Below are 72089 nucleotides of genomic sequence, written 5' to 3' on the forward strand. Positions count from 1 at the left end.
AGAGTGGCATATGGGGGTTAAAAGGCATATCATGGGACAGAGTGGCATATAGGGGGCATAAGGCTTTTCTGGAGGCAGAGTGCCCCATGATATGCCTTTTAACCCCCTTTATGCCACTCTGCCTCCAGAAATGCCTTATACCCCCCTATATGCCACTCTGTCCCATGATATGCCTTTTAACCCCCTATATGGCAGAGTGGCATATAGGAGGTTAGAAGGCATATCATGAGACAGAGTGGCATATAGGGGTATAAGGCATTTCCGGATGCAGAGTGACATAGAGGAGGTCAAAAGGCATATCTGGAGGTATAGTGGCAAAAGGGGGGGTTAAAAGGCATATCACGGGGCAGATGGGCATATAGGAGGATTGAAGCATATCAGGGAGGCAGAGTGGCATATAAGGGATTAAAAGGCATATCATGGGGCAGAGTGGCATATAGGAGGGTATAAAGCATATCGGGGAGGCAGAGTGGCATATAGGAGGGCATAAGGCTTTTCTGGAGGCAGAGTGCCCCATGATATGCCTTTTAACCCCCTTTTTGCCACTCTGCCTCCAGGAATGCCTTATACCCCCTATATGCCGCTCTGTCCCATGATATGCCTTTTGACCCCTATATGGCAGAGTGGCATACAGGGGGTTAAAAGGCATATCATGGGACAGAGTGGCATATAGGGGGTATAAGGCATTTCTGGAGGCAGAGTGGCATATAGGGGGTTAGAAGGCATATCAGGGGGGCAGAGTGGCAAGCCTGGGGGCAGATGTGCATAACTCGGGTAGGTTGGCAAATAAAAGGAAAAAAAAAACATATCTCAATCATAGCTTATATTAAATATGAAAAAAATAGTCTACATGAATTAATAAAGAAACAAAAGTTTCTTACCAGAATATCGTGAAGAATAATGTGATCACTGTTTTGTTCCACTGAACTTTTTCATCTAAAATGCAGTAGTAAATGTTTTGATCCCATTATGTGTAATGTATTTCATTTATTAGGGCCTTTTAAAACTTTTGCTTTCTGGCATTTTAATACAAATAATGAGATAAAAAGAATGGCGAATAGTGTGAGTCGGGTATGTATAAGGGGTGCGTGTGGTTAAAGAGCGCGACCGTGAGATAAACTATATGGGGCTGGTCTCCAAATTTTTCCAGGGCTGCTTTTCAGTCCCAGTCCGGCCCTGCCGGTAAGTGTGTGTGTGTGGGGGGGGCGACGACAGGAGGATCCAGGTCCCCTGCAGCGGTGCGGGGGATCTGGATCTTAGTCTCCTAATCAGACCTCTATTTGAGGTCTGATTAGAAGACGACCCCGATTATAAGACGAGGGGTATTTTTCAGAGCATTTGCTCTGAAAAAAACCTCGTCTTATAATCGAGCAAATACGGTAATATTAGTATGAATGCATTATGACATCGAGGCTCTTTCGCGGACGGATCATGGAAGCCCTCGTTTTATCTCGGACGTCGATACAAACCGCCACGTTTTGAAAAGTAATTATCTGAAGGGTTTCCGCCGGTTTCTGCGTCTCAGTTATTTACCCAAGGGCAGCGTTAATCAGAATGTCTCACTTCTTATCTCTCGGGAGGCGCGCGGTGCCGGTGCTTTGTGACGATAACCTTGGGAGAGGTTATAATGCGCTCTGTGGCCGTTATCTGGCGCGTTTAAACTGTGTTTTTTAATCCCACCTGGTTTATTAGAGCCAGGGGGGTCTGTGACGGCCTAATGACCCGAAACACGGGCGCTAAACATGATATTCTTTAACACGGGCGCCAAACCTGATATTCTTGAACCCGCGCCGACCAGTCCAACTCTGAAGGCTGTAGAAAGAAAGTCCATGGATAAAGCCTAGAAATGATCCAGTTTGATGTGACAATTTTAAGGGTTGGTGGGTAAATCAGAAGACAAAGATCACATGATGCTCGTTACACAGAGGATGATCAACGTTATAGACATGCGCGTTCTTTAATCCATTAATAAAATAATCAAGAGATGGAGTCCACGTTTCAAATAGCCAGAGGCATCATTTTGTCTTAGGGGGTGTGGTTAGAGGTGTGGTCGGGGTGGGGTTATTTGTGTAACTGGGTGGGGCATTTAGAAGAAGAATATTGACCCCTTTTAGGCTTTTAGGGCAGTAGAACCCTGCGATACCCTCATACCCAGCAAACATTCTGACCTCCTAGAAAAGAGGGGCATCAGGGGAGGAGAGAGGGGTATTGGGGGGAGAAAGGGGCATCAGGGGAGAAGAGAGGGGCATCAGGGGGGAGAGAGTGGTATTGGGGGGGGAGGGGCGTCAGGGGAGGAGAGAGTGTAAAGGGAGAAAGGCAGAGGCATAGAAAAGGAGAGAGAGGAGTCAGGAGGAAAGAAGGGTGTCAAAAGATGTAAGAGGGACACAATGGAGGAAAGAAGGACATCAGGAGGAGGGGGAGAGGCACCGGGACTTGTGGCCAAACAAAACGTGGACACCTCAGAGGTACTTATTTTCCCACTAATTCAGCCCAAATAAATGTATTCGCTGGATGTTTTTATAGCGGCTGATGTGAGAATACTCAAGCACCGCGCTAATTGGAGCAATTAAGATGTACAGAGTTCAACACAATTATCAGAGGTGCTTAGTAAGTGAAATAAATAATGGAGTTTATTAGCCCAAAACAATGGAGGCGCCCTGACAGGAGGAGACACCTCGGAGTCAGTAATTAACGCTGACGCTCTGATTGGGCGGCTCATTTTACGTTTGAAGGGGGGGTTAATTCCGCAATTGACTTAAGCAAATTAATTCTTGACATTTTTTTTAATGAGAAATAATATTTTGCAACATTTTTGTAAAAATCCAAAAGACATCAGGCTGCGAGTGCATGAAAATGAAATAAAAAATATGAATTCTGATCCACAATTTCTCACAAATTCACTGAAGCATCTCGCATTAGTCGAGTTAAATTTTCATAAAAAATAAGCAACGTCAATTTTCCTTCCATGGAGAATAGGGGTTCCTGGGGACCCCTGTTTATTTATTGTTTATTTGAATGTGGGGGCCTTTCCTTTGTGAGGTTAAAGCGAGGACGCGCAGGTTTTCATTTAACTCGCAAGTTTTCTTCCGAAATGTGCAAAAAGTTAAAGTTACGTACATTTACAAACATTTTGCTAAATAAGAATCAACGAAACTAAATATTTTGGCAAACGCCGCAAAGTGGCGCCCCCCCCCATTAGAAGAGAGGGGGTAAAAAGGTTTACATAGCCATCCTGTTACTTTAATTACCCCCCCCCCACCTTACTGTGTGTGAAAATAGGGGCAAATCTTTGATAATAAGGGGTCATAGGGCCTCCTTATTTCCTTTGTAAAATGTATTTATGTAGGGGTGGTGATTTTGCAGGTTTCAGGCGAGGACATGCGAGTTCGCATCCTCCGATTGTATCCGTCCTTTCTCTAAGGACAATTCCTCCATCTCGCGCTTTGTTCCGTTGAATTAATTATAATAAGAATTCACAACAGGCGTCCAGAGATTATTTGAAAACTATGTGTCAACGAGATAAACAAAGCCTCCTCCATTATTTATCCTCCTTCCGCGACTTTCCCTTTCACGGTTTAATTGTCTTCTGAGACTTGCTGAGCGGGCCGGTTTTATTTGATTGAGTCGCTAATAGGAGAAGCAGTAAATACGCCGCCGCGGCGTTATTCATTAGAGCCCGGGACTGCTGATTTAAGCCTCCGCGTTATAATTAATAGAGCGAGTCCGATGTACGGTCACCATTTTGTTGAAATAACCTCTGGAACGCGGTCGTTGTATTACAGGATTATACGGCTGTCTCGGTGTACGAAGACGCTATATCTTTGTACTTTTAATAATGATATATTCAGCCCTTCATCAGGATAATGTCCGCCCCGTCCTTCTCGGTAATTACACATTAAGGGATAGTAAACCTCGGCTTTGTTGCGCTGTCTGTACGCCTTGGGTCCCGTTAGTTATTAGGAGAGCTCGGGAACCTCGCCCCGGAGCGCTGCAGAGATTCCCACGATGGAGGGCAGCAAACACGGCGCTGGGAGAACCCAGAAAAGAAGAGAAAATAAACGCCCGGAAATCACGGAATCCTGCTTGGGGCAAATTCCAGAAAAAATTCCTCCATACGGGGCGCTCTCTGTAACTCTCCGCAGCTACCCCTCTGACGCTCGCCCACTCTCTTGTTTAAGGGGGGCTATGGTCGATTGGGAGCTCTTGGGTCGGGTAACTATCCTGGATAATAACTGATTAGAAGTTAGAAATGTAAAATTGCGGAAAGAAGAAATGTTCTAATTCTCATGTAGGAAAAAAAAAAAAAAGAATATGTATATATTCTATATAATGTATAGAAAATTATGTCCAGAACTCCAGTTTCTACCAGTTTTTGACAATTTTCTGCTACGGGAAAAGAAAATTAAAAAAATCTTAATAATGTATATATTTTTTTTACCGTTATAGGAATAGTAGATTCTGTTTCCGCAGAGACATAGGGCGGATATTTGAATGTATCTCGCCTCTCCCCTATAGTCGGTTCAATAGGTGGCCGTGTACTCTAGTACTTTATTAAAATTACATAAAATATAATTTTTTCCAGGAAATTAGCAACGGACAACTGTTTTCTTTGAATGTATAGATTCGGGAGGATTCAGCTGTCACCCCGGGGAACTGGAGCTTCTCCCGCGGACTTCCCAGGAATGCTAAAAACCCACCTAAAGTTTACGATCTATCCTCCCTCACCCTGTATCCAGAAGAGATCTCCGGCTTCTCCATATCCCCCTCGCTACACTCAAACCATCCTCACCCAAGTGGCCGCTCTCCTCCTGTCTCATCCCCCTCAACCTTCTAGTAGAGTGTAAGCTCCCAGAACCAGGGCCCTCTTCTCCTTCCGTGTGAATTTTAAAGTTATTGTTCCTTTTCACTCCTCTATTGCCGCAGCGCCACGGAACCTGCACTTTTTTTTTTCTTACTGAATAGTTTTCAGACGTTTTCTGTCGCCGCCGGTTGGCGGATTTCGCACTTCTGAAGGTGTTAATGAAGCGCGCTTCCTATTTAACCCTTCTGTACTAACGTACGATCCTGTAACTAACCTTCAAACAATGGAGCTTTGGATTAGAAAGGGTTAATTGGTTACACCACATCCTTTTATCCGACGTCTCCGTCCAGGTAGTTCGTAGAGCATGAAAATTGATTGAAAATCTGTGCCGGTAAATTTATAAATTTAGAACGATTTAAATTTGGAAATTCTCTCTTTCCTTTTTTTTCCCATGAAATTCGTCTGTGAAGGGAGCTGCGAGGCGTGCGATTTGCTGATTTGCATATAAAAGCCAATTAATGTTTATTCGCTTTCTATGGCATTGTGCTACGGGATATGTCGCGGGGTACGCTGCTGTGATTAACTTTATCTTTAATTCACAAAACCATGTGCTACAAATGTTATTTGGAGTAAATAGAAATGATATCGTTGTCATTTATCCCCATGATTTATTTATTTTACCAAACACTAAGTTAATTTAACTGAAAAATCTGAAATTAGAAAAACCTAATGTACAAAAATGAATTTAGAATTTTTTTACCATTTTTTAATGTGAGACAATTTCACCAAACTAACAGACTAATCGAGAAGATGCCGTCCTGGATTTCAGCCTCTACGTCCGGGAGCCTCCTTGGTGGATCATGACTATGGGAGGTTGGGTTGTAGGGAGGCTTGGTTTGCTCCTGGTGGGTAAAATACAGTTTTTTTAGAACTGGGTATGGAACCGGGACCAGAGGACAGATCTGTAGGTCAAGAAACCAACTACCAGGACCCAGAAGCTCTCCATGGTAAATCCCACGACTTCCCAGGAATGCTGCCCTAGGCACGGGTCTTTGATTTTGCCCTTGTTGTCTATGACGACCTTGGACTGAGGTTATCATAGATTCTTTGGGAGGAATAAGGCACAGCTCTGCTCATCAGGTGTCCCATCTGCGGAGCTTCTTTTAGTCGGCATGGTAGGTATGTGTTCCTCATCAATGGTGAGAAGATATCTTAGCTCAGGTCACGTCCTTGGCCACAGCTGCTAAATGTAGCCTTTAATAACCGAACCCCTGAGGCTCGTGTAACATGGTCTTCGTTTTTCTCGATGCGGGCAACCATTGTCCGTGTGCTGTGAACGCTTCTGTATGTGATGACTGATGAGGTTAACCTTCCCCGATCATTCTACTTTATCCATTTGCCACCTGCCCCTGGCTCCTACTGCCCTGTCCTGGCATAATTTTATTTATTTTTTCTTTTCTTGTAGCCCATGCTTCCCAATCATCCATGATTCAAAATTACGAAGGCCACCGTGAGAACCAGATCCCCAATCTTCCTCTTCTGAGGCTGTACTCCCTACATCGGGACTTGAAGCCCGTTCCTTCACTCCAAAGCTGAAGCCCGCTGAAGTCTTCAGGGAGGTTTGACAGCCAAAAACCACAGTCCACCCCCCCCCCAAAAAAAAGGGTCTTCAGGAACCTGGATCCTGGTGGATTCTTCATCTAATCACATGGAAGATGCAGTGTATGATCCTCCTTATAGCTTCTTATTATGCTGGCTTTTAGAAGATTTTCCATTTGGTTTCTCCTGGTATGTATCGGGGGGGGGGTTATTGTGGATTAAACAACGTCCAGGACTTCATCGCTTTCTTCCCGTTATGTAAATATAAGTTTTTCTACGAGTGCAGCGGGATTGTGGGGGTTCGCATGCCCTGCACATGCTCTACATCCCCGGATTCCCAGGTCTCCGGATCCAGGCGAATAAATGAAATGGTTTCCAAGTCTTTACCGCCGAAGCTCTGCTCTTTATGAGAAGTCACTTAGTTTAATTTTTACGAGCAGGAAACTGAGTTTAAAAGGAGCCTTGGGTTTCCCACTTTTAAAAAGCAAAAGGTTTCCAATCCTTCCTCCAAATGTCAGCGGCTCGCCCTAACGATAAACAGGAGCCGCTTTCATTAGAATCTCAATGATTTCTCCCTAAAGGCTCGCGGGGAGCCCGGGGGCCACGAGAGGCCGATTTCTATGCATTACGAAGAGGACAGCATTCCGCATTTGATAATCTTTCTTGTCAGATAACCTGATTTTTCTTATTGACTTTTTTTTCTGCTTTCAGGCTATAAATCCTCAAATGCTTCTTTTTATCGCATTCTTTGTATTCTATTAAATTAATAAAAGAAGGATCATACCCATGAAAAAAAAATATATTCTTCTTGAGGAAAATGGAAGATAAACCATGAATTAGATTATCCGAAGCTGAGAATTCGAAAAAAAAATAAAAAAAATGTGAAACTCGCAAAACCTGATTTAGGAAAAAATACTAATGGAGAATCATAGAGACATGAATTTTATAGCAGAGGGTAATTTCATTAAATGTAACCCCCCTACCTCTGAGAATGTGATGGGGGATGAGCATGACTTGTGGTCAGTATTCCCTTCCAGGGCTATTTAATAACACTACACTGCGCAAAGGGGAAAGAAGAGGGGCAATAGTTAACCCAGCCTTGGTTAATGAGGAGTCCTGGGGACCCTCATTTTGTTTTTAAAACTATTTTTATTTTTAATCTCTAATGTAGCAGCAGAGAGGTTATTTTAGGAGTTACAGGCGAGGAAATGCAAGCTGACATTGACCTCACATGTCCTTGCACTTCATTCACAAAATTGCAGGTCCTCGCATCCCCTCAAAAACCTACGCATGTTTAAATACCCTCACTGTATTACCCTCTACCACTTCTGTGCCGGGGGTAGGATGTAATGCAACCACCAATCACTGCCCATGGGGGGCCATTAAACAGAAACACTTAGAGGCTGCATCGCCTATCAATTAATGATTTTTTACTAAACCAGCGCAATCTTGTTTTTATTTTTAATCTTTAATGTAACAAGAATACAATTTTGAACAAAAAATAAAGAATTATTAATGTTTAGAAGAGTCTTAGACGAGACCAGCAACTGATTTGAGTCTTTACAGCAGGAGAACTAGACGGGGCCGGACGGGGCCGGATAGGGCCGATCTGCCAGCAGGTTCTGTTCCTATGTTTCATCTATTTCTTAGTATGACACATGTTACAAACGTGATATTTTAAGGTTGCCATAATACATTAGCCACAGGCAGATATCCGGATAGCACGACCGGGAAGGGATAGCTTACATTTTAGCAGGATATAGCACAGCAACAACAGGGTTAATACTGAATACAATGTTACCCCTTAATCTTTTTTTTATATCTTTCTCCAAATCAAATTCCTTCTCGTTCTTTGATGCTTAGGAAGCCGGGAGTCCAACGGCACAGAGCGCCAATAAAAAACGCATTAGCATGAGAATGGCACAGGGCCCAGTCACGGGTTAAACATGCTAAGATCACGCCGCACCAACCAACCGGGAGGGGAGGTCCGGAGCATGCGGGGGTCCGGTTAGCCAAGATACACAATGAAAAAGGACTAAATGAACCGCAAGGAACGGCTTCGTGGTTTGGAAAAGACTGGAGGTGGTTTTAGTTAAAGCAGATAAATAAAAGGATGGATCTCACCCGCTAACAGCGCTATCCTGAACACGGCGCTTGGCGCAGAAGTTACCGGAAAGCATATCGCCAAATGACCAGGGCATTTATTACCCCGTTTAATGTATAAAGCCGTTCCCTGCTGTTTCTATACACATTATCGGGGCTTTTAGGGCCGTAGAACCCTGCGATACCCTCATACCCAGCAAAACATTCTCACCTCCTAGAAAAGAGGGGGAGGAGAGAGGGGCATCAGAGGAGGAGGAGGAGAGAGGGGCATCGGGGGAGGAAAGGGGAGCACCAGGGAGGAGGAGAGGGGAGCACAGGGGAGGAAAGAGAGGCATTAGGTTATGAAAGATGGTCATGGGGATTTGGGGTTTAGAGAGGGACTGGTCCAGGCCACTTGCCAGGTATGTCCCTACAAGTATAAATCAAGCGCTGGCTATTGCCACAATACTGTAGAACCAAGTAAAGCGTCCTCACTCCTGCAGATTTATTTCCTGATTTATCGGAGAACGTACCGGATACTCGGGGGTTTATTTTGCGTTTAATATGCAGAGCAGATCGCTCGATGCCACCGAGAGCTTCAGGAAGACAGACGCGGAGAATAACATATGGAGGTGCCACGGGAGAAGCTGTGACTGAGAGAGCCGTTAGACTAGCTGCCTCCGGCATATGGCGTGTCTGGCAAACCCCCCCCCCTCCTGAGGGCAATACTATAAATTAACCCCCCCTATAAAAAAAAAGAAAAGGAAGTCCCCCTTCCAGGGATTTTAAATGTAAAAAAAGAGGTTATTTGGCATTACGAAAAAAATGAGATGAAAGCGCAGTTATTAATCTGCATGTGGAGCTTTAAAAACTGCCAGCAAATGTATGGATCAAATGTGTTCGAATCGCAATAAAAAGAGACAACGGTCCAAAAAACTCGTTCATTCTAACTTAGAACATCCTTTACTATAATAATAACCTATTTATCTATTTTTAATAATTATTCTAGAAACAGTGAAAGCAGGGCCACGGATTGCACTGCAGCTCTGGAGCTGCAGCTTCTCCTAAAGTGATTACATTATTATTTCTATTTTTTTATTATTAAAGTACTTTTGATCTCTTCAACGATGAGGCCACATGGCCTGTTACAGACATTTATAATATATGGAAATCGATCGTACGCCTATTGGCCTTCAGTCCACCAATAAGGGTTGATGGGGGAGGGGTGGGAAGGGTGTTATATATATATTGTTATTTTAAAATAAATTTGATTTATTTACTTTTTTGAAAGTATTTGTTCTGAAATACTAATTGCTATATTTATTGAAAAATAATAAAATAAATGAAAATATCACAAAGCCTCTATTCTGCCGGAAAAAAAAAAATACATTTCAGTTCAATTCTCCTAAGATGAAATTGCGTAAAAATGATAAAGTTCGGGCTAACGAGGCCCGGCGAAGGAAATCCGAGAAGAGATTATGACATTGTGCGGTATACAGAAGCGGAACGGCTCCTTCTCCCCGACACCTTGACAGACAGAAATGTAATTTACTATTTTGTGTGTTGCCTTGCGTAGTGAAAGAGACCTTTAAATACTCGTGTCTCCCGGCTGTGAAATTACCTGGATGACACGGCGCAAAGACTGACGATTTAAGTTGGATTTTGGGTAATTGGTACCTTTCAGAGCGGGTTTTTTTTATTTGTATTCTCCGGGAGCGTTTCTCTGCATGGCGCGTTGTTTAGCGATGCGGCGTCACGTACCGCGAGGACGTCTGTAGTTACACAGATTATTAGTTGGAAGAGAAGACAAAAATTCACGGCTCCTCTGAGAGAAATCGCGTCTATTTTCTTACTTCTCTATTAGAAATCCTGAAATGTACTTTTTACGATAATAACCGACTTTTAATCCCAAAGCGCACACCGGTTACCGTGGATCCCGTTCTATTATTCCGCTCCGCCTCATGTTTCAAGCGGCGCCGCTGGGACCGAAAAGTTACGTTTTTGTTTTTTTGGAAACTTCCTTTCCAAGGAAAGATTTTGACGTCCAGCAAATGTTAAAACTAGAGGGTCAGAGGCTGAGATGGAATGGAAAGAAGTTTTACTTTACCGAGAGGGTGGTGGATAGGTGGAACAGCCTCCCAGCAGAAGTGGTAGAGGGTAATACAGTGAGGAGATTAAACACGCATGGGATAGACATACGGCTCCTGAATCTAAGACGAGACCAACGACTGATTAAGGTTTGAGTCTTTACAGCAGGAGAAACAGGTGACTAGAAGGGGGCCGAATGGGGGCCGATCTGCCAGCAAATTCTATGAAACGTTTCTTACTCATCTAAATATATTTCCCCCGGGGGGAATAACTGGTTATATGTAATCATCAGGATGAGGGGTATTTAAAAGGCTACTTTCTGAGGGCCCCCGAGTGAGAGGGCTCCCAGTCCTTCCAGCCCTAAATATAATTGGCTTTCAATAAGGATTTATGGGGGCTGCTAAAAGCACCTTTTTCTTTCATTTCTTTATTTCAGCAATAATTAAAATGAAATGTGGAGTAATTAGTTAATTACTAGACTTGTGCATTCAGATTCAACAAAATCTGCCAATTTCATTCATTCGTACGAATGTCCAAAAACAAGGAGGGATCCCAACAGAACAAACAGAAGCGAAGCAGAGAGCTCTGGGTTTTTATTTGGATTTCGTTGCTTTTTCACTCTCTCTCAAACTCTCTCATTCGCACTCTCTCTCATTCGCACTCTCTCTCAAACTCTCTCATTCGCACTCTCTCTCATTCGCACTCTCTCTCAAACTCTCATTCGCACTCTCTCTCAAACTCTCTCATTCGCACTCTGTCTCAAACTCTCTCATTTGCACTCTCTCAAACTCTCTCATTCGCACTCTCTCTCAAACTCTCTCATTTGCACTCTCTCTCAAACTCTCTCATTCGCACTCTCTCTCAAACTCTCTCATTCGCACTCTCTCTCAAACTCTCTCATTCGCACTCTCTCTCAAACTCTCTCATTCACACTCTCTCTCAAACTCTCTCATTTGCACTCTCTCTCAAACTCTCTCATTCGCACTCTCTCTCAAACTCTCTCATTCGCACTCTCTCTCAAACTCTCTCATTCTCGCGCTCTCTACCTTCTCTGCTAACCGTGTCCCGTCTCTTTTTCCGCAGCTCCACTTCTTCTCTTGCCTCTTTTTGTTCTTCCGTCCTCTTTCTTCGTCCGCTTCTCCCAGGTATCAGCTTTGTTAACCAGGCCTCCCAGAGCACCAACAGGCCAGAATATTGCAGACAAATTCCCAGAGAAACAAAAGCGTTAACAGAGCTAATACTGGGGAGAAGCGGATGAAAAAAGAAGAGAGAAGAAAGAAGACGAATAAGAAGAGGCAAGAGAGAAAGCCTATGGAGTCACCCTCAGCCTCAGTAACTGGGATTGCATATCTCCCCGTGATTCATCTCTGCCTAGAGTAAGCCCAGCCCATGAGGAACACAAAGCTCTCCATGTTGCCACAAATGATAATTATAAATAGGGATAAATAAAGTTGATCATTTTGCAGGGATATTTAAAATAAAGCTAAAAATGGTTCTTTTTTATTGCTGCTGAAATGTGAATGAACATTCGAGCCGTTGGCGTGGCTTATGTTGAGTTGCGTCGGTAAGGTTTACCCTTTAACTTGACTGACAACTTGATATTTAATGAAAAAAACCTTAAAACCAATACACAGATGGTATAGGAGCCCACATTTAATCTCCAAATGTGATAAAAATACTTCTATATTATGCTGGCGTTGTGGGAGAAAAGATGGTACTATGTACCATATGTGGTGGGAATGTGAGGAGCTAGAAAACTTTATCACAAACGTATTTAAGATTATAAGGGAAATGTTAAATGTAGACATTAATCCATCACCCCAAACATTTCTATTCCATATTGGTCTAACTAAATTACAAAAACTACAAAAAAAATGTACTGGCTCCATTAGCCCTGGCCAGTAAACTTGTTATAGCAAGAAATTGGAAGAAACCAGGGAAATTATCCTGGGAAGAGATACATAAAGAGATACAATTCCAATGTGAAATGGGGGAGGGCTATTATCAGAGCATCGGAAATAATAAGAAATATTTGGGGATATGGTCTCGTTGGATTACCTATGCATATTCTAAAGAAACTTCATCGGAATAAGTTAACCCTATGTGAATTCAATAAGACATTACCATATTATAGCTGTATGATTGTAGTATGAATGTATGATATTTATTAAATACATATTATTTATTTAATATAATGGCGACGGCAATATATGCGATAATGAAAGTTAGAAGTAACTACTATAAAACGTACTGTTGAGTCTGAAAGATATTTCTATGCAACATTATTACTATATATACATATAGGTGTAATATAAGCTAAAGATGTCTATACATAGTAAATTTCGATTATTGTTAATAGCCAATACTATAAACAAAATTATTTATATCATAAACTATTATTATATGTATTTATTTATTTATGTTGTTTGTAATATTTAGATTTTATAGTTAAAAAAATCAATAAAAAATATTTTGAAATGAAAAAACATTAAAACCGAGCTGTCACTTTTCCCAAATCCTATGTCCCAGTCCATACACTAAATTAACCCATGCAGAGCTGTTAACAGATTAAAGTAACCAATATATATATATGTATGTATTAGAACCCCCCCCCATGTGTATGACATGGTAGAGGCCATCCTAACTTCCTGTTCTCTGTAGCGATTATCTTTCCCCCTATTGTTAAGTTGCTGGTTGTTGCTGATTGGTTCAGGCAGCCTTTGTAAGGCTGGGGGAGGAGAAGGACAGGCGATTGATCAGATAATGCTGGCTCTGCCACAGGCTGCCACTCGTCATAATTATAAAATTCCCTAAAATAGAAAACAAATCAGAAAATAACTGACTTATGGTTCTTTATTAATATCTATTTCTTATATATAAGTAATGAAAACACTAACAGAAACTCGTTAATACCGCGTGTGAGATTAATGCCCAGGAGAAACGTTGAAATATTTGCCTCCTATTTCTTCATCTTTAAGGAATCCTCCAAAATAATTTATTGGGAAAAAAATGTAATTAGGATCTTTAAGTGACAGGTATTAGAATTAGCATTCGGCGCGGTCTCGCAGGTCGTGACCGTTCTGGCAGAATCTTCTTGGAAGTGACTAAAGTCTCTCATCGGATTTAAATAATGTATTCTTTCTTTTTTTTTGCATTTAGAGGCTCAGATCGTAATCACCAGAAAAAAAAAGGATTTGCTTTTGTACAAATAATTGTTAAATTTAATGGATCCGTTTGACTTTGGTTATCAAAAGTTGTCTGAACTTTACAGAACTGATTTTGGAAATGACTCTGAATTATTGCAGCCGCTCCGCCGTTTCATGTCTGATTTCCTGATACAGTTTATTAAATGTGACATTTCTCCAGCTTTTTTTTTCTTTTTGCCCGTAGACTGCCGAGTTTTAGTTTCAAACAAAACAGTCCAGGCAATCTAATCATTTACCTGCCGTCAATCTCACACAGGTCAGACTAAAGTTTTACTGTACTGAGAGGGTAGTAGATGAGTGGAAGAGCCTCCCAGCAGAAGTGGCAGAGGGTAATACAGTGATGGAATGCAGCACTGGGGAGGTTATATTACTGTATACAGTGCTGGGGGTTATATTACTGTATACAGCGCTGGGGGGTTATATTACTGTATACAGCGCTGGGGGTTATATTACTGTATACAGCGCTGGGGGTTATATTACTGTACACAGCGCTGGGGGGTTATATTACTGTATACAGCGCTGGGGGTTATATTACTGTATACAGCACTGGGGTGTTATATTACTGTATACAGCACTGGGGGGTTATATTACTGTATACAGCGCTGGGGGTTATATTACTGTATACAGCGCTGGGGGTTATATTACTGTATACAGTGCTGGGGGTTATATTACTGTATACAGTGCTGGGAGGTTATATTACTGTATACAGCGCTGGGGGTTATATTACTGTATACAGCGCTGGGGGTTATATTACTGTATACAGCGCTGGGGGGTTATATTACTGTATACAGCGCTGGGGGTTATATTACTGTATACAGTGCTGGGGGTTATATTACTGTATACAGTGCTGGGAGGTTATATTACTGTATACAGCGCTGGGGGGGTTATATTACTGTATACAGCGCTGGGGGTTATATTACTGTATACAGCGCTGGGGGTTATATTACTGTATACAGCGCTGGGGGTTATATTACTGTATACAGCGCTGGGGGTTATATTACTGTATACAGCGCTGGGGGTTATATTACTGTATACAGCGCTGGGGGGTTATATTACTGTATACAGCGCTGGGGGTTATATTACTGTATACAGCGCTGGGGGGTTATATTACTGTATACAGCGCTGGGGGTTATATTACTGTATACAGTGCTGGGGGTTATATTACTGTATACAGCGCTGGGGGTTATATTACTGTATACAGCGCTGGGGGTTATATTACTGTATACAGTGCTGGGGGGGTATTACTGTATACAGTGCTGGGGGTTATATTACTGTATACAGCGCTGGGGGGGTATTACTGTATACAGTGCTGGGGGTTATATTACTGTATACAGCGCTGGGGGGTTATATTACTGTATACAGCGCTGGGGGTTATATTACTGTATACAGCGCTGGGGGGTTATATTACTGTATACAGCGCGGGGGGGTTATATTACTGTATACAGTGCTGGGGGGTTATATTACTGTATACAGCGCTGGGGGTTATATTACTGTATACAGCGCTGGGGGTTATATTACTGTATACAGTGCTGGGGGGTATATTACTGTATACAGCGCTGGGGGTTATATTACTGTATACAGCGCTGGGGGGTTATATTACTGTATACAGCGCTGGGGGTTATATTACTGTATACAGCGCTGGGGGTTATATTACTGTATACAGTGCTGGGGGGTATATTACTGTATACAGTGCTGGGGGTTATATTACTGTATACAGTGCTGGGGGGTTATATTACTGTATACAGCACTGGGGGTTATATTACTGTATACAGTGCTGGGGGTTATATTACTGTATACAGTGCTGGGGGTTATATTACTGTATACAGCGCTGGGGGGTTATATTACTGTATACAGCGCTGGGGGTTATATTACTGTATACAGCGCTGGGGTTATATTACTGTATACAGCGCTGGGGGTTATATTACTGTATACAGTGCTGGGGGTTATATTACTGTATACAGCGCTGGGGGGTTATATTACTGTATACAGCGCTGGGGGTTATATTACTGTATACAGCGCTGGGGGGTTATATTACTGTATACAGCGCTGGGGGGTATTACTGTATACAGCGCTGGGGGGTTATATTACTGTATACAGCGCTGGGGGGTTATATTACTGTATACAGCACTGGGGTTATATTACTGTATACAGTGCTGGGGGGTTATATTACTGTATACAGCGCTGGGGGGTTATATTACTGTATACAGCGCTGGGGGTTATATTACTGTATACAGCGCTGGGGGTTATATTACTGTATACAGCGCTGGGGGTTATATTACTGTATACAGCGCTGGGGGTTATATTACTGTATACAGCGCTGGGGGGTATATTACTGTATACAGCGCTGGGGGGTTATATTACTGTATACAGCGCTGGGGGTTATATTACTGTATACAGCGCTGGGGGGTTATATTACTGTATACAGCGCTGGGGGTTATATTACTGTATACAGTGCTGGGGGTTATATTACTGTATACAGCGCTGGGGGGTTATATTACTGTATACAGCGCTGGGGGTTATATTACTGTATACAGCGCTGGGGGTTATATTACTGTATACAGCGCTGGGGGTTATATTACTGTATACAGCACTGGGGGGTTATATTACTGTATACAGCGCTGGGGGGTTATATTACTGTATACAGCGCTGGGGGTTATATTACTGTATACAGCGCTGGGGGGTTATATTACTGTATACAGCGCTGGGGGTTATATTACTGTATACAGCGCTGGGGGTTATATTACTGTATACAGTGCTGGGGGTTATATTACTGTATACAGTGCTGGGGGGTTATTACCTTTTGAATCCTGCCGGTTAAGAAAGTCGCCCGGATTGTGATAATTCCGTTTTAAGATCCACCTGGAAAGATACAATTCGAGGATTTGAAGACATTAAATCGGGGGAATTTGTGACTTTAATCCTAATTAAAATCTATTTTAATTAATTCTCCCTGAAAAAAAAAAAAAAAAAATTCTGTCTCTTTTTATCTTTTTTTTACCTTTTTATGAAAATAAATCTCGGTGAATCTGCTCCAAGTGCAGGATAGCGACTCGGGGATAAAGCGCGTGAAATTCTCTCCACGCTTCATCAGCGTGCGAATAAAACGGAAGTGTTATTGGGTCATTTCGGCTTTATTGAGACGTTCGTCCCCGCAGAGCTTTTACGCCGCGAGCCGCTCAAACCCATCTTACCGATTCCTTAAATCATCCCCTTCTCTCTAAAAAGATCATCGATAAACACGGAAAGGAGAAAAAAAAAGACTCTTCTCGGGAGAAATGAAATTGAAACAAAGTCTCTTATTTGTTTTTTTAATTGGTTGTGGCAACAACCTATCAGTGCCTGCCTTTGTGTCACATGACGATAATGCCTTCCCAAAATAATTAGGAATAAATCAACACGAGACCAACGACTGATTAAGGTTTGAGTCGTTACAGCAGGAGAAACGGGCGACTAGACGGAGGGCCGAATGGGGGCCGACCTGCTGACGGGTTCTGATGATGAAAATTTAAATTTTTAACGCGACATTTAGTTATAAAACTGGACGGGGCTTTTTTATGCGATGAGTTTGAAATCACGAGAACCAGGAGGGAGAGAGAAAGATCTAGAACCCGGACTCCATAGCCCCGTGGCCCGGATGTCCTTCGATAATCAATCTGTTGCTTCGTTACTGGAGTTGGGGCATTTTTGGGACCCTCTTGTTGGATCTTCACTCCGCCCGGCAGCTTCAGGAATACGGCAGCCCCCTCCTCGTCTGATTTATTGTCTTATTTTATAACGTTAGGGCCGCGCTGCGAGTATCCGCGGCGGTTCATCCATCGGACAGGAGATCAGGAGTCTGAGACCGCACATAAATCAGGAAGATCCATCGGCACGGCCCGCCCACTCCACGGAACGCATGCGCGACCGGACGGCACGGCTGAATCCGGAGGCCCCCGTGTGTTGGGACCTTGCCTGGTCCGCAAAGTTATCTTTTTTTTACAAATAAAAATGAAAGAAAAATAGCCGTAACAGGGAGTAATTTGTAAATGTAAAAATGGTCATTTTTTTTTATTTATTTTTTGCAAAAAAGTAAAAATTTACCTTAGCCTTTTTTCTGCCAAAGAAATGTTAAGTTATTTGAAATAATTTTTATCGTTCAGGCTACCAGCCGCCGGTGTTTTGCGATAGACATCGCCGGCTCTTTTGACAGCGAATGTTTCATTTTTTTACAGGCAGGTTTCTGTGTTTTTTCCGGGATTTATTGGGGCTGATAACGCTTTTCCGAGACAGCTAGGAGCTATGGTTATGGATGAGCACAGGGGAGTCTTCTCGCTGGAAGCCAATCTTCTTGTGTATTCGCACCTCAGACGGAGCCGCCAAGCTGGCGGTGATTTACGGACGGTCGGCCAATGGCAGGCCTCGCAAGGCTCTAAGTCATGGGAGGAACTCATTTTCATGTACAGGATGGGCCGAGCAGAGAGCCGACGCACAGCTGGGTCTTCTAAATTACTTTCACGACTTATCTACATATCTGACTCTCCGTGAATCAGCGAGCGGCGGAAGTTCATAAACGGGCAAAACAGCTGCTTTTTTTGCAGTAATTAATAACATTTTTGTTCTGTTTTTTTTTTTCTGCCGTTTCGCAGACAACGAGTTCATTTCACTCTGCAGTATGATACGCAAATAACTGGCATTTTATTCCTGTCTTTAAATGGTTAAGCGCTTTCTACGGCAACAACCAATCAGTGCCTGCCTTTTGTATCACGTGGCTATTATGTGTTCCCGAGAAAAATATGATTTTTTTTTTTAAATAGTACTAAGTTAAAGTATTATTTCTGGCATTTGTGAGTCATGGGAATTATGTTGCATTTTTATACAAATGTGTTAAATTCAGAGCTGATGGAACTGCAGCTTTAAACAGGAATACAAAAAAATAAAAAAACATCCAAAAACGATTTCAGATTTTATGCCCAAACTGAACGTCCGTTACATTGGATTCCAGGAAAGATGCCAAATGTTTTTGGGGTAGACTTTGTGGGTTTTTTTATTATTGCCTGGCTTATTTTTCCAGGTGGGTTTTGCATTTTGTTTTTATTTATGTTGCCATTATCTCCGCGTTTGGGATATCTGTTGCTGAAAATATTTTAATTATTCCTCCTTAATTACCTGTGCATTCAGATTCGCCCAAAAGTGTATTTTTAATGAAATTTGACAATTTTGTTAATTCATATGAAAACAAGGAAGAGTTTTGTTGCTTTTTCCCTCACTCTCTCACACTTTCACTCACGCTCTCTTTCAATCTCACTCACTCTCTCACTCATGCTCACTCACACTCGCTCTCACTCAAGGCTGGGTCCCCCTGTTTGAGGGCTGAGGAATCACCAGTCAGTCCCTCATACGGAGCTCCTGCTATCCACGGATCAGTCAGACGACCATTCACAGTAAAACAAGAACTTTATTTACAAACACACAGAACTTTATATACAATCTCAATTCAATGAGCACCGAACCCAACCCCCAATCCCATCACTCCCATCCCATCACAAATCCCATCAACCACATCCCCTCACAACTCCCCTCAGTATACAGGGGATGCATCAGGTGAGGGGATTAAGGGATACAATGGTTTCCCCCACCTGTGTTATCCCCCCTGTAGTGCGGGGCCGACAGGGCTGTGCTGGTTGATTAAGAGCCCCAGCCGGGTTACCTGATCGTCTCTTTGAAGGCCGGAGCTGCAGCCACATTCAGTCTCTGGGCCGAATACACAATAATACACACAATAATACACACAATATAATATATTACCGGGTCACGGGATACGGAACCGGACACAAAAGCGCTCTGTGCCCCAGCTACACTTCACACCAACATATGAGCCGGCTAGCCTGGCCCTGTCACACTCGCACACTCTCACTCACGCTCTCTTTCACTCTCTCACACTCTCACTCACGCTCTCTTTCACTCTCACACTCTCACTCACGCTCTCTCTCAGTGTCTCTCTACCGTCTCCTCCAATCGTTTCCGTGTCTCTTTTCCTGCAGCACCGGTTCCTGTAAATACCTCCCTTTTCCGCTGGTGACTCCCCTTAACGGAACGTAAAAAACGACAAATATATAGAAAAAATGTAATAATGTAACTCGGGGCGACAGACCAAAAACAGTCATCGATGCAGAGTCCCAGAAGGGAAGGGGTTACTTTGGGAACAGACCCCGCATTGTTTTGGAGGCTTTCGTATAGCACCAGTTGTGGGGGGCAGTGCAGGTTTTACACGGGACATTTTTGGGGTGGACATGATGTTTTTTAGCATTTTTAGTTGGAACTCCAATAAAGTCTTTAGGATCTTCCTGTCTCACTGGAAGAGTGAGTGGTCAGTGGGGTGACGTTACCGAAAAAATTCAAACCAATAAACGGGGGGATTTCATGCCCCAACTTGTTTGGGGGTAACATCGGTCAGGCGCAGGTTCCATAGGCCTCATTTTTAGGGGTTGGAACCGGAGCATCGACTGACGCGTCAGATACCGGATCTTACGCGGTTAGAATCGCTTCGTAGAAGAATTTCATCTTTTTTTTATATTAAAATCGGGTGGCGGGGGAAGGGATAAATGAAATGGGTGTGAAAGGGTAAATATATATATCATATAATCTCCTCTGCTCCTCCATATGGATTATATAGGGGATATTCACAGAGACAGGAAGGAAATGTTTCCATATTCCGAGGCGTCTCTCTTTCTTTTGTTCCGTTTTCTGGTTTTCTTTATTTCTTTCGGCTTTAGGTGGTTTTCTATATTTTTTGCCGCCTCGCCTTTGCTTTTTCTCTTTAGTGCGCGGATATTATTTATGCCTCGGAGCTGCCAGCACTTAAAACGTCTATTGATTCATCCCCGTGTAAAACTTGAATTATTTCCCCTGCGCAGGAGGATCAGAGACTAAATGACAGCGACGTCTTCCAGCGAGAGGCACAAACTCTGCAAACGCCGGATAAAAATACTCCGTTCTCGTTATACGCCGGGGATGATAAATAAATAAACAGAGGACTGGAGTCCTACACCAGTCACCAACCTATGGCTGACTTCTTCGGCTCCTGACCACACTGGTCCTGCTAGTTACCTTTGCCGGAGTCCTGCGCCAGTTCCTGGCCTTTGGTTGACCCATCCGGCCCCCGTCTAGTCGCCCGTTTCTCCTGCTGTAAAGACTCAACCCTTAATCAGTCGTTGGTCTCGTCTTAGATTCAGGAGCCGTATGTCTATCCCATGCATGTTTAATCCCCTTACTGTATTACCCTCTACCACTTCTGCTGGGAGGCTGTTCCACTTATCTACCACCCTTCCATACCTTATATCTAAGCCTCCGTAAGGGTTTCCCCGTGCAAGTCTACCTCGAACACATTAGAAACAGCGATATGCTATCATCTTTGCAACAGGTCTGGCTTATACGAGAGCTTGCACAAGGAAAGGGTTAACACTTGCATCTCGGAGGTGAGGAGCTGAGGGTCACTCGACATCCGGTGAGTTTGTCGGAGGATTTATAAAGGGCTTTGATGTCTATTTGAGTTAATAAATGAGAGGCGCTCTCGCGCGTGGCCCACCTATTCTCTAAGCCCCCCGGGGTTCCGAAACATTCTCTTTTAGAATGCCGGGAAACTCAAGATATCCGAGTCTGAGAGCGACTTGAATCCCACCGTGAAACTCCGACGCTCTATTCGCATTAATTCATGAAGTGTCAAGAACCGGAGATTCGGCCCGAAGTGCGAGGATTTGATGGAAATCCGCAGATTAACGGGAGATATGATGTATTCGCCGCCTGCGACTCCGCAGCGAGAGCTTCCCGCAGCGGCCGAGTCTTCTGAAGAAGGTTTTAGCATTAATTTTATCATCAGAATTCATCGCAAAATCCAAGGAGGGGAAAGAAGATATTTTATAATATAATATATAATTCTCATAAAATATATAATAAAATGTGATTTTTACCCCGGAAACGGACTTTCTTAGCATAATTAATTGCTCCGGTTTTGATAATTAAAGTGAAAGAGCCTCTTCCTGTTCTTCTGTCTTCTTTTTTCAGACTTTGTGCATTTCTCCCCGTGTCTTCTTTCTTCATTCGCCTCACCATGGTCTAGGCCTCCCGGTGCTCATCTGCAAGAGGGTGGAGCCTCCGGGCACACCCTTTCCTCCAACTGGAGAAACAGTGGAGAGGCTGTCCCTGTGACTCCTCCCTTTTGCACAAAGAGGTCAGAATATTGAGGACAGATTCGCAGAGAAAGAAAAGCGTTCTCCCAGATCTATGTCCCCTGTTCATCCAATTGCGGGACAGGGTGTTCCTGGAGGCTCCGCCCCTTTGTGTAAGTGCACCGGGAGGCCGGGTTCACAGAGAAGAAAGAAAACACAAGCGGACATAGAAAGAAGACAGAAGAACAAAAAAATACGAAGAGAATTGGAAAGGAGATGGGACACGGAAGCCGACAGCTAAGAAAGTAGGAAGACTTTGAAAGAGTGAATGAGAGTGTGAGAAAGTGTGAGAGAGTGAATGAGAATGTGAGAGAGTGAATGAGAGTGAATGAGAGAGTGAATGAGAGTGTGAGTAAGTGTGAGAGAATGAATGAGGGTGAGTGACAACAAATTTTGTTTCCGAATGGAAAAAAAGCCTCCCCATTTTGCCCGAACCGAAAGACATTTTATGGGACTTTGTACCCTATTGCGAGCTACTGGGGCATTTAGAAGAAGAATGATGGGGTTTATTTACCCCGTTTAATTTATAAAGCCGTTTCCTGCTGTTTCTATACACATTATCGGGGCTTTCAGGACTTGTTGACCCAGAGATGGGCATCAAATAATATAATTACTATATTGTTATAACCTTGACCGAGGGGCTTGTGTGACTCGGGTGGCTGAGCGGCCGCGGCTGAGCTGGAAACCCGCTTGAGAGATTCAGAAAAGGTTCTTCAATATTTCATAACCCGCCTGACGAGGAAAGTCGAGTCATTTCCACATAACGAGGCCCTTGAGATCAGCGGCATAAAATCGCACAAAGCGAGCGGGTCGGCGTCACGTGACTCCGGCCCGGTGTGACTGACAGGCTTCCCGCTTTCATGTTCGCTTGAAAGTCTCGGGTTTCTGTCGGCCGACACGTCTGATGTCTCTTTCGGAAACGCACATTAATATTACATCGTTAAGGACTTTTGCGGAGGCGCTTATTGAAAAGTGAACATTCTGTTCCTCGCGAGGTCCCCCGGTTTTAGTGTTTTCGCCGCTCTTTGATGGATATATTTGCCGGTTGCCGGACGGGACGCTGAGACGGTGATTTATATAAACGGCGGAGATATAAAGAGGCCGTCGGTGGCCGCCGCCTTCCCAGCGATGTCATAAAGCAGGTTCTGGTCCCTAAATGTTATTATCTGTGATGAATGTATCAGGCAGACAATGCGACACAAAATATCGCCACGGAAACCGCGCTAACGCTGGGCGTCTGTAACGAGTCGCTCGGACCGCCAGGCAACAGATTTTGGGTGAAATTTAAAGGGATTTGTGTAGTTTGGCAATTTTTTAACCCACTGTGGTAAAGATGTTTCTTAGAACAAGTTACCGTATTGGCTCGGATATAGGCCGCCCCCGTATATAGGCCGCACCCTAAAAGTTAGGTGCTTTTTTAAAGAAAAAGTTTTTTTCTTTAAAAAAGCACCAAAAAAACATGCTGCCAATCTGCCCCCCCCTGAGATATGCTGCCACTGTGCCCCCCCCCCGAGATATGCTGCCACTCTGTCCCCCCCGAGATATGCTGCCACTGCCCCCCCCCCGAGATATGCTGCCACTATGCCCCCCCGACTTACCAGAGCAGACTCCCGGGTGTCTTGCGGGGCCGGCGGGGGACATCTATGCAATACGCGTATACAACTTCCGGTTCCGGAACTCAGCGGATGTCCCGGCACCGTAAGTTGTATACGTGTATTGCGTAGATGTCCCCCGCCGGCCCGCAAGACACCCGAGAGTCTTCTCTGGTAAGTCTTGGGGGCAGAGGTAAAACGCATCGTGCGGACGGTCAGCCGGTGACCGTCCGCATGATGCGCTTAGACAACCTCCCGTGCCGGTACTCCCCCCGTGGAAAGTGCCAGCAGGGGAGGCTGTCTGAGCGTATCAGACAGTAGGATGCAGGTCCCCTGCACCGCTGCGGGGGATCTGTATCCTAACCCCGCTGCCTGCCCGGCGCCCGGGACTGCATGTCCCGGGCGTCGGGCGCTAGACCCCGAATATAGGCCGCACCCCCACTATAAAGACTTAAAGTGGGGGAAAAAAGTGCGGCCTATATTCGAGCCAATACGGTATAAATATACAGGATTTTATATTTAAATATTGATCATTTTATTGATTATTATTGATAACTTTTTTCTTCTAGAAAATTTTTTATGTCCATTTTGTTCTCTCTCGTTGGGACCGCGGTGTCGCTCGCCGTCTGATCGCGTTCCGGGTTTGATCATCGCCGGCCGGCTTAAGTAATGTGAATATGGCTTCCCCACTATCCATTTATCATTATTTGACAAACGATTGAGTTTAAATGAAGTTTTATTGGAGTTAATGATTTATAACCAATTATTTTAACACTAATGGCCGTACCGTGTAATCGGTGAAAATAAAGATATACGATTATCCCTCTAACGGCAAAAATATGAATCCGACTGTAAATGGATCATCCTTCCCTTATAGTGTTAATAATATATATATCTGTAAGGAACGCGTCTATGATAATTACTGTCTGAATAAGATCCACGAAACCTTTATAGGGGGATCGGCCATCATTTTTATTTTTAGTAAAAGATTAATAATCAGTTTCATAAATATTTCCTTTTCCCCCTCCCCCCAGTTTTTTCTTTTTGCCCCCATGACCCTTGCACTGCCCATACCCAGGCGGTTCCCCATTTCTCAAACCCGAAATAAGAGACAGACACCAGCAGGATTGGATTTAGAAAAGGCCGAGACATTTATTTAACAAATGTCTCGACATAACTTTATTTAACATCTTATAAATTATTGTAAAAACACTTTAATAATAACTTCTGTATAAATACTATACAGTCTTCTGTACACCTGTGTACAAACAGCTGAGGGTTCCCAACCTAAACACAAAACAATGGCTTCAACTACCCCTTCCGCCGGATACCACAATCGCCCAAGCGACCGCGGGTCGGATAGGGGAGCTCCACCTTAACGCTTTGGTTAATCCTGTACAGGGAGGGCATTAACTCTAACCTCTAACCAAAACCATCAACTTGCCGCTCCCATTATCCTTCAAACTTCTCCCGGGAACTCCTCCGCCACAGCAAAGAAAAAGGATCCTGCAAAAAGAAAGAGGGAAAGGGGGAAAGAAAAAACACACAAAGCCAACACAGAAACACAAAGCAAAAGACAAAAAGAGGGAGGGCGGGCGGGAAACTGCTCCTGTGGTGTTCAGTAATTGCCTCTTGCACGTGTGCTTAGAGGGGCTTTATATCCCTGTCCCCTTCCCCCTACAGTCACGTTCCTTGTGACTTCCCCCTCGTTCCCTGTGCATTCTCACCTCGTGCTAACCCTTGCTGAGTTAACCCTTTCCTGCCCTAATACCATGTGCACCGTCCTGTAGTGCTGGCAGGGTCATGGTCCCCTTACGCCTATGACTCCAGGGTTTCTTAATATAAAGTTTTCAGGCCGCTGCATATCAGCCGTTTGTATGATTCTTGCTCTGTTATCTGAGCCCCGATCTACTAAACCCCCCCGACTCCTTATCATACTGCCTGTGGGGGAACAATAGAATGCCTCGGTCTTAGTCACCCAGCCGGACTCTCTGACTAATGAAAGTCTATGGAGGAACGGACTTCATTAGCATCGCCATAAAGCATCAGCTCAGGCAAAATCCAGAATACCTGCCCCTTTTTAACTTTTAGTTACATTTAAAAAAAAACAAAAACATTTTTCAACAAAACCAAAGAAATTCTCTCCTGAACTCAGAGCCATAAACCTCTCTGTGAAACAGCGAATAACGGACCGAGTATTTATTTAGTAACCTCGTGGCACTTCGGGTAACGTTGTTACTTATTAAGCCGTGGATAAGCCAATGATACAGCAATAAATTTGAAAAGAAGACCTCCGAGGTCTTGAAAACATATTTGAATTATCATCTTTTGACCCAATTTGACTAATACAGCTGAATCCAGTCTCTTCCTATTAAGCTTCATCTACAAACTCAATCATCGTAAAGCTGGGTGGGATACACTTTTGGATAAAAAAAAATAATCGAGATAAAATTGTAAATTGCCCCCATCGCTGTCTCTCTCCTCGATTTGTCTGCGAGGCCACAGCGGTCCCTCTCGCCGTTTCTCCTAAGTATTTTATTGGCGAAACATTAAACCGTGCACCTGTGGCTGTTCGGTTTCCATGGTTACTGTCACCATTAAAATACACATTTTCGGGATGATTAGTGAGCTTCAGGTGCGTATCTCCGAGCTTGTAAAGTATTTTCTCCGCCGCGACTCTAATTACCTATTAAATCGAGGGTAACTGCATTATATTCTGCGAGACGCTAAGTGGAACTAACTAACTGTGAGGTCATTAGCTTAAAAAATGGATTGTTTAGGTTATTGTATTTAAAAAAGATTTGATGGTAACGGCGGCAGATGCGCGATGAAGCCCTGGTGGAGCAGGTCGCCGACGCCGCCGACGCCGGTAATCATAACTAAAAGATTTTCTTTATTGTTTAAAAGAAAGTAACTTCCCGCGGAGCGGCATCCAGGCGCATGACCATGGCCGGCTGGGCTTATTATTATTATTATTATTATTATTTATTGTTTATATAGCGCCATCGAATTCCGTAGCGCTGTACGTTGGGAAGTTTTTATTTAGGAAAAAAAGGGATTTAAAAAAAAAAAAAAATGATGAAGAAGCCGAACCTTTCTGAAATCTGTGCTCCAGAGTTGGCCCACAAAAGAACGACAGAAAGTGCTCCCTTTAAGTTTAATGGGAACGCTTTCCTGCCGGCGATTTACTGCTCTGGAACTGCAGCTTCTCCTTACAGAAGTATGTTTTTTTTTTCTTCTTTTATTTCCCGATGTGACTCCTTCGATAAGGAAGAATGAAGACCCTCCCTTTAACTAGAGGGGGGTCTTCATTCTCCCTAATCGAAGGAGTCACGTCGGTTCATTGTCAAGTTTGCAGGTATGAATTTGGCACCTGAGATAATTTTTGGGCCATTAAAGTCACAGACTTGAATTTCAATTGGAATAGAAAGTAGGCAAGAATAAGGCATAAATCACTCATGAAAGAGACAGACAAAGACCACCAGAGGGTCCATTTGGGGCTCTGGCCGGTTGGAGAGATCAGAGTTCTCCCTCTACCTGACCCTAAGTAAAGGGGGCATGAAGTCTGTTTACCTCGCTCTCCCTGCTCCCTCTTGAAGCATGCTGGCTATTAATGCTGAGCGCCGGGATGTGACATCATATAAGTTGAGTATAACGAGAAAAGGGAGAGGTAGGGAGGAAGGCAAGAGAGAAAGAGTTGGAACATTAAAGAAGAGATATACAGAAAGAGGTAAGAGAAAGGGAAGCAAATACAGAGAGAGATAAAGAGAAAGAGGATAAGAGAGAGAGTATACAAAGGGTTAAACAGAAAGGGAAGAGTTAAAAGGAGAGTTAAAGAGAAAGAAGAGAGATAATGAGAAGGGGATCAAAAAGAAGGGAAGAGATAAAGAAAAAGAGGAGAGATAAAGACACATGGGAGACAGGGTGTGTTTGTGTCTGTAAAGTCTGTGTCTGTGTGTGTTTATGGGCAGGCGTTTGTAAGGGTATGTGTTTGTGTTTTGACAGCTTATCCATTACTGTTTTGGGCCTAAAGAGTCCATCTGAGTCAGACAGAGAGAAGTCCGCTGTGCACAGCTAGCGCTCCCAAAGTGGGCTTCATGGCTATCAAGCCTGCCATGGGCCCCGGATTTTTAGGAGACCCAGCAACCCCCCCTGCCCCAGAGGCCCCGGAGCCGGATATGGTTGATGATATTATTTACTCCCATGGAGACCCGGCATGTGGTTGTTACATTCAGACCCCTAACGACCCCTCCGTTTGGGGGTCATGTTTTGGTAAGTGTTACTTGGTGAAGTGGACTGAAAGTAACGTCTCGGCGTCCTGATAGAAGCCGCTTCGTTATCTCGGGTCGCCTGGCAGCGCGTTACAGATGAGCGGCGGGAAGGGGCGCGCGTTCCCCGTCAGCTGCCGTATTTTGGGACAGGTGGGGTAATGCATCTTTCACCACTCCATTTGCCGTCAGAAATATGGAGTCTGGAACTTGGCATTCCTGCAAATCCACTTTCTATGGAAATGAGCCGCTGATTATTCATTTTTTGGCCGGCTCCGGCCTGATTCATTATGTACATCGCACGCCGCGCGCCGCTTTATGGGCAATTATTTTTTGTAACTGTATTATTTTTTAACTTTCTTTTGGGGGCAGCGAGCGATATTCCTGGTAATTGGTTAGCAACTCCTCCGAGAACCGAACGGAAAATATATTTGGTATCAATCTCGCTCTAGATATTAACAGAGTTGTTAAAGATAAAATAGTTGATCAAAGAACAGCTTTCATATAAATGCTTAATTTGCTTCTAAATCGAGCAGAACGTTTTCTATTCATAAACGTAACAATGACAGGAATCTGAATCTGTTAAATCTCCGTCTATAGAATTACATTTTCCTCCTCAATAAAAGAAACGCGAAACCGGGCAAGTTTAATAAATAAATCATTCACACATTATCTCGCAGATTTTTAAATAGAGAGAGATGCTAAATTACTACATTTTATTATTACTGGGTTAAGGTTAAAAAGAGGTTTTCATAAATAACGCGCTGTTATCTTTTTACCCCAGTTGTAGTTTCTGCCCCATAATATAAAGTTTTCAGGCAGCTGCATATCAGCCGTTTGTATGATTCTCACTGTGGGGAACAATAGAATGCCTCAGTCTTAATCACCCAGCCGGACTCTCTGACTAATGAAAGTCTATGGAGGGACGGACTTCATTAGCATCGCCATAAAGCATCAGCTCAGTGCGGTGTTTGAGCCGGGAAAGTCACCCCAAATATCACATGACTGACAGCATCGCCGGCTCCAGGTCTGCAGATAAAGGGGGTTATTGGGAGAAAATACCAACCGACATTACTTATACCGTAATGTATACGTCCGATCGAGTCCCGCGACGTGCAGCGAGTATCCCCCCTCACTGACACTGCGTGCCCGGAAATGGATTCTCAGCGTGGAGTGTGAGTGAGGATGAGGTAAGTACTGTGTCTATGTGTGTACAGGTACAGGTATATGTATATATGTGCATTATATGTGTGTATAGGGAATATTTGGGATTTTTAAATCTTTTTCCGATGATGATGATGATCTCGGCACCGAGCTGCACCGAGTAATCGCAGCACCGAGCCGCACCGAGTAATCGCAGCACCGAGCCGCACCGAGTTGCCCCGGAGGTTAAATTTGTATCTAAATTGAAAATGTTGTTTTTTTCTTTTCGATCAGGGGGGAGAACCGCAGACGCGCCGCGCAATTTATCTTCCCGGCTGAAGTATTTTGTAAGCCTACGAATAAGTGATGAAATGCATTATTTACCCCTCATAAAGAGAGGTCGGCACCTTCTGTATAACAAGAAAAAAACAGAAACGCCACGAGAACGAGCGGAGAGCGGGGGTCTGCGCATGGCCTCCGAGTCTCCGTCCTTCTCTCCCCTCAGCAGTAACCCTGATGGAATGGCTGCGGTCGCCCCTTCCCAAATCCTAAGAATATAAGAATAGACAGACGCGGCTCTTATCACGAGGAGCGTAAATTAGACTTTCAAATGATATATAGATATGATGATAGTGAGGTCATGAGACTTTCCTCCCAGGTTTATGATGTCACAATGGAACTTCCCTTTTTCTTTTACTTTACTGAGAGGGTGGTTGATAAGTGGAACAGCCTCCCAGCAGGAGGTGGTAGAGGGTAATACGGTGAGGGGATTAAACATGCATGGGATAGACATACGGCTCCTGAATCTAAGATGAGACCAAGATTTTTGAAAGCTACCAGCAGTCTAGATAATCGCAGCTCAGTCTGGCTCACCTTTCACCGTTTCCAGGTCGGTCAAATCCAGGTTTGGATATTTTGTAATCAGGGTCGGGTTATCTGTATAAATAATTAAGCGTACACCTAGTAGGGAGTCCACGGCGGCCATTTTTTCCAGGACCGATATATAATATATAATAGATAGGTGCGTGTGAAGTGCTGCCCCCTGCAGTATGTATAAAGTATAACCTCACAGAAGTCCCTCCGCGGCTCCGATCCCAGCCGTTATCTGCTGGGAAGAAAATGAAATACATCGTAACGATTCCTTGTGACGCTCCAGACCCGCCGAGCGGCCCGCGTCCACGCTAGCGCCCGATAACTGCACCTTTAATAAATAACCCTGTCACATTAATTCTGACGAGCCTTTAATTATCCCGCCCCGGGAAAGGCCAGACGCTTCCTCTGGAGTTTCAAAATGATATTTAAAAATGTTTCAGCCAAATGTTGTGTCAGAGAAAGCAGAAGCCGCTCGATAAATCTGCGGAGAGGAATTATTCACCGATTCCAGATAACAGCGAAAGACCCCAAAAAAAACATTTTAACCCAAAACATACATAAAGTGGGGTAAAAAATACTTAAGGGGCAGTTGCGGGGACACCGTTCTCTTTAAAAGAGAAGTAAAGTTTGGGTAAAACTGCTAGAATTTGTCACTTTGTTTCCTGTTTATTCTCCGCTGTATTTATTTATTAATTTCTCTTTGGGAATTCCTCTGATTTTAACAAGAAAGCAAAGAAGAAAAAAAACAAACGTGAAATAAACAGATCTGTTTTTGTTAAAATTCCTCTTTCTGGAATGAACATTTATTGATGTTTTTATACAAACTCTATTATTCTTCCAGAATCGCAGAAATTCCCCGGGCTGCAGGAACGTATCCCAGCGACAGTAACATAATAACCGCTTTTCACATTCAGCTCTTATAGGCTCCTGGTTTTTAACCCATGCTATACATTTTCGCACTCCGAGCTGTAGGCAGGCAGCTCCCGGTGGTTCTGGGGGCCGCCGAGGCCAAGATGCCCTCCTAAATTTTAATGGGATCTCCCACCAGATTTTTTTTATTTCTAGAATAAGATTAAAAACACATTTTTAAGCTGTTTTCTTTTTTAAAACAGAGTTTTTTTCCCTATAATATAATGTTTCCAGGCAGCTGCGTATTAACCATTTGTATAAGTTTTAACCCCAGTCTACTAGACAAACACCCCGACCCTTTATAAATTCACATTAGCCTCTATTTTTCCCAGAGCAGGGGCAATAGGGCAAGCGCCCATCATCCAAGGGGCCGACTGCCCAGTGAGTGAGTGGCACAGAATATAAGGGCTCCGAGAGGTTAGAGGGAGAGCTGTATGAGCTGCACTATAGATGGGAGAGGCGGAAGGGGGGACAGAGAGATTGTGTATATATGTAAGTGTATGGTGTTAGCGTGCGTGAGTGCATGGTGTTGGAGAATGTATGTGTAAGTGTACAGTGTTAGAGTGTGTTAGTGCATGGTGTTGGAGAATGTATGTGTAAGTGTAGAGTGTTAGAGTGAGTTAGTGCATGGTGTTGGAGAATGTATGTGTAAGTGTATGGTGTTAGAGTGTGTTAGTGTATGGTGTTGGAGAATGTATGTGTAAGTGTACAGTGTTAGAGTGTGTTAGTGCATGGTGTTGGAGAATGTATGTGTAAGTGTACAGTGTTAGAGTGCGTTAGTGTATGGTGTTGGAGAATGTATGTGTAAGTGTAGAGTGTTAGAGTACGTTAGTGTATGGTGTTGGAGAATGTATGTGTAAGTGTACAGTGTTAGAGTGCGTTAGTGTATGGTGTTGGAGAATGTATGTGTAAGTGTACAGTGTTAGAGTGTGTTAGTGTATGGTGTTGGAGAATGTATGTGTAAGTGTACAGTGTTAGAGTGTGTTAGTGCATGGTGTTGGAGAATGTATGTGTAAGTGTATGGTGTTAGAGTGCGTTAGTGCATGGTGTTGGAGAATGTATGTGTAAGTGTACGGTGTTAGAGTGTGTTAGTGTATGGTGTTGGAGAATGTATGTGTAAGTGTACAGTGTTAGAGTGTGTTAGTGTATGGTGTTGGAGAATGTATGTGTAAGTGTACAGTGTTAGAGTGTGTTAGTGTATGGTGTTGGAGAATGTATGTGTAAGTGTACAGTGTTAGAGTGTGTTAGTGTATGGTGTTGGAGAATGTATGTGTAAGTGTACAGTGTTAGAGTGTGTAAGTGTACAGTGTTAGAGTGTGTTAGTGTATGGTGTTGGAGAATGTATGTGTAAGTGTATGGTGTTAGAGTGCGTTAGTGTATGGTGTTGGAGAATGTATGTGTAAGTGTACAGTGTTAGAGTGTGTAAGTGTACAGTGTTAGAGTGCGTTAGTGTATGGTGTTGCAGAATGTATGTGTAAGTGTATGGTGTTAGAGTGCGTATGGTGTTCGAGTGTCGTAGGCTAATGGTTCTGCAAGATGCCACTAGCTTAATCTGGCGCTGCTAAGAGCAGCAGTGAGGTCTCAAGAAGAGAGAGCGGCGTCTGTCCAGGTTATAATCTCTGATTGCTCCTCCTGCTGGCTGATCACATACATTACGATCAGCAATGAAGGCCTATAGAGCCCAGCTTCCTGATCACAGTTTGTTCAGTAACGGGGAGACCAGATGGAGAAGCAGAAGAAACAACCATTTAAAAAAAAATAATAATAATTAAAAAAAAACTGGTTTTAGAAATAGAATATAAATACAAAAAGGAAATTAAAATACATCTAAAAAGCAAACAAGCTTTATAGGGAGCCCAGTGATGTCACCATGACATCAATGGCATCCAAAAGATATAAGCAAAGGGAAAAAAGGAAATATCTACACAATAATAAAAACCTTGATAAATCCAAACCCTTTAAATTGGAAATATTAAAAAAACACAATATGAGGTAATATGTAAGGGGTGGATGCCTAGAACACAGAAAAAACTAATTGGGTTATTGTTCAGCAGGGGCGCCTGCTTTGTAAATAAAATGGCACTTTTTTTCCCATTAGCACTAATAATTATTGTGTTTTATGTATTTCTATGATTTAAATGGGAAGGGGGAATCGTGGCGTAAAAAAACATATGGTAAAAATGACAAAAAGCTGTGACGGCATTAAGACTGAGCCATTCTATTGTTTCCCACGGGCAGTATGATAAGGAGTCGGGGGTGGGGGGTTTGTTTAGTACATCGGGGCTCAGATAAGAGTTTCAGCAAAATAAAATCCCCAAATAAAAATAACTTCCAATTTTGGGGACTATTATTGCTTTTTTTTTCTAAACACATTTCTGAGTCAATCCAGAACTTATTAAATTGCTCTAATTATACTCAGTGATGACATCATGTATTTTCTAGAATTAATTATAATGAGATCAAGCTATGCCGTGCGATCTATCGGAGGAAAGAGCGCGAGTTTCTGATCGAGAGGCCAAGAGAAGAGACATCGAGCCTCCGGTCCATAAGAAGGAAAGAAAAATCTGCTCTCCAACCCATTAAAAATAATTGCGGGAGAAACATCTTTATTTAGCTTTTTATTGAAATAGCCTTTAGACGTCTGTGAAGTAAATGATGTGGCGGCGAGGGGCGGCGGTCAGCGGATCTCATTCATGCGCGGCTTTTCATTTATCCTCGCAGAATGATTTGAAGTCGGTAATAGCGGTTTTGGGGCGCAGAAAGGTTCTGATTGCGAAACCAAAGATAGCGACGCCGTCCGCGGCTTTCAGGATCTGTGGAAGGGAAATGAAATCAGTTGGAGACTCTTCTGTCCTCTTAATTACAGCCGAGGCCGGCTGCGAGGGACGCCGTACGACGCAAATTGGCCCCGAGGCTTCTTCTCTGCATCCCAATTAACGGCCGGAGGCGCGCGGCGGAGGCTGGGCCCGCTTATAACGGAGGGCAAGCAGCACGTTGGGCAGCCCGAGGGTATAGCCTGGTGAAAATAAAATGTGCAAGAAGCTTTTTTAAATTGCTTAGCATACAGATGAAGTGTCCCACTATAGTTTGGCCAGTCCCTCTTTTCCTCCCCCGATGCCCCTCTTTTCTAGGAGGTGAGAATGTTTGCTGGGTATGAGGGGATCGCAGGGTTCTACAGCCCTAAAACCCCCGATAATGTGTATAGAAACAGCAGGAAACGGCTTTATAAACTAAACGGGGTAAATAAAACCCCCTGTGACTGAGGTAGAGCCGGGGTCGGCATCCCCTTTTTCCCCACCACAGAATAAATCAAATTTATCCAAGTCAGCTATGGATACAAATTTAAAGTTAACTTTACTGTTCCAATGTACGGAGATTTCCATAAACATATTGACATATAACCATTATATGAGCGTGCCGTGCGTGGCAGCCCGTATCCACCAAACAAAATCACGAGGGCACCGGCCCCAGGAGTGTCCTGCACTGAACCCCGAGGCTTCTGCACCACGAGTCCAACCACCTGTAAGGTGCCAGCGACGGGGGGGGGGTGTCTGCCCTCTGTCAACTCAGTCATGTTGCTCCTCCATCCAATGGTTTCCCTCCGGGGCTGTTCTTTATTCTTCTTGTAAATGCCCCACTCAGCCTAATAAAGACACAGAGGTGCGCTGGATTATAACAGCCACGGGGTTTATGAAAACTCTGCAACAATTATATTGGATATTTAAAACAAAAATAACAAATATAACCATATTAAATCACGAAATAATGATGGGAGTTATGCTGTACCACTGTCTGTGTCTGGCTCACTATATAATGTTGGGAGTTGTGGTGTACCGCTGTCAGGCCCGATATAGTGTATATTGATGGGAGTTATATTGTACCAGCATCACACTCAGTATATAATGATGGGAGTTATGTTGTACCACCTTCAGTGTCTGGCTAAATATCTAATGATGGGAGTTGGGCAGCACAACCATGCTGTATGACATATGTCAGGCTCGCTTTGTGGTTATGCTCACTATGAGCTGCACTGTATCAAATATATGTCTGTCTAACCGAATGCTGATGAGGGCTCTGCTATAACACATGCTAATACATAATGGGCATTACAGCGCACGCCCTCCCGAGTGCCAAAGGTTACTTTACTGTCCCGAGTGTCTCATTAAAATCATGCAAAACACTCGCTCAGGCCCCGACCAGCGCAAAATGTCATTAAATCACTGAGTTTGGGGAAATTACTATTATTCATTCATTCTCTGCAGTTCTAATATCATTAATGTCCTTTTTTTGTTTATCCCCAAAATAACCTCTGTAAAAAAATATAGTGGGGGGCACTGGGGCAAAAAGAACCAAGCTACAGCGAGGGAACCCTGATTTAACCCGCGGCCGGTGCGCAGACGCGGCATGATTTTCACGCTCAGATATTTACCCTTTCACCCCAAAACCCTGAGACCGGGGGAAGCATCCTAGGAATCTGCCCGTTCTCCCTTACACCGAGCCCCCGACGCTTCGCTTTCATGTTTGTGGGAATTTGGCCCTCGCCCTCCAAGATCCCGTTCGATATATTTTATGTTTCTATGTATGAAGAAGCAGCCGCCTTGCTTTACCGGATTGATAAATGATCACAGCCGAGATTTCTCATAACCCTCTGTCCAGCCGCCTCTGTTACGTTACGATGTCATACGCTGGATAATCTTATCGGAGACAGGCGTTTAATCTTGGGCTTGGCATTTGCAGCTGTTAAACGATTATGCCGCTACTGGCTGGGGTGGATAAGATTTACATTTTCTAAGACTTGTTAGTTTTGATGTAATGTAAGGAAGGAAGGTAGATAAGTGGAACAGCCTCCCAGCAGAAGTGGTGGAGGGTAAAACAGGCAGCAAGGGTATTAAACATGCATGGGATAGACATACGGCTCCTGAATCTAAGACGAGACCAACGACTGATTAAGGTTTGAGTCTTTACAGCAGGAGAAACGGGCGACAAGTAGGGTGACCACATTTTATTTATTATTTTAGTCTTCATTTTATTTTATAATTGGGATGAATTCTTGTATTTATGATATCATTTATGTTATGCATATCATTAAAATCATTAAAGCAGAGTTGCCACTGTTTTAGCGGACGGCGCAGGAGCCTCTAGCGCTAGAGATTGTTTGCAGCCGCGCAGGTCCCTCCGTAACGCTATTATCACAGATACCTCAGGGCGACGGGCGATTTATACCCCATGACGGGGCAGCAAGATGACGGCTTCTACATACGGTGCAATGTGTAATGTACATGTACGTGGAAAGCGTATCACTTACAGCTAAACAAGAGGCTGTCTCTGTAATGAAGAGAATGATTAAAGATCCCTGGATCCCTGCTTATAGTCAGGTGTAGGTCCATGAAGCAGGGAGCCGAATATGGCTGCCTGCTGTACCAGCGTGCAGGAAAAAAGTCTGATCCCTGCTAACCTGCAGGAATCCGTACTCGTGAGATTGCCAGTGCCCCCTCTTTATCACATCCTCTATTAAATAAAAAATAAAGAAAAACTCCAACAGAGCATTAACTCGAATTTTTTAAATTAAAAAAAAAAATTTGTAAAAAAATGGACTAATATTTTGTCATCGCCACCAGAATGGTAACTTCCCCTGAAAAGGAGCATTGCGCCCTGACCCCTGCTGCTAAAACGTCGAAAAAACTGGAAGGACCCCTTGGAAACATAAACTGACATTAGTACCCCCAGGACATGCGCGGTTTGGGGACTTTCTTTTGTCTGTCTGTGAAATACAAAACCTCTCAACAATAATAACCCAAAGCGCGATTGCCGTCCTCCCCTTCCCCCCGGCGGATCTCACCGACAGTTCATTGTCTCTCTTATTAAATTGCACATTAATGGATCTATTATTTTATTTGCGGTATTTATATTTTTTTACTTATTCATTTGTTCGCCCCGACAGATCTCATGAATGTATAAAGAATGTAATCAGCTGTGTGAGGAAATATTAATTAACGCATTAATAACCGGATCGAGTGGCTTTTGTTTAATATTCCCCTCGGTTTTTGTTAACAAAACGACTTTTTTTGTGAAAATGTTTTCCAATACGTTTGTTTATCATCAGCGGATACATTTTCCCTAATTACCTGAAACATGGAGAAATAAAAGGTGCTTTATAAAAAGAGGGGGATGGGAAGAGGAATGAGGGGAGAACAAAGTCAAGAAAGAAAGGAAGAAGAGAAAAGAGAGACGGGAAGAGAAAGCGGAAAGAAGAAAGGTGGTTTCAGAAAAAAGGAAGAGAGAAAGAAGGAATAAAGAACACTGAAAGGTGAGAAGGGAATACTGGGACACACACTTACACACACACTCACCCTAACACACAGACACTCACACTAACACCTAACATAGGCACTCACACATATGCATACAGACACTTATACATAGACACACACACTACCATACCCAGACACGTACTCACACTACCATGCCCAGACACACACTCACACTAACATACCCAGACCAGACACACTACCGTACCCAGGCACCCACTCACACTACCATACCCAGAAACACACTCACACTAACATACCCAGACACACTACCGTACCCAGCCACACACTCACACTACCATACCCAGACACACACTCACACTAACATACCCAGACCAGACACACTACCGTACCCAGGCACCCACTCACACTACCATACCCAGACACATACTCACACTAACATACCCAGACACACACTAACATACCCAGACACACACTCACACTACCATACCCAGACATACACTACCGTACCCAGACACTCACACTAACATACCCAGACACACACTCACACTAATATACCCAGACACACACTAATATACCCAGACACTCACACTAATATACCCAGACACACACTACCGTACCCAGACACACACTCACACTACCATACCCAGAAACACACTCACACTAACATACCCAGACACTCACACTAATATACCCAGACACACACTACCGTACCCAGACACACACTCACACTACCATACCCAGACATACACTACCGTACCCAGACACTCACACTAACATACCCAGACACATACTCACACTAATATACCCAGACACACACTCACACTAATAGACCCAGGCAGACACTACCGTACCCAGACACTCACACTAATATACCCAGACATACTCAGACACTATTCAATTCACCCTCTGTGTAGCCTCAGTCTGTCTTCAGAACAACGCGAGCTGATGCACTACTGCCGCAGGGTGATGTGACCCACCGCGATGTGACCCTCCCTCCATCATCACTCACTCAGGACGCACATCTTTATTCTGGGACTGTACCGGAGAAAGCAGGACAGGTGGCGGCCATAACCTTAATCATCAATTAGTATATTGTCAGTTTTAATGTTGTTTATTACCCCCCCCATACGTGTGTGAAGTCATCTGCCGGGACTTTATAAATAATATAATGGCGATTGGACCATCTATTGGTTATTAGATAACCCTCTTAATCATCAGGAAACGCTATATAAAAATAATTCCTAGCGAGGTCAGTAAATGGGGGGCCGGGGTGTGCAGGGGGCGCCGTCCATTTATTATTTACGTAAATATACATTTTTTACATGGACTTTTAGTTTTATTCTTGACCTGGACGGCCTTTGTGTTTCTCATTCCCTTAAAGTCTGTTTTATTGCAGATATCGAAGCCGCTATAGATTCCCATCTAACGTCCACTCAGGACTCGCCGTCTCGCCTATTAACCGCCCTCTGCCCAATCTCCCGTCCTGTCTAAACGGTGCTTTTCACCCGTCACTCATGGTAAACAACGGAGATACCTGACCGGGAGCAAATCGCTTAACGCTCTGATTGCTGCCGACGCTGACAACATAATCAATACGTAAGCCGTCACGCAGCCTGAGCCGCCGGGAGGACGACGGAGATCGAGGCCGCCAATCAATGGCTTCACAAGGTCTCCATGTTTGGCTGTTGCACCCTGCAGGGTATTTTATGGGGTTAATTAATGTAGGGCTTTGGGGGATTCCTTGGATCTTCTTATCCGTCAATTCCTCGCGTTATTGTTTTACATAATTAAATATATCGTGGAACCTCCGTCCATCCAGGCTCGGACCGGCCATCGAGCAAATGGAGTGCCGGCGGCGGACAGCACCACACACTCCACTCCGGCCAGAGATATACTAACTCTCCGCGCTGACCGAGGGTAGCAACCCCAGCTTATAATTTATGAATAATACGAATTTATTTCCTAAAGCTGAAGAAGTTCTGTTTGGTCCAACTTTATCTGCTTGTGGACATTGCTGACGGCGCCGTCGTCACGCAGCCGGTTACCGCGCGGCGATCGCCTGGAGGTATCCGATAATTTGGCCGCCGGCACAGTCCTGGAAGCCCCGGCTTCGTTTAACCTGCCGTTCTCACCAATTGGAAACGTGTTAATTAAAGGGCAAATTCTGCAATCCTAACAAACACGATGGCCCCGCGCGGACGGCGTTTCCGGCATTTTTTTTGTCACGTTGAAATGAAATATTCACCTTATATTTAGTAAAGTTAATGAAATACGGCTCGGTCGCCGACTCCCCCGACGTCTCCGCAGGATGGAAGTAAAGAGTTTTTTTTAATGTTGTGGACGATGCATAAAATCTGTATTTTTATTATAAAAAGGCTTCCTTTATATTTGGTGAAATGGTAACCGTTCGCCCTGCCCAACGCCTGTCCTAAGGAGTGCGGTCGGCGTCTTCGTATCTTAAAGGCTCGCAGCGGGTTATGCCGCAGTTGCCCCCTTAAGTATTTATTTTGCTTATCGATATACCCCCCCAGTCCCTCTCCCCCCTGTCACTTTCCCTTCCTACCGAGTCAAGCTCTATAATTAGTGATTTCATTATTAGTGGCAGGTAGGAGGTTTGATCCAATGGGGGCGCCAAAGTTCAGGGGCTTGAGGAAAGGGCAAGCGGGGGTCCTGCCCTCCCTGGTGTATCTGGTGTGTCTGTCTCTGCATCTCTTAGGAATCATCATATCGCAGATGAGGTGTGAGGGAGAGTCGCTGTATGTTATGGTACCGCAGGCCCCGGAGAGCGAGCCTCGCTTGCCCCAGAATAAGGGGCTGCAAAGGTTTATGCGTCTGCGTTTCCCTTACCCTGTGCACCTCTTCTGACCCTTAGGTGGAAACCAATGATCTCCTCAATCAGCCCATGGTCTATTTGGCTCCTCTTTTTTGGCTTGGTTGAGTTTATTCACGGACCTGCGCACACTGGAAATGCCACAGCGGAGTCCCTGAAGACTCGGCTTTTGTCGTTGGGTGCCGGTTGAATTTTTGGCTCCCGCAAACCCCATGAAGACTTCAGGAGTTCCTCTCGTTGCAGAGGAGAGTCCTGGAAGCTGCGTCCCTCTTCTGTTTGTTACTACGAAGCGAAGGAAGAGGCTACATTCCCGTTGGGGAGAGTGGAGCCCCAGAAGAGGACTATCGGGACCAGGTCTCCTCCGTGGCCTCAATCAGAACACAGTCACCGGTCCCTTTCTTCCCATGACCGAGAAAGCAGGACACGTCGGGCTCTGAAGACCAAGTCCCACCATCTGGTTAAATCACTTGTGATGTTTCCACTCAGTGGGTTAAACGCTAAATGGATGACACAAACCGATTGGAACTTAAACTAGTTTTACGCATTAGAGAAGAACATTTCATCTCAAACCAAATCTCTTCCCAGAATCCATATCATATCAGAACCTTCTAGAACCAAGTCCTATCCAGAAATCACTTAACGTCGGGAGATTAGATTCTTCTGCGCGGTTTTATATCTGCTACGGTTACGGAGTTTTATAACTGTTTATCCTCGTCGTTTCCATTTTGTGTCTCTGTGATAAAGTGTGGGTTTTTTTTGATAATTTTCAAACTCAAACTTTGTAAATATTCCACTCCATCCATTCTGACTATAATTTCACTATTTCAAATGACACGTTTCGCTCTTAAACGGAATCTTTCTGAAACCCGGAATTTGTTTTCTGCCTCTCTCTCCGTACGCGCAGGATGGGATCAGCAAAACGGAAAAAATAAAGAAAATACATTAAAAATAATTTAAAGAATAAATATAAAAAATAAAATCGTAATCAGAGGTAACCTCTAGACACAAGAGCGATCCCTTTGGCCTATAAAGACAGCCGGGGATCTATAGTCATATATATAAATAATGGAGTAAAGTTGAAAAAAAATTAAAAAATAATAATTTTAAAAAAAATGGAGTAAATTAAAAAAAAAAATCTCTTATTTGCCCATCAAACCAAATAATAAAAAAATAAAAGTATATTGTGAAAGGACTGGGTTGTTTTTCCATGAGCGTCATTTATTTGTGAATGTTTGGTATTAAAATTTCAAATTTATTTTAAAATATTGAAAATATTGTTTTTATTTTTTAAATAATTATTTTTTAAAATAATTTAAATACTGATATATCTTTAAAATATTTATATATATAAAAAATATTAATGAAATATACGTGATATATTTTCACAGCCGTGAGCAAATGTAAAGATCAAAAATGAAAAAATTAAAATCCCTGTTTAAAAATAAATTCATTTTCCTCCATGTTTCAAGGGGAAAATTAATATATTTTAAACAGGGATTGTAAATTTACATGTTCTTTGTAATATTAGCCAGTTATTAAAATGTAAATAACCCTATAGCATCCCGCATATTTCTTAAGCAGATAAGACGAGCCAAGTACATATATAACGCTGTTCGTTTGCATCGTGGAGAATTGTTGGAGAATTATGCAGGAACAACACATGAATAATTCAATTCAAACTAATCCAAAATAATGAAAAACTTATTATTCTTCAAAAGAAGAATTTCCGCGTCAATCCACGTTGAGATGAAGCTTTGTGTCCCCTTCGATTCTGACGGGGGGCCGCGCCGGACGCCTCTGTATGTTTACTGACCTTTTTTCGCGTCTTGATTTGCATATGTAAGGATATCAAAGATTATTCCAAAACGGGTGCTTATTTATATATATTTATATATATCAGGGAATAGAAATCTACGAGAATAACAGCCAGCGAGACAGAAAATCATGAATTGTAGCAAATTGTATTAAAAAGAAATCTCATTACGTAGAATATTGAGATGCTGGAAATGTACATGAAAAGAACGGCTGAAATTGGAACGTTTTATGTAAATCTAACAGGAGTCCTAGTAGTTGATAGAAAATATGGTAGATACTAAGTGGACCATACCACCTGACATCATATACGGGGCATAAAGTGCAGCCGGACAAAACATGTAATGTCTGGAAATGGACAGAAAATACTCTCCCCTAAAACATTGCCCCAAATTCTACTGCTATGTGTCCTTTTTTACCCACGCCCCTCTTTCCTCCCCCGATGCCCCTCCCCCCCGATGCCCCTCTCCTCCCATGATGCCCCCCCTTTTGTCTCCTCCCCCCTGATGCCCCCTCTCTCCTCCCCTGATGCCCCTCTTTTCTAGGAGGTCGGAATGTTTGCTGGGTATGAGGGGATCGCAGGGTTCTACGGCCCTAAAAGCCCCGATAATGTGTATAGAAACAGCAGGAAACGGCTTTATAAATTAAACGGGGTAAATAAACCCCATTATTCTCCAATCGGTTCACTTTCCCTTTAAATATATATTTTATAGCGTTAATAGAAATATAAGAGGCGCTGCGCATGTCTCTGCCCAGCCCTGGCGTCTCCATATTCTGTCTTCTCTTAGTTACCCCAGAGTGTTTTACGTTACCATAGAAACTTTACACTCAGAAGTGTTACATTTGTTACTTTCCCATTTTTTGCTTGATTTTGTCATTCTTCTCATATTTCTGGGCCTTATCACAGTCGAGCAGGAAGACGGTTTGCGGGGGCCGGCGGCGGCGGCTGCGCATGATGCGGCCGGTCTGAGATAGGACGAGTCGCAGATTAAGGATGTTTGGCGGACTCTTCATCCTCTCTCCAGTCTCTGTTCTAACATTTTTATGGATGACAAAATAACAGAGGCTTTAATCCCATTTATTGCGACGCTCGAGGGCAAATACCCCAACCCCTGATTGGGGGCATTAATAGGTTTTCTACTTTTTTCATGCATTTTAATTATAATTTATATCTCCGCGCATCCTTTCTGTGTTGTTTTTGTGGGCTTTGTATGGAAGACCGTTTGGCGTATTGGGGTATCATAACCGTTATGGGTCACTTGGCTCCAGGGCCAAAACTTCCATGGGACAACAATAGCCCCCCCCCCACCCTGCCCGGTGCCAAGAGCTCTGATAGGCTGGACCTCTGATAGGCTGGACCTTTTCCCAACAGTGATAGCTGCCTACACTCCCAAAATAAACCATTTCCAGTCCCTCGGTTACGTCCTGACAGCTTCAGAAGAAATGCGGAAGGGGAGCAAAGGCACAAAACAGAAGGTTTACAGAATTCCAATAATTCACATTTTCTGTGTCTTTTATAATTAAATCTGGAAGGCGATCCTTATATTCAGAATATGACGGGACGCTGCGTAAAAAGCGTTGCCCCCGTCCGAGGGTCTGGTTGTTGCTGCCCCCTGTTTGCGATGCGTCGGTCCGGTGGAATTCCTTGGCATCTGATAGTTATGAGGTTAAAGCCTCGGGCTTTCCAACTCATCGACAAATCGCTCTTCTCCGAATGTTTCCACCGAAGCCTTCGATTTCACCGCCAAGTTCTTTTCAACGGCTTTAAACTCTTAATGAAGAACAGCATTTATCACATATTTATATATTTAGAACGTAAAACCAGGGCTAGTTAGATTATAACCAATGAGTATTTATTAATAAAATGGAATTTTATGGAACGGTCAGGAATGTTGGGGTTCACTTTTAATGACGGCGTTTGAACGTTACTATATATCTATGAACATCATCTCCAAACCAAAAAATAGTAGACAACCCCCGAAGGAGACCCTCTGACCCGCTTACGACAGCCCTTTGTGTTAGATGTAGCGTTCCTCGTCATATTGTGAAGAACACAACTTCTGGGAGCAGGAAAACCAACCTTAGAGAAGACCTGATGGGCAACCACCAGCCACAGGGCTCCAGATCTCTCAGGGGGTTCCTTATATACCCTTCCTGGGAACACCGTAGAATTTACCTCCCGTCAGGTCCTCTAGATGACCAGTTCCATCACGATGGACATGGTGGTCTCTATAGTATGTCCACAGGACCACCTGAGTGAATTATTAAACTAGAGAAACGAGAGGAATGTCTAATTTGTGGTCCTCCGCGTATGTTCCGGAATTGGGTGACCCAAAATATATTCCCAAAACGGACAATTTTGTGTAAAAGCACATTTCTAGGAGTTATACGATTGCATTTTATACAGGAATCCGCTGGTGGCTTGGGAATATAATTTTTGGATGGCTGAGGGTGTCTGGGAGCTGCTGAGCGGATCTCACACATAAAATATGTGTTGAGCCAGACCATAATGAATACCCTTCAGCTCTTTCTCATGCTCTCTCTCTCAGAGCCCCAGAGAAATATAAATAAATAGATACTTTGTGACCATAAATCCTTCTTATCTATCAATATCTATTATACTATTATAATGTTGGCGTGAAATTATTCTTGGAGTCGTTCTGTATTCAGTCCGTATAAATCTCTCACCCCCCTTCATGTTCTGCATTCCAGTCCTTTATGCCGCCGTCAGGGTGCTGGAGCTGCAGCTTCTCACGTCGCGGGGTCTGCGAGTTCTCCGTTACGTGCACGCGCTGCACACTCAGCCGAGGCAGTTCTGTAAGTAATGACCGGTCCCGCCGCTAACGCTCTCACAAAAGACGGAAACTTATATCGATTTTTATTATTACACGAAACTGCGGAATTTACCTACAAATAGAACCCCCCCCCGAGGGCTTCTGCGCAATCACTCCGCGGAAACACGGCCATCAATCCCGCAAATAATATGTCACCCGCGTGAAATAATGTTTGGTGGATCTGTGCGACGGATTCCGGGGAGGAATTAACGGCCTCCGGCTACTGATTCCTTCTCTGTATTATAACGTGATATAATATATATTATTATTATTTTATATAGCACCATCAGATACCGTAGCACTGTACAAAGGGTAGACAGGACATAACAAGTAGTTCAACAGAAAACAGCAGGTCTGGCTCCAAAGGGTTAAACCTCCTGCCGTTTTTTAAAGGGGATCGATTGCCTTCACGGCTCTTAGCAGAATTAATTATAATTAATAATAATTTATTAAATCTACTTAGAACTCGCACTTTTTGTTTTTCAATCCATGTGGCTGTTTAGGAGATCGTGGGTTCATATCATGGAAGCTGAGATCTGTGGCACTCACTCACGCTACCACATAGGCACTCACGCTACCACTGACTGTTGTAGCCTCGATTTTCCGGGCTAGGCTTAACCCCGCATTAACCCAATAATGACCCCGCACACCATAGAATATGGATAAGAAAAGGCCACAGCCAATTTATTTATTAGAGTCATTGTCACGCCAAAACCTGAAACAATAAACATTGGTGCGTTAACAAGGACAATGACTCAAACACCAACATGTAAATATATACAATAAACACCCAAGCCTGCCAAGTAATGCGGGTACCAGAACCAAATACCACCTAAGGAAGGGACCCGGATGCCCCCACCCTGACCTGAGGTTCCCAGCACTGACAGCCAAGAACCGACCATCGGTTACCAACAATTCACTTACCACCACATTAACCCCCTGGATACCTGGCAAGCTGCCTGTTACAGGGGTCACCGTACCCAAGGCTGGGTCCCCTGTTTGAAGGCTGAGGAATCACCAGTCAGCCCCTCATACGGAGCTCCTGCTATCCACGGATCAGTCAGACCGCCATTCACAGTAAAACAATAACAACTTTATTTACAAACACACAGAACTTTATATACAATCTCAATTCAATGAACACCGAACCCAACCCCCAATCCCATCACTCCCATCCCATCAGTATACAGGGGATGTATCAAGTGAGGGGATTAAGGGATACAATGGGTTCCCCCACCTGTGTTATCCCCCCTGTAGTGCGGGGGCTGGCGGGGCAGACAGGGCTGTGCTGGCTGATTAAGAGCCCCAGCCGGGTTACCTGATCGTCTCTTTGAAGGCCGGAGCTGCAGCCACATTCAGTCTCTGGGCCAGTTACACAATAATACACACAATATAAAATATTACCGGGTCACGGGATACGGAACCGGACACAAAAGTGCTCCGTGACCCGGCTACACTGCATATGAACATATGACCCGGCTAGCCCGGCCCTGTCACACTGCCGTACCACAGACTGTGACAAAAACACCACAAACCCAAAACCAGAATACAAATATAAAGGGAGGGAGGGTGGGACTCGCAACCAGGTAAGCTGACCACAAGAATAGCTCCTGAGCCCAGGAAAACAGCCACTTATATAATCTTCCCCCAACTCCACCCCCTAATTTCCCGCTAAAAAGCCTACCCCTCCTCCGCACAACAGTCAGGGCTCACTATAGCCCTTGCTGGCCCCCCTGTGGCCATCAATACACACTCACTCTAACACACACTCATGCACTAGCACACATACACACACATTAACACACTCTTTCTACCACATACTTACACACACACTCGCTCTTACACACACATACACACTCGCTCTCTCCATAGCTCCCTTACTTTCTCACTTTTATTCCCTCCTTCACCCCTTTACTCGAATACCTTGTAAGCAGCCTCTCGTTTATTGTGAGATTGTTCCATTCTGGCCTCCTTAAGTGGGCCGAGTCCAAGTCAGACCGGTCCTTTGTGAAGAAATTTGGTCTGAGCCAGAGGCAATTCTTGACCCCCCCGGGGCAGCCCTCCTCCACCGGGGCAGCCCTCCCCTGTATACTGACCGCCCGCCAGGAGCAGCGATGGCTCTGTGAACGCACAAAGTCTGTGAAATACGCTTTTATCACAACAACAAACCTCGGCAGGACTCGTTCGCGATTCAGTCTCTTATAGATATTATTCGGAGAAAATTGAGTTCATTTTTAATTCGCCCCAATTAGTGAATTAATTCGCTCCGAAAATTAACATTGATTTTATTTAAGAGTTTTATCTGGCTAATTAGAGAGGGAAATTCTAATTTAATCCCAAATAAAAGGTTTGGAAAAAAAGACGTTTTCTGCTATAGGATTTATAAAATAATTACTAACGAGAAGAAATTTATTAATAAACGGCTGGAAGCGGAGAAATTCGAGGGATAATTGGAAACCTCAGCGGGCTTCGGGGCAAGTGTTATAACGGACTTAAACCTTCATCAGGGTTTGGTCTCATTTAAGTACCTATCCCATGCATATTTAATCCCCTCACTGTGTTACCCTCTACCACCTCTGCTGGGAGGCTGTTCCGCTTATCCACCACCCTCTCAGTAAAGTAAAACTCCCTTCCATTCCATCTCAGTCTCTGACCCTCTAGTGTTGGATTCCGCTCTCTTGTTTTAACTTTTCTCCTCCTTTAAAATAAACTTCCCTCCCGTCCTTTATTAACCCTTTTCTTTTTAGGTATGTTTTTTTGTTGTTTACTTTACTGATAGGGTAGCAGAACAGTGGAACAGCCTCCCAGCAGAAGTGGCAGAGGCTAATACGGTGGGACAATTCTTATAGGCTTTTTTATTCCTTGATGGTTCTCAGCATCCGGAGGCCTCACCTGTAAACACTATTTGCCATATTTTGAAAGGACCAAATGCCTCGGTTGTCAAAAAAAAAAAATGCTAGGTAACTGCGGTTGGCATGGTTACTGGAGTAGTCTCACATGATACTCCACTCGGAGGAGGCATCAAGTTTAACCTCCAGGGCACTTAATATTCAGCTGCTCATCTCTGGTGCGAGAAACGTCAGAAAAAAAAACAACCTGCCGCTCCATTAACCCCTTCAGGTCTCCGCGACACAGAATTTCACACTTTCATATTTTTTTTGTAATTTCCAACTATTTGCTGACTCATAAAACCGGCTAAAAGAAAATGAAACATTAAAAATTCAGAGACATAAATATTTATATTTTCTGCTGCATTAAACGCGATCCGCGAGAAGAGCCTCCGGGGGGAGATTTATTTTTGTTTGTTTGTTTTTGCTTTAAAAATTCCTAATTTTATCAACTTTTTAATTGATCTCCGGCTGTTTTATTAAAGGGAACGTCACGGAAACAGAAGGAACGCAGACGGACTCCTAACTTAAGAAGTAATTGGGAATTTATGGCACCTGTTACATGAATTAAACATTTTTATCATGAAGTAAAAAGCAAATGGCCCTCCGATCCGTTTCTTCCTCGCATTAAATTAAAAATTATCGTTTTAAAAATATTCCTGTTTCCTTTTTACCCCAGTTGTAGTTTTTGCCCCATAATATAAATGTTTTCAGGCAGCTGCATATCAGCCGATCTACTAAACCCCCCGACTCCTTATAATACTGCCTGTGGGGAACAATAGAATGGCTCAGTCTTAATCACCCAGCCGGACTCTCGTTCTAATGAAAGTCTATGGAGGAACGGACTTCGTTCCATCGCCATAAAGCATCAGCTTAGTGTGGTGTTTGAGCCGGGAAAGCCACCCAAAATATCACACGACTGACAGCACCGGCGGCTCCAGGTCTGCAGATAAAGGGAGTTTATTGGGACAAAACGAGATAAAAGCAGGTTTTTGTTACCAACCGACTTTACTGCATACAGCGCTGGGGGGTTATATTACTGTATACAGCGCTGGGGGGTTATATTACTGTATACAGCGCTGGGGTTATATTACTGTATAAAGCGCTGGGGTTATAATACTGTATACAGCACTGGGGTTATATTACTGTATACAGTGCCAGGGGTTATATTACTGTATACAGCGCTGGGGGTTATATTACTGTATACAGCGCTGGGGGTTATATTACTGTATACAGCGCTGGGGGTTATATTACTGTATACAGTGCTGGGGGTTATATTACTGTATACAGCGCTGGGGGGTTATATTACTGTATACAGCGCTGGGGGTTATATTACTGTATACAGCGCTGGGGGGTTATATTACTGTATACAGCACTGGGGGTTATATTACTGTATACAGTGCCGGGGGTTATATTACTGTATACAGCGCTGGGGGGGTTATATTACTGTATACAGTGCCAGGGGTTATATTACTGTATACAGCGCTGGGGGTTATATTACTGTATACAGCGCTGGGGGGTTATATTACTGTATACAGCGCTGGGGGTTATATTACTGTATACAGCGCTGGGGGTTATATTACTGTATACAGCGCTGGGGGTTATTACTGTATACAGCGCTGGGGGTTATATTACTGTATACAGCGCTGGGGGGTTATATTACTGTATACAGTGCTGGGGGTTATATTACTGTATACAGCGCTGGGGGTTATATTACTGTATACAGCGCTGGGGGGTTATATTACTGTATACAGCGCTGGGGTTATATTACTGTATAAAGCGCTGGGGTTATAATACTGTATACAGCGCTGGGGGTTATATTACTGTATACAGTGCCAGGGGTTATATTACTGTATACAGCGCTGGGGGTTATATTACTGTATACAGCGCTGGGGGTTATATTACTGTATACAGCGCTGGGGGTTATATTATTGTATACAGCGCTGGGGGGTTATATTACTGTATACAGTGCTGGGGGTTATATTACTGTATACAGTGCTGGGGGTTATATTACTGTATACAGCGCTGGGGGGTTATATTACTGTATACAGCGCTGGGGGTTATATTACTGTATACAGCGCTGGGGGGGGTTATATTACTGTATACAGCGCTGGGGGTTATATTACTGTATACAGCGCTGGGGGGGTTATATTACTGTATACAGCGCTGGGGGGGTTATATTACTGTATACAGTGTTGGGGGGTTATATTACTGTATATAGCGCTGGGGGGTAATATAACAGTGCGCTGTATACAGTGATATAACCCCCAGTGCTGTATACAGTAATATATGAGGCTATATGTATGCATACTGTATATATAAATAAATATTAAGTTGAATAAAAGCGGTGTCACCGCAGGCTGCAATGCTCTGTTTTTTTTGCATTCTATATATATTTATCTACCTTGATTCATTCCCAAGAGCACCATTAAGCAGATTTTCTCATCTGACATCTATTTTAATAATAAGATTAATTACTCATTAATCAGTGAGATGATTGAGTCCTGACCCGTCACCGGCTCCCGCGGACGGAGCTGATGTCCTGTGATATATACCGTCTGGTTCAGGCTTATTAGTCATGAAATGAATTTAAAGAACACAAGAAGTGCATTTACAAATCAATACCGTGTTAGCGAGTTTTTAGCTCGTTCTGCGATCGCTGCCATAAATCTAAACTTTTGATATTTTCTCCAACGCCGGATACGAGAAACGCGAAACGAGTCGGATTTACGATGCGTCCCACTTCAGCGGCTTCAGATATATAAAGAAAGTATATGTTTTAAAGAAGCAACCGATAAAACAAAAGCAACAAAAATTGTTACATAGAAACCCAGACCCCGCCGGCAGATCGGCCCCATCCGGCCCCCCCAACGCCTGTTTCTCCTCAAACCTTAATCAGTCGTCGGTCTCATCTTGGACTCCGTATGTCTATCCCATGCATGTTTAATACCCTCACTGTATTACCCTCTACCACCTCTGCTGGGAGGCTGTTTCACCCTCTGGGTAAAGTAAACGTCCTTCCACTCACCCTCAAGTTTTAGGTTACGGCCTCTTGTTCTTACATTATTGGTGGCATCAGGAGCCGGGCGACTCACAGTCATGTTTAGTGGAATTACCGGGACCGATGGTGTCGGATTCTGTACTTAAGTACACTTCCTGTTTTCAGCAGAGGCAGCCGGGGGCGGAGTTACAGGACACAGAAGTCTCATTTTCTAACCCAAATTACTAATGAACGCCCGCACCGATCTGCATGCCGTAAACTGCATTGGAGTCCATGAAAAATGGGCCCAAAATACACTAAAAATGGTTTTGGGGATTAGATCTATTTAGCTTTTCTGTGCATTACAAACAACATCATTTCAGCTGCCCGGAGTAATAACCTACAAAATGTTTATTTTATTTGACATTCAGCACCGAATCCAATCTCTGTCTCCGCATTTCAGAATAAATATATATATTCTCGCTGTAATTTATTTCAGGTAATTAGTCGACGCGCTCACTATGGATGAGTTCATTTCTTGATAATATCAGCCGCGCGAATGTTATCTGAAAACCATCTTTTGCAAACAAATCAGTAAAAAACATTAAAATATCACCCGGCGCGCTCCAACCCCCCCTCCCCCGGCAGAAAACCACATAATGAAAAATCAAATTGATTTTCGCTGTTATATCATTAAAAAATAAATTGATGTTGCCGTAAAACTTTAAGCCGCGATCGATCTTTGCACCTTCAAAAAAAGAAAAGTCTTTTAACGCGAGGAACGATCCGGAATACGGCTGCTGCGCTAATCGCTCGGAAGAAACGGAGGCGGCCTTGGCGCCAAAGATGAATTTAATACAAATGTTTGTTTTTAATCGTTACTATGTAGCAAAAATAATGAAGGAAGAAACAATCGTTTTTAATTTAGAGGTAAAAAGTAACATTTGGTTGATTTTTGTGTCCGCAGAATGGATATTATACGGTTACTGGGGAGACGGTTACTGTTAGCAGACCTCGATGTCTCCGGCACGTGGCTGTCCGCGGGGTCGAGTGAACAAAATGTCAAGAAATGTGGAAAAAAATGTTAAAAGAACGTTAAAAAATAGATATTATTGGGGGTTGGAATCGAGAAAACAAACATTGAAAATTAAGCTTTTTCATTTTGAACGGAATGCGGGAGGAAGTCTCTGAATCTGGACAGGAAATGCCGCCGAGGCTCAGCGTTCTAGGTCACTCCATGTTTCCGCCAAGACGGTTCTAGACTCGGTTCCACCAGAAATCCTGTTTTTCTCCGTTCTGATTGGTGTTGCTGAGGTTTATGGGTGTTTTTGTGCTGGGTTTGTATGATAACCTGGAGGACGATGTTCAGAAGAGAGCGTCTAACGCTAACCAGTGTCAGGACGATCCTTCTGCCCCCCCCCACGATGCGCTGAGGGTATTACAGTTACTTGGCTTCATAAGACTGACCAGGAAGTGATGGAGTCGCCTTAACCGTCCGATCCCAACAAATCCTAAAACAGAAGCCTCCGCGATGATTCTCGCTATTACGTAAAACTCAGAAATGCTTCCTACGATTCCCTATCGATTAACGTTTTCATTCATTCGGGTCGTCTGAAGCCGGGCGGCGGAATTATTCTGGGTATAAATGATGTAAAGAGCCGGCGGTCTCCTGGGAAGGATCGTTTTGGAATCCTAAATCTTTGCTGCGAAACACACATTCTTTGCCCAAAAGGCTCCAGTTGTCGGCTCATCATGTTGTTTGTGGGGCCCCCGCCGCGCAGGAACGAGGCTCGGTTTCCTTCAGTGATTTCGAGGCAGACAGACCGCGGGGCGTATTTGCAGACCCGTCAGGCTGTTCTCGGCGCGAGACCTTCTTTTTCGGCAGTCTGCAAACCTCTGGAGACAAAACAGGCTTCAGACGCGTCCCGGCAACAGAGGAACCTGCCATCCACAGCTCCTCCAGCCTCAGATCTGTGATGGCGTTTTTACCCCCGGGGCAATAATCACCGCGCGATGAGCTGTCAGGAGGCTGAATGGACAAAGCTGCGGGCAGGATAGACGAGCGGCCACGAGGGAAGAAAGTCATCGGCTCACGTGGAACAGAACGCCGCCAGGAACAAGACGTCCAGATCGATAAAACTCCTACCCTGGAATGCCCTCCCCGCCGTATCCAACTCTTCTGCCCTCTAGCCGCTCTTCTGCCCTGCTGTATCCAACTGCCCTCCTGCCACCTACCTCTGGCTCACCTTTCCCACCCTGATGGGAGGCAAATGTTAGTTAACTAATAGGAATAATGATATGACCACAGTAGTAGTAGCTACTGACCAGCATGTACCAGCAACATTTACTTTGCAATAACTGGGGTAGTAAAGATTAGCCCCGGGCTACAATTCCTTTGGTGTTTAGCCATGAAAGGCTGATCCGCGTATGATAGGAGCCGCAGCTGACAGTTTAATATTTGCTGTTATTACATTTCTCATGATGTCATTTGATTTGCCACGCCATTTGCTGAGTACTCACACTCTCATGATGCATTACATAACAGACTGGCTGAGAGTCATGGGAAATGTAGTCTTTACAGCTGGAGCATTAACTAGCCCTAGCTGCAATACGCTACGATAATAAACTACCCTGTGTCTGCAGCCTGCAAACTGCGCCTCTGCCCAGGCGGGGACTCTGTGTCTGTGAAGGAGCAGCTGTCAAGGGGAGGAAAGTGGACTAAACCACTCTGACAGCAGGGGGTGTACAGAACTAAATAAAAGCAGTTCTGCTGCACTCCCCTGACTACCAGGTGCTTCTTTCCTGCTCTCTGTTGCTAGTTAACCTCCTGTAACGCTACTGTTTCCCCCTCTCCTGCTGCTGCTCTAGTGTCCTCGTTGAATTTCCAGAGGGAGAACAACTACCCCTCTGGACGCCCGTGCCAATAAATAATCGTAATACCAAAGCGAAATGCCCCAAAATCCAGTATAAGTTCTGCTTATCGCGTTACAATCTCACATACATCCAAAAGTCTTAAAAGGAACCGAAAAGGATTCAGATGTTTTTTGTTTAGTTTTTGCTCCATTGATTTTTGGACACAAATCGGGGCCGTTTTACATTCGGAAATAATATTAGTTGTCATTCACTCGTGTTTCTTTACACTCTCTCTCACACTCGCTCTCAGACTCTCCCTCAAAGTTTCTCTACCCTCCCTGTCTTCGCACCACGCCGCTTCTCATCTTCCTTCTGCGCAGGATTGGACGGGTGCGGGGCTAAATATATAAATATCTATGGATATTGAATGAGGTGGAGAGACAAATAATGGGGTCCGCTCCTTGACACTTTGACCCCCCCACTCTAATGGGTGGGGGTTAGGGGTAAGGATGGCATCTATACCTCTCAAGGTTACTTTTCACCTATTTACCCTCGCATCGCTGGATAAGAGAGAAGGGACGGGGTGGGGTCCATGTCGCCCATATTTTTCTAAATTTTTTTTTTTTTTTTTTTTTATTTAAATATTTATTTATTTGTTTTTTCAATGAAAGAAAAATTAAAAGGGATACAGAAAGAAAAAGGGGATGAGGGTATTGCACAATCATAATGTATATTCACATGAATTTCCACATTTGTAGTATCATCAACTGCAATACATAAGAGAAAAAAAAAAAAAAAAAAAAAAAAAAAAAAAAAAGGAGCCAAGAGCCAACGGTACATTATTTATGATACATTGAAAGTGCGGTTTATTTTTATAATCCAGTCCTCATATATTTGTTTTCTTTTATAATGGGCAGGACCAAGCCAGCCTAATCCTTTTTCCATTTGGAGTTGAAATAATAATTGGTTTTTATATTGTATCATAGAAAATTTTTGATCATTCTTCCAACTTCTAGCTATCAACACTTTAGCTGCTACCATGGCGTGAATTAGCAAAGTTTTTATTTCTCTGGATAATGTTGTTGGAAATATATGGAAAAGAGCGTATTCAGGGGTTTTGATCATTCTGTTTCCAGTTAACTTTGTAAGTAAGTCAAAAATCGCATCCCAAAACTGAGATACTATAGAACATGACCACCATATATGAATGTAATTACCTCTTTCTTTGACGCATCGCCAGCAAGTATCTAAAACCTGAGGAAACATTGATTTTAGTCTGACAGGTGTCAGGTACCAATAGTTTATAAATTTGAAGTAGTTCTCCCTAATTAAAACTGAGTGAATATGATTATGTGTGGCGGATATAGCATTTTGCCACATTTTTTTAGAAATCGTGATTTGCATATCTCTTGACCATCTGCTTATGATCTTACTTGTATCCACATCGTCTAACATTATTAGAACTCCAAAGATTTTTGACATTAATTTCTTACATTCTTTCCCAGCAAACAATTGGCCTAATTTTTGATGTAATTCTAAATTTGCGTTATAAAGCGAGGATTTTACAAAATTTTTTATTCTTAAGTATGAGAAAATCTCAGTAGGTGGTATCTGAAACTGTTGCTTAATTTCATTAAAGTTTTTAATCACCTTATTAAGCAAAATATCTTTTATATTATTAATCCCTGCGTCTTTCCATTTTACTAATGATATGTCTTGCAAATTCTGTTCAATGACTTCCAAACTTGCTGTATCTAAAATTTTATCTTTTAAGCCAAGTTTTCTCTTTATCTTAATCCACTCATGTATAATCTCGTTACAGATAGTGCTGTTTCTTAAATCTTTTTTTTTATTCGTATTAGCTTGAGAATCCCACATCATTATATATATTTTTTCATTTCTTAATAAATATTGTTCAATCTTATACCACGTTTGTGTCTTATTAATTTCTAATTGCATATTATGAATGTGAATTACCATACATGCCTCGTATGCGCGTTTTATCAAAGGGTAGCCCAATCCCCCTTTATCTGGCTTTTGAGCGAGCAGTTTCATTCCCAATCTAGGTCTTTTATTTTTATTAATGAATTTATTAAATGACGTCTGAATCATATGGAGCCATGAGGTTGGCATTTTTAAAGGTAAGTGTCTGAAGAGGTACAGCCATTTAGGGAGGATGTATGAATTAATTATGTTAATCCTGCCCACCCATGAATACATTGTATTTTTCCAGTTTTTTAATAGGTGATTTGTCTCCTTGATACAAGCAAGAAAATTCCTTTCCATTATGTTTTGTACCTTGGAAGTCAGTTTTAATCCTAAATAGTTCATTTCTTGTGCCACCTCTTTAAATTTATATTCTCCATAGATTATTTGCTTAATATATGGTGGAGTATTTAAGTAAAGGATTTCCGTTTTTTCTATATTTATTTTATAGTTCGAGAATACTGCGTACTCGTTTATAATTTTCATTAATTCTTTTATGGAAGTAGTTGGGTTTTCCAATGTTAATAAGATATCGTCTGCGTAGAGGCAGATTTTAAATTCCTCTTGTATAAGAGCTGTACCCTTTATTGTTTCGTTATTCCTTATTATAGTAGCCAATATCTCAATTGTTAAAATATAGAGCATTGGAGACAAGGGGCAACCTTGTCGGGTGCCGTTCTTAATATAAAACCATTCTGATTTAATATCTTGACTTACTATTCTAGCTGAGGGATTGGAATATAAAGCTTTAATTGCCGATAGGAAACTGCCCTCCAAACCAAAAGTTTGTAATGAATAAAACATAAAATTCCAATTAATACGGTCAAACGCTTTCTCTGCGTCTAACGCTATTATACCTATCTGTCTTTGTTCCTTGTTAGCTAAGTCTATGATGTCAATAATACGTCTAGCGTTATTATAAATAATTCTATTGGGTACGAATCCAATCTGATCTTGATGTATCAAATATGTTATGACCTGTTTTAATCTTTCTGCAAGTATTGCTGCAAATAATTTCATGTCTTCATTAATTAATGAGATTGGTCTGTAATTGATAACCTCTTCCGGCTTTTTATTTTGTTTGTGTATCGGAATAATATTTGCCCTCAATAATTCTTCAGGCATATTCTCATTTATGGTTAATTCATTAAAAAGTGCAGTTAAATAAGTCCCTATTTCTTCATTAAATTTTTTATAAAAGAGACCACTAAATCCGTCCGGACCAGGGCTCTTATTGTTCTTAATCTTGGATATTGCGTTTTTAACTTCCAACTCTGTTATTGACTTATTTAATTGAGCCGCTTGTTCATTTGTCAATTTTGGGATTTTTATAGTTGATAAATATTTTTTAATTAGATCCGGACTTGAGTTATTATTTAGGTTGTATAAGGTTGAATAGTATTTATTGAAGGCTTGTCCGATCAATTTCGGAGAGGTGTATATCTTATTGCCATCAATAATTTTATAGATACGATTTTTAGATTGTTTTTTCTTAAGTCTGTTTGTTAATGCTTTGTCTATTCTATTATCATTAATATACCATCGTTGTTTTAGTTTTTCAAGATTTTTCGCCATTTTGTCGTATTCAATATCTCTTATTCTTCCTTTCAATTGTGAAATCCTACCCGATCTAAATTTTGTAGGGGATATTTCGTTTAATTTATTAAGATCATAAAGATTTATATATAGGATGGTTAAATCCGGGCCTCTTTTTTTTTCTTCTAATTTTGAAATTTTAATAAGATATCCTCGTATAACGCTTTTAAAAGCGCACCATAAAGTAGTACGGGATATTAATCCATCATCATTTTCCGAAAAATATAGTTTTATTAATTCCTGCAATGATTGTTTATGTTGAGGTTGATCCAATATGGTATTATTTATTCGCCAATCTTTTAAGATTCTCTCTGAATGTTTAAATTTAATTTCCCAGCTAACAGCGTTGTGATCTGACCAAATAATATCCTTAATAAATATTTTTTTTAAATTATAAATTAGAGGGCAGTTTCCTATCAACAAGTCAATACGCGCATACGAGGCATGGGGTGCAGAAAAATGAGTGTATTCTTTTAAAGTTGGATTTAACACCCTCCAGACATCATAGAGATTATTTTTCTTAAGGAAACTGGTTAGTCTATTTGCTGATTTTTCTAACCTCCTATCTCGTGACGCATCTTTTCTTATTATTTTATCCATCTCAATATTTGGGATGACATTAAAATCTCCAGCCATTATGAGGGGTCCTTTTATATATTTTTCGGCTTTACTGAATAAATCTTCTATAAACTTAATAGTTCCTGTATTTGGTGCGTATAGATTGATTAACGTATATACCTGATCTTCTATTTTACACACAACAATTATGTATCTTGCTTCCGGATCAATATCTTGATATAAGATTTCAAATTTTATACTGGTGGATATTATTATGGCAACGCCTCTCTTTTTTTTATGTTGGAGTGAAGAAGCTATAATTTTAGATATCTGTTTATTTTTAATAAAGGTCTCTGGGGTTTTAAGCCAGTGCGTTTCTTGTACGAAGCACAGGTCTATTTTTTCTTTTTTTAGCATTTTTAATAATAGGATTCTTTTTTGAGGACTGTTTAACCCTTGTGTGTTTAAAGAGATAAACCGTACCATTTTTTAAGAGAATTACTGTTATACCGTTGGCTCTTAAACAAAATCCAAGTAGTAAGAAAGTAGAAAAAGAGAGATAAAAAGAAAAAAAATAAGAAAATTTTAAAAGGGAAATAAGAAGCATAACTCTTGTTTCCATTAACCACCACTTCCACTAATTGGAAGGGGTGGAGTGGTCCATCCCCTCTACCTGGACCAGATAGACTAAGCCTCATTTGTGATCGATCACTTTATGAGGTGTGTCGTTCAGGGAAGTCCCTATCTAGAGTTCGGGGTTATGTATGTAAATTTATCACTTGCCATATCATAGTTAAATTATATTTAGTGGGGGAGAAGAGTCTAAAGTTAGTAGGTGTGGGGAGGAAAGAGTAAAGAAAAAAAAAAAAAAAAAAAAAAAAAAAAAAAAAAAAAAAAAATTATATATATATGTATATAACTCAGAGTTCAACCTCCTATTGTAATACATAGTATGAACTAGTAATACAGACCAAATTTTTATACTCCTCTCAAAATCACCTTCTTTAAACATATTTTCCATAGGTTTCATCGTCTATCCTTTATATTACCATTCATCCTAATTCCATAAAACATCAATAGAAAAAGTGCATCAATATAAGTTAGACATAAAATTGACTGGTCAAAGTGCAAGAGTGCAAGAGTGCATACATTCAAAATTATTACTCAATTTAATCATAATTCCATATCCTATTTACCCGAGAGAAAAAAAAAAAAAAAAAAAAAAAAAAAAAAAAATAAATAAATAAATATATATATATATGTATATAACTCAGAGTTCAACCTCCTATTGTAATACATAGTATAAACTAGTAATACAGACCCGATTTTTATACTCCTCTCAAAATCACCTTCTTTAAACATATTTTCCATAGGTTTCATCATCTATCCTTTATATTACCATTCATCCTAATTCCATAAAACATCAATAGAAAAAGTGCATCAATATAAGTTAGACATAAAATTGACTGGTCAAAGTGCAAGAGTGCATACATTCAAAATTATTACTCAATTTAATCATAATTCCATATCCTATGTAATATATTACCCGAGAGAAAAAAAAAAAAAAAAAAAAAATAAAAAAAAAAAATTTCATCAAATACATATAATACGTAATATAAGCTTGATAATATCAGTAGTGGGCATTACTCCTATCAAGAGGTTATATTCTTTAAATTTATTATCTGCGTTTTTCATCAAAATTAATTTACATTTCCTTTATCATGATTCTATATAACCTTCCTAAAGTGCATCCGTGTATTTTAATCATAAAAATATCTAAACATAATTGTGTATCCCCCGCTCAAATTCTATCTCTATAGACCATATTTCATTACTTCTATATAAATTTCTTACACCTCCATCTAAAGTGCCTTATTTAAATCTTTACGCCCTATATCCTATCAGGGCTAGTTTATATATATTACATTACGTGTCTTTATATTTAATTAAATTATTTTACCTATTATTAACATTTTATTAAGTGCTCTAAAGTGTTCAACTTATCTTTATCTATAATCATTTATACTATATCTATTGAATTTAATCATCTTTTAAAAACCCATTATTCCTCAATTAATAAGATATTACTTAAAGTGCCAATATGCAATTCATTCAATAAATTGCTCAATTTAATCATGATTCCATAAAAAAAAAAAAAAAAAAAAAAAAAAACCAAAGGAAACCAAGAGGGAAAATAATTTCCACTGTTTAGATACTCGCGCTGTATTGCACATAATTCATTGTATCAAATATCTAGTTTATCCGAGTACATCCTTCAAAATCTCTTCAATTTGGTCAAATTTCATCCCAAACAATTATAAAGTGCTTTTTAGTGAAATAAATATTAATTAATTGGCAATATATAAATATCATAACAAATTTTAAATGAATATATCTCCTTGCTAGATCTTAACAGAGTTCCACCATTTTTGGGCTTCTATTGTAGATTTAAATGTCATTGCTTGATTTTCATAAAATATTACTAAATTTGACAGTTGATCCCATTTATATCGTATGTGTTTCTCTCGTAAATTTTGTGTTATAGATTTGTATAGGAAACGAGATTGTCGTGTACGGTGTGATAAATCTTGCAGGAAAATGACTTTTCTGAAGCCGGGATCCTCTGTGTTGTATGATCTTGCCTCTTGAAAAATTTTTTGTCTTGCTTGTACTGTAGAGAATCTCACAATTATATCTCGTGGGGAATCGGCTGCAATTTGTGGAGGTTTTGAGACTCTATACGCTCTTTTTATTAGAGACATTTCTTGAAAATTGTCAATCCCCATGTCTTGGAATAATAGCTTTAATTGGGGCATTGGATCTGTTGAAGTCGGTTGATCTATCAATCCTCGGATTCGGATATTTTTACGTCTATATGTATCTTCCATGACGGTAATATATGATTCTAATTTTTGAATTTTTTCTTCCGATTTTCTCAGCTTTCCATTTGTCTCATTTATGACAGCATCCATATTTACAACCTTCTTTTCTACTTGGCTGATACGATCTCCAATTGAAGATATCTTTTTTGAGATGTCTTCATAAAATGATTGTAATTCTTTCTTAATCATAGTTAATTGTTGGTCAGCACATGATTGTATGCATTGTTGCATTTTCAATTGAGAGAACACTTCTTCATTTTTTTTCATGCTTTTAATAGATTTTTCATGGGGTATTATGTCTAGATTATCCTCAGAGTCTTCTAATAAAGATGTAAGTGTGGGTGAGATTGAGTCGTCTGCATTTGTGTTTTGCTGTGTTTTTTTGCTTAAATTGGGTGAAAATATTGGTGCCGTTTTTTTGTCTTTTTTTGTATCTCCAATTCTCTCCCTCCTCCTCTCCTCTGCGGTTCTTTTTTTGTGACATTATATTCTTTTTTACTTCTCACTCCTCTTTTTCTCTATTCCAGTCTTTCGTGTCTATATCTGCGCCTGTGACATCCGATCAATCTCATCAGCTCCAGCTCGGTCTCATAGCAGCTATTTCCGCTTAATTGTGCGCTGTATAAATTTTTAACCCTCCCCTATCCCACTGAGCAAGGGATGTGGGGGTGAAGATGGTATTTGTGGGCTCTATAGCCCCCTGGCATTGATTTATTAACCCCACTCACTGCACACTAAACCCCCCTTGGATAATAGATATCGTGGTGGCCCATGTTAGGTTTTTATTATTATTTTTTTTATTATTGAGTTGATGACTTATTTCAATGTCTTCTTTTCTCATTATATATGAATATTACCAGCGGGTTCACATTTTTTCTGAGTATCAGGTGAGGACCTGCAAGGTTTCATTTCGCTCACATGCCCTCGCCCCAAACTCTCAAAATGTGAAGTTGCGGGCGCTCGGATATATTTGAATATACGACTTCTACATATTTTTTTTGCAGTTGTTGGCACAGGGGGGGCATCTATCTGCAGCCGAGTCTCCTGGTTAGCAGACCTAGAAGTGTGTGATTCGCTAATCATTAGTCTGAGAGACGTCGTCTGGGTTTGATTGCCTGGTTGACCCGGCGTGACCCGGTTGGAAATCGTCTTGCTGATCATCATTAAGTTATTCATAGCGGCCGCGGATCGCATCTCGTTCTTTGTGTGAAGTACAAAGGCTATGAAAACCACGTCAGCCCTGATCACACAGAGGAGCTGCCTGAGTCTGATCATTTCTGCCCCAGTCTCTGGAGTCGGATTCTGGGCTGATCTGCAGCCGACTAATTAAACTATCTCCCTACTATATCACAGCTCGAATCCCTGCTTGAATACAGGTGACTCCATTCGGAATATCTTTACCTCCTGGCATTAGTGAGTCATTGCAATAGGATCTGAGTGATGGACTATTAAAGGGTTAATATTTTGGGAGTCTCGGGGTCAAACGCTTTTGAAATTGAACATGCACCCCCCATTTAAAGACTCAAACCTTAGTCGTTGATCTTGTCTTAGATTCAGGAGCCGTATGTCTATCCCATGCATGTTTAATACCCTCACTGTATTACCCTCTACCACCTCTGCTGGGAGGCTGCTCCACTTATCTACCACCCTCTCATGCTGGGTATTAATTTGTCCCCCTCTTCCACCTTCGCATTGATGAATGCGTTCGTTAAACACATTGTATTTGAAGTTCACTTATTTTAGTTTCAATCAGAAGCCGACAAAGACATTTCCAAGCAGACGAAACACTGAACAGGCGGGTTAAATCGGCAATAACGCAGCAATTACGCATCACGCGGACGCCTCCATTCAATGATCTGCCCGATAAATTACCCAAATTCCCCCCAAGGACAGTCGCGGCACTGCGGTCGTCTCTGGGGCCGCGCCTGGCTTTGTCTTTCCGCGGTAACTTATTTGTTGAAGGTCAGCCGGTTCCTTTGTTTGCGGCTCCTGAGAGAATCCGCGGGGTCGCCGGCTCTTTTTTACTTTTTTGCCCTCTTTTTTTCAGAGCAAATACAACACTCGGCGGCTATAAATACGAGATAACAAAGAGGGATCTTGTAAGCATTAAACTTGAATAAACCCATTATCGCAGAATGTAAAGCGGAGAGCGGGAGCGGGGAGGGGAGAGCGTAGAGCGGAGAGCGGGGAGGGGAGAGCGGAGAGTGGGGAGCGGGGAGCGGGGAGGGGAGCGGGGAGGGGAGAGCGGGGAGCGGGTTTGAACTATGTTGGAAATTGGTTTATTTACCGTGCGGTATGTGAAGCAGGCGTTAGGCTCGACACTTGTGTTCTACTTAATGTCCCCATTAACACGTCTGCGAGGACGGCGTAACAGCCGAGGCGCGTGTAGGAGAGACAGCAGCTTCTTTCACACCCTCGGTGCACTGCGGAGCCGCCCGCGGCAGATTAACGACAATGAGCGGGTTTCATTAAGATACATCGTATCCCTTTCCGTGTGGATGGAAGACACCCATAGGGCAGAAACAACTGCCCGGATACACGAGGTGGAGGCTCAGACTGCACGGCGAAGGTCACTTTGGGGGCTTCAGGGCCACAAGCTTTGCAGGCAGAGGCAAAAGGCACAACTTTCATGCCGAGCGATTTGTATTCAGACATTTCCTCCATTAATGGGTCACCGCTAGAAAAAAACTGTTCTGTTTTGCTTGTGTTTCCATAATGTGTCTAAAGATGCAAAGGCTTTGCTCCCTGGCTGATTCCTTGCTGTGCTCCTTTCATGTGCCTTTTCTACAATCCCTTTGGATAAATGACATGACTGGATACTGTGCACCGAGTGTGTTGGTTGCTATAGCACATGGCCTCATGGATGGGTAAATGTTTCCCGTCCTCCTCTGGCAGCCAGGGGTAATTAGGCAGCTTGGGGGAAATACATAGGAGAGGAGTGAATCTGTTTTTTCCCTGAACCTGTGGGTTTTACTTCATCAAGAGTGTGTAATATACAGTATCCCCCGGGTGTTATATACAGGTGCAGATATGGGGGTTCATAGGGGAGCTGCGACATTAGTAAACGACAATGCGAGAGAAATAATAACCAAGCTGACATTCCTATAAAATATTAGATATGTTAGAAATTGAAATGTTCTCCTATATGCGTAACCTCGCATTTATCAATGTTTAACCAGATCTACAATAGAATCCTAAACTAAAAGGGGGCCCCTGGACCAATAGAGAAGGGGGTCATGAGGGCTGGCCCATGCCCAGGGCTGCAGTCAGGGTCTCTTTTCATTGGTGGGTAGCGGTAACATTGTTGCAGCTATAAGGGTTAGATTGGGGGTAAGAGGTGAATTTCCCCTTTGTCACCGGCAGCCTGCAGACGTTCCCCTGCCGCCCGCACTATTTTCATGTTATGCGCCTCGAGGTTTTGTTGCACGACGTTTGGTCGGTTTGTGTTATTTATCTGTTTGTTGGTTTTCTTTTTAATCTTGTCTTGTTTGATTGTCACAGCTGCGGTGTGGGTCCCCTGGCCAGCGCGGATTTCAGATAAGCATAGTATGTTTGCCCATAATGGGCTTGGGGAGGCGCGGCTGGCTTATGGCACCTACGGGGCTAGGACTCTTGGCTTGTTGGGGTAATTATCTGCCTGTTGGGCTTAGTGCTTAGCAGCTGGCAGGTGGTTTTAGAATCGGTGGTGTGTTTAACGCTGGCCTGGGGAATGTTTATTCTAATAAAGCTGTGGCCAAAAGCCCTACCCCACTAATGTGTCCCGTGTCTTCATTTGGGGGAAGGTGGGGGGTTAAACTTGGTACTGGGTATCTTTTAGCCCTCGGGCTATGGGTTAAGCAGTCACGATATTTCCCTTCTGTTATTATTGTCATTTATATTTATATTTCTCAGTAATAGTTCTTTCATGCAAATTGCCCTCTGTTTCCCATGATCCCTCAGTGCCGACAGCACCGAGATCCTTCCTGCAGCCCAAGCAGGAAGTTGTAAGCCGCTTCCTGTTCTCTCCCTGCGTCAGCCCAAGCAGGAAGTTGGAAGCCGCTTCCTGTTCTCTCCCTGCGTCAGCCCGAGCAGGAAGTTGGAAGCCGCTTCCTGTTCTCTCCCCGCGTTGTTTCAGCGGACGGCGCAGGAGCCTGTAGTGCTAGAGATTGTTTCCAGCCACGCAGGTCCCTCCGTAACGCTATTATCACAGATATCTCAGGGCGACGGGGTGATTTATACCCTGTGACGGGGCAGCAAGATGGCGGCTCCCGCGTACGGCACAACAGGAGATTTTATATAAATATATAACAAATATTTAGCATTAACATGAAACTAAAACGTGACCGTTTCCTGTAACCCGTAGGAACTGTGGGAACAAATATTATCAATTATGTCTGAAATTATATTCCTCCTGATAAACAAAAACGTATAATTTCCATCTGTTAACCAATAAATGTAATATCCGTTTCCGTGACTCAAACGCATTCGCGCTTCTGATATTATAGATTTTTGTATGATGAAAGAATTGCCCGTTGTTTTTATATTCCGCGCATGTTCTGCGTCTGTGCAGGTCCCCGGCTCCAGCCTTCTAGCTCTGGGCACAAAAAAGGAAAAACTTGAAAATAGAAAATAAATAAATATATATATATCTTTTCTTGCTTTGTTTTGTTTTCCCCAAAAAATCATCTAAAAAAAAACTTTTTGTTTTTATATCAGAAACAAAAAAAAATATTGTTTTTCTACATCTCTGTTTGATCCTTTTGTTCTTTTCATTCTTTCAGGAGTTACTCTTACAGCGACACGAATGAATTAAACATGTTTTGTGGGTGCGCTGCGCATGTCCGCTGGCGTTCCCGGGGCGATGAGGGCTCGCAAAATATATATATTTATTATATGAAAAAACAGCCTTATTTGGCAGCTAATTGATCGGAATATTAAAGGCGGGGGGCTCTCTCCTCCGATTCGCGGTTACCCCGAGAAACGACGGAGGATTCCGCGCAGGAATCTCTGAGCTTTGATCCTCAGGCAGCTCTGAAGGAATATCCGAGGCGCGATCCCCTCCGGTACAGAGAACGTTCTACCAAAGACGCCGGGGCTCCACTTCAAGGGCGACCACAAAGAACACACGGTTACCCCCCCGGCGCCGCCGGAGTCCGCACCCAGCCAATCAATACACGGGTCTTCTGAACACGGATTCAGGAGCCATATGTCTATCCCATGCATGTTTAATCCCCTCGCTATATTACCCTCTACCACCTCTGCTGGGAGGCTGTTCCACTTATCTACCTCCCTCTCAGTGAAGAAAGGAGGCCTATTTCAGATTTTGTGTAATAAAACGAATGAGTTGATAGATTTTAACCTTTTGAACACTTTTTTATTCGGCAGGGCAGCTGAGCCGCCGGCAGGTGACGGATAATATTTAGATACATTGTACGTTCCAGATGCTCTCAGGATCGTTATATCGGTAAGTATCCCAGCAGTGATGAACATGTCCACGCCGCCATGCTTTCCTTATTTCACCCCGGAGTGTCTGATTCCGTTTTATTTTCGTCTGGATTTCTCGCCGTCTTCGTAAGCCAGATGGAGACCATTTCAGAAATTACCGGCAAACAACATTCAGATATTAGGGGATGGATCGGAGCCAGGGCACGACACGCTCAACGGCACGCTCAACGGCTAACTGCTCCGCGCGCCGCGTATTCCGCAGGAATGTTAAAGGGACGATCGCTGGATTGGAAACATGTTGGGGGGGGGATCAGTGAATTTCCCCAAAAAACCCCTCCATATAAGAGCCGGAAATATCACGTTTCTAATCAACTCCAAAATATTAACAAAAGTGAGACGACGCAGATAAACGCTTATATGTTATTAATTCACTCCAATTCCAGGCACATTCCGGAAGCGTCCGTGACATTATTTGTTGGATGGAAGGAAGGATGGTCTTCAGCTGACGAGTTCAGGTTCCCTTTTGGAACAGCCTGGCAAGGGTTGCAGTTGGAGGACATCCGTGTCTTTCCTTGTATCCCAGCTAAAGAGTCCCGCGCGCTCCTCAGCATCAGCAAGAACAAGAGGTCATGACCTAAAGTTGAGATGGAATAGAAGGACGTTTGAATTTACAGAGAGCGTGGTAGATAAGCAGAACAGCCTCCCAGCAGAAGTGGTAGAGGGTAATACAGTGAGGGGATTAAACATGCATGGGATAGACATACGGCTCCTGAGACGAGACCAACGACTGATTAAGGTTTGAGTCTTTACAGCAGGAGAAACGGGCAACTAGACGGGGGGCCGGATGGGGCCGATCTGCCGGCGGGTTCTATCAGGCTTTAATGTGTATTCAACATCGATAAGAATGTTGGGAGTCGGATCCCGTGCTCTGGGCTTTTTGTTTTTTTGGCAATTCTTTTGTTACCTTCATCAAAACCCGTGGGCTGTCACCTCTCTGCCCTCGCCCTATTACTACACGATCGCCGTCTCTTCCTCTGGTGCGTTGGGGTCTCTTCCTCCGGTGCGTTGGGGTCTCATCCTCCGGCGCGTTGGGGTCTCTTCCTCCGGTGCGTTGGGGTCTCTTCCTCCGGTGCGTTGGGGTCTCTTCCTCCGGTGGGTTGGGGTCTCTTCCTCCGGTGCGTTGGGGTCTCTTCCTCCGGTGCGTTGGGGTCTCTTCCTCCGGTGGGTTGGAGTCTCTTCCTCCGGTGCGTTGGGGTCTCTTCCTCCGGTGGGTTGGGGTCTCTTCCTCCGGTGCGTTGGGGTCTCTTCCTCCGGTGGGTTGGGGTCTCTTCCCCCGGTGTGTTGGGGTCTCTTTCTCCGGTGCGTTGGGGTCTCTTCCTCCGGTGGGTTGGGGTCTCTTCCTCCGGTGCGTTGGGGTCTCTTCCTCCGGTGGGTTGGGGTCTCTTCCCCCGGTGTGTTGGGGTCTCTTCCTCCGGTGCGTTGGGGTCTCTTCCTCTGGTGCGTTGGGGTCTCTTCCTCCGGTGCGTTGGGGTCTCTTCCTCCGGTGCGTTGGGGTCTCTTCCGGCCGGCTCCGTATCCAGCAGTCTCCTTATTTTCTCCTCGCTTCTCTCCTCATCGTCGGTTCGGATTCTGGACGCCTTCAGTCGGCTTCTCGCTTAATCAAAAATCTAATTTAAAACCCCCATTCCGTTCACCCCCTCGTCACTAAAACCCCCGCCGCGCGCCCCCCTCCCCCTCCTCGCATCATCTCCACAGAATAAAAGTGTCAAATACATGGTTTTCTGGAGGGTTACCCCTCGGCCCCCCCGACCCATGGGCGTAGGAACCCCTAAAAATCTGGGGGGGATAGCATTTTTACTGGTAGGGTATACCTGACCATTTCACCAACAGGGATTTTTATGACATTGCATTATAAATACATAGACATTAATAGGTAGTTGGTCCCCCTTTGCAGCTATAACGGCTTCCACTCTCCTGGGAAGGATTTCCACAAGATTTTGGAGAGTTTCTGTGGGGAATTTTTGCAACCATGCCTTTATGGACCTTGTTTTGCACACTGGGGCACAGACCTTCCCCAAAACTGTTCCCACAAAGTTAGAAGCATAGTGCTGTCCAAAATGTCTTGGTTTATCACCTTCAGCTCATAAAACGTTCTACTGGATGAATGGGAGAAAATTCCCACAGAAACAGAAAAATCTTACAACCACAGATGGACCCCACTGGACACGGCCACAGAGACTACTATGATGTATTGAAGGATCCATCTAAGACTCCTAACGTGTCATGCACACAGGAACATATCCACACACTTAAACACTTGAATAACATACACATACATACACACCAACATACACACACACACACACACAATAATACACCCAAAAAGATTCCCACCCTAATATACCTAGACACATGCCCACTATAACACACCTGGAAACAGACTAACATACCCACAAAAACAGATGTGCACAATAACATACCCACAAACATACACTATCACACCCAGACACGCATTCAAACACATCATTCACTTACTCTGCCTACCCCTAGATTTAACACGTGGTGCTTTGTATTAGTGATGCCCTAGACCAAGTACCACCCCGCAATATTCTCTTGTGTCTAAATGCTACATACAGTGACACACACACTCATTTTAACCAGAAATAGGCCTGGATTTAACCCTAGGCGCCCCTGAGTTAAACATGTGTTACAGGGAATCATTGTCTTCCCTTTAAGTACGACATGCCTGCTCATACACACATATGCACTGCTCTTACACATGTCTGCCCACAAAAACACACATATACGCTGCAGTTTCCTGTACATACACACTTGCCAGTACTCACACATATGCACTACCCTTATACACACCTGCCCAAACATACATAAACTGCTCACACACACATGCCTCCCCATAAATATACACTGCCCTTGAACATACTTACACAGACGTATACACTATAAGACAAATACACTCCTAATATACACACATATACACTGCCCATACAGACGTACACATATACACTGCCCATACACACGTACATATATACACTGCCCATACACACATACACATATACACTGCCCATACACACGTACACATATACACTGCCCATACACACGTACACATATACACTGCCCATACACACGTACACATATACACTGCCCATACACACGTACACATATACACTGCCCATACACACGTACATATATACACTGCCCATACACACGTACACTGCCCATACACACGTACACATATACACTGCCCATACACACGTACATATATACACTGCCCATACACACATACACATATACACTGCCCATACACACGTACACATATACACTGCCCATACACACATACACATATACACTGCCCATACCCACGTACACTGCCCATATACACGTACACATATACACTGCCCATACACACGTACATATATACACTGCCCATACACACATACACATATACACTGCCCATACACACGTACACATATACACTGCCCATACACACATACACATATACACTGCCCATACCCACGTACACTGCCCATACACACGTACACATATACACTGCCCATACACACGTACACATATACACTGCCCATACACACGTACATATATACACTGCCCATACACACGTACACATATACACTGCCCATACACACGTACACATATACACTGCCCATACCCACGTACACATATACACTGCCCATATACACGTACACTGCCCATACACACGTACACATATACACTGCCCATACACACGTACACATATACACTGCCCATACACACGTACACTGCCCATACACACGTAAACATATACACTGCCCATACACACGTACACATATACACTGCCCATACACACGTACATATATACACTACCCATACACATGTATATATATATATACACTGCCCCTCGTTTTGCACATCAGACCCCCCCTCGTTTTGCACATCAGACCCCCCCCTCGTTTTGCACATCAGACCCCCCCTCGTTTTGCACATCAGACCCCCCCTCGTTTTGCACATCAGACCCCCCCTCGTTTTGCACATCAGACCCCCCCTCGTTTTGCACATCAGACCCCCCCTCGTTTTGCTAATCAGACCCCCCCTCGTTTTTCACATCAGACCCCCCCTCGTTTTGCACATCAGACCCCCCCCTCGTTTTGCACATCAGACCCCCCCCTCGTTTTGCACATCAGACCCCCCCTCGTTTTGCACATCAGACCCCCCCTCGTTTTGCACATCAGACCCCCCCCTCGTTTTGCACATCAGACCCCCCCTCGTTTTGCACATCAGACCCCCCCCTCGTTTTGCACATCAGACCCCCCCCTCGTTTTGCACATCAGACCCCCCCCCTCGTTTTGCACATCAGACCCCCCCCCTCGTTTTGCACATCAGACCCCCCCCTCGTTTTGCACATCAGACCCCCCCCCCCTCGTTTTGCACATCTCTTACCTTTCTCTTCTTCCTTTCTGCTTTCTCTTCATCCTCTCCTTCTGGTTTGCCGCTCACTCTCAGTGCAGTGCGGCTGCGCACAGCTGTTTATGCTGAGCGCCGGGGCTGAGATCACACCGGTAAGTGTGCCCTTAATGTTGGACTGGTTAGGGAAATCCGTGATCTCCCCAACCAGTCCTGCACGCTGCAGCTGCTGATCGGGCAGCTGTGCACCGAGGGCACTTACCTCACACAGCCCTGGGGGGGATTTCTCTATTATGGGTCCCCCCCGCATGATTTCCTGGGGGGGATCTGTCCCCCCCGGTTCCTACGCCCCTGCCCCGACCGGAGCTAAGAAATCATTAAACGGCCAAATAATATTTATGTCTTTTTTTCGGCTCGTTAATTTCTAGCGTCAAAAACTTTATTCCTTCTGCAAATGGGAAAAAAAAGTCAAAGCCCAGACTTTCCTCCTGATTTATTCCTCCTTTAATTTTATTTTTCCGAGCTCCAGGTACCAGGGGTGCAGAGAGCGTTTAACAAGCAGATAGAATTCCTCCTCCATTATGCAGAATCATCGCGGGCTCCGGAACCCTGAGATATCACGGAATACATTACAGACACATTGAAGCTATTAGAAAAAAGGGAAAAAAAAGGTTTTATTACCGGTTAATTATTAAAGAAATAGTCCGCCGATCCGCCGCCCGCCTTTCACAGGCGTTTCGTGTCATTTAGCGGGAAGTTCTAGGAAACGAGATCCTACGTGTAATACGGGGAAAAGAACAGCGATTTCTGGATTGTAGCAAAAGAAAATAGAGGTAAGATGAGGATATCGGGGTAATTACCTCGGCAATGCGGTTCTCTGTGGGATTTAGTTGGATCTGTTTCTTATTTTTTTCCCCAAATTCCATCTTTTTTTTTTTTTTCAGAAAATGTTTGATTTTTTTTTCCCAAACAGCTCCAGCTTTATACACCAAAAAAATAAAATAAATAGAATAGAATAATGGAAATCGACGGATCTGCGCAAAGGCTCCTCCCTTTTAGTAGAAGCTGATTGGCTCTGGCAGCTTCTGGGGGTCATTCCGATGGAATCCCGCCGCTCTGTGTTTACGTTGCATCGCTTTATCGCCGTGGAATTGTTTATATTTCCTGTAAAGACAAAAAAGAGGACAAACGTGTTTTTGTTTTTTTGGCAAGGACTTTTTTGGGCCAAAAAAGCTGAATTAGAAATATGTATGAAAAGTACTTAAACCACTGATTTTGTGTTGTTTTTTGCTATTTCTGAACTCTGTTTTGTAACGTTTGTAACCAGATGGTATAAAATATGTTACCTTATTCATTATGCTTTACAAGGCTGATTATGCCATAGAAAGTCATGGAATGCGGTTTATAACGGAGGACTCCCAGTTTATTGTTTGTTTCTGGCATCAGATTACAAATACGTTTATAAAAATTATCTTTTTTTACCCCAGTTGTAGTTTTTGCCCCATAATATAAAGTTTTCAGGCAGCTGCATATCAGCCGTTTGAACTGCCGGCCTCGACATCTCGCGAAGAGAGAAGCAATCATATATATAAACATACAGTCCCTGCCACTCCTCCCATATCCTGTTGCTGATTGGTTCAGGCAGTCTCTGTACGGCTGAGGGTGGGAACTTCTGGAGAGGGAATTGATCGGATAACGCTAGCTCTGCCACAGGCTGCCTCCAGCCCCTGCTTCTATACGATGAGCTGTTAAGGCTACAGGTTGCATGATTTTTATTATTACGTTTTATTTGTAGATTTCATCCAATTAGGGTATCTTAGTAAATGAATTAAGTTGCGGCGGCGACATTTCCCCTTTAAACGCGCGAGATATGCGCGGGGCTCTTTACTCGCAGGGGAATATTTATCTGGAAGTGGAACATTTGTTGCAATAACCTGTAATGTAGATGAAGAATATTAATTGCTTCCGTAATCAAGCCGGGCTCTCGAAAACA

The 72089-nt window shown here is 43.0% G+C and overlaps 1 long non-coding RNA gene across 1 annotated transcript; it reads right to left on the reverse strand.

Moving 5' to 3' along the window:
* Window positions 1–19190: 19190 nt before the first annotated feature.
* LOC128467234 (uncharacterized) lies at window positions 19191–45862 on the reverse strand. Its single transcript, XR_008345701.1, has 2 exons — window positions 45629–45862; window positions 19191–19230 (listed from the first exon to the last, which is right to left on the reverse strand). It is a non-coding gene; the product is annotated as an uncharacterized LOC128467234 (long non-coding RNA).
* Window positions 45863–72089: the final 26227 nt, after the last annotated feature.

This window comes from Spea bombifrons, chromosome 1 (genome assembly GCF_027358695.1).
Source record: "Spea bombifrons isolate aSpeBom1 chromosome 1, aSpeBom1.2.pri, whole genome shotgun sequence".
Lineage (NCBI taxonomy): Eukaryota > Metazoa > Chordata > Amphibia > Anura > Pelobatidae > Spea > Spea bombifrons.